The sequence below is a fragment of the Dreissena polymorpha genome, chromosome 2, assembly GCF_020536995.1.
Source record: "Dreissena polymorpha isolate Duluth1 chromosome 2, UMN_Dpol_1.0, whole genome shotgun sequence".
In the NCBI taxonomy this organism is placed as follows: domain Eukaryota; kingdom Metazoa; phylum Mollusca; class Bivalvia; order Myida; family Dreissenidae; genus Dreissena; species Dreissena polymorpha.
Window position 1 is genome coordinate 153298018 of NC_068356.1, and position 72089 is coordinate 153370106.

General features: G+C 34.1%; 1 protein-coding gene and 2 long non-coding RNA genes across 5 annotated transcripts in view; 2 read left to right on the plus strand and 1 right to left on the minus strand.

Moving 5' to 3' along the window:
* Positions 1–12003: 12003 nt before the first annotated feature.
* Positions 12004–23258, plus strand: LOC127870487 (uncharacterized). Its single transcript, XR_008044845.1, has 5 exons — positions 12004–12095; positions 16215–16312; positions 18283–18372; positions 19829–19907; positions 20898–23258. It is a non-coding gene; the product is annotated as an uncharacterized LOC127870487 (long non-coding RNA).
* A 1956-nt stretch (positions 23259–25214) lies between these two features.
* LOC127870488 (uncharacterized) lies at positions 25215–44568 on the minus strand. Its single transcript, XR_008044846.1, has 3 exons — positions 44497–44568; positions 44062–44102; positions 25215–25786 (listed from the first exon to the last, which is right to left on the minus strand). It is a non-coding gene; the product is annotated as an uncharacterized LOC127870488 (long non-coding RNA).
* Positions 44569–63687: 19119 nt separating this feature from the next.
* The window catches only part of LOC127870489 (uncharacterized), a 9155-nt gene continuing 753 nt past the window's right edge, over positions 63688–72089 (plus strand). The window contains exons 1-11 of one of the 3 annotated variants that reach the window (XR_008044847.1): positions 63688–63735; positions 67642–67711; positions 67893–67938; positions 68326–68373; positions 68665–68904; positions 69319–69464; positions 69746–69910; positions 70060–70436; positions 70758–70913; positions 71309–71412; positions 71822–71849. Coding sequence is in view for 2 of the 3 variants with exons in the window: in XM_052413072.1 (XP_052269032.1) it covers positions 69287–69464; positions 69746–69910; positions 70060–70084; positions 70378–70436; positions 70758–70913; positions 71309–71391 (666 nt within the window). In the remaining variant the exon portion in view is untranslated. Of the gene's footprint in view, positions 63736–67641; positions 67712–67892; positions 67939–68325; positions 68374–68446; positions 68571–68664; positions 68905–69187; positions 69465–69745; positions 69911–70059; positions 70437–70757; positions 70914–71308; positions 71413–71821; positions 71850–72089 lie in introns of those variants that run through there. The other 2 variants (XM_052413073.1, XM_052413072.1) reach the window with 2 other exon arrangements.

Below are 72089 nucleotides of genomic sequence, written 5' to 3' on the forward strand. Positions count from 1 at the left end.
TTGGTAGACAAAATGGCATGCTGAGCTTTACGCAGAGTTGTATGTGAGAGCAAGGAACGACAACTCTGCGTGGAGATTGAAGCAATAGTTGCTTGTTACACACGAAGTGTGTGAACGTGCATTTAAGCGCGGGTCGACCTGCTTGTATCAGCTGTCGTGTTAGTAATATTTATTGGAATATATTCGTTTGGTTTTTAAATGTGGGTTCTAAAATTGAACATTTCATAAACATGAATTTTTGTGTTAAATGTTCCTGTAGGGGCATGTCGATGATATAAACGCACTCCTTGCTGCCGGAGTTACTTAAAAAATCAAGAGTTATTAGATCGTCAAGTTTTATTTACCGAGGGAGGTAATTTCGGTTATCATAATAACAATGTCATTGTTAAGGCTCTTACCTAAATGAATAATGCTGTATTTAAACCCTCGATGTAAAGATGGGAGATTACTCTTCAATGAGTATGCGCTGAAGTGTTCAGCGGTTATGGCGCTTGCCTTCATGGAAGCAATAGTTGCTTGTTACACACCAGGTGTGGGAACGTGCGTTTAAGCGCGGGTTGACGTGTCTGTATCGGCTGACGTGTTAGTAATATATATTGAAATATATGTGTGTGTTTTTTTAATGTGTATTTTTAAATTGTACTTTCTATAAACATGAATTTGTGTGTTATAGTATATTCCTGTAGAGGCATGCAGATAATATAAACGCGTCATTGTGGGAAGGGTTTTCTTGCTGCCGGAGTTACTCAAAGAATCAAGAGCTATTTAATCGTCAAGTGTTATTTACCGAGGGAGGTAATTTTCTATTATCATAATAACAATTTAATTGTAAAGGCGCTTTCCTAAATGTATCATGCTGTCTTTAAGCCATTGATGTAAAGGAGGAAGATTACTCGTGAATGAGTATGCGCTGAAGAGTTCAGCGGTTATGGCGCTTGCCTTAATATAAGCAATAGTCGCTTGCTATACAGCAGATGTAGGAATGTGAGTGTAAGCACTGTACGACGTGCCTTTTTTTAGGCTGTCGGGTTAGGAATATGTAAATTGGAATGTATTTGTTATGTTTTCAAATGTGTGCACTTATGTTGACGATTTTTATTAGGATTAAAAGGTGGTGGAATTAGGGTTTGAGAAATAAAATATTTTGATATTTTGCCCGCCGAGGCGTTTCATGCTTTATATATGACAACTTAAATTCAAACTGGTCAGTCACCAAGTCCTATTATAAATGCATTTTATACTGTAAAGTGGTATCATGATTCGGTTTCCAATTAAATTTATGAGCAAACCTTCAAAGAGAAAATATCCAAATTCTGTATCTGTACTGAAAGAGGTTTTCACTGTTTGTATCAAGAAAACAATTTGTATAATCAAAGGACAAAGGGATCACTGTTACTTTTCTATGTTGCTATTTTTAGAAGTAATGACTTATTTTTTTAAAGAGATGTGATATTATTAATAACCCAATTAATATGAGTAATTTGATTCAGTCATCCAAGACCGACAAGTATCGGGATGGAGCATGGGTGCCTCTAGCTAGAACATAAACTGTATTATGCCCAGTAGTAAATCTTGAAAGATATGTTGTGTTGGCTCAAATACTAAGTGATTCATTATGTTTTGTTTTCTCTCAAATGTAAAACAAATGATGGTTTTAAGATAAGGCGGTGTCGTAAATATTTATCATACAACAATTTAAGGTGCTATACAACCTTTTGTGAGTGATACAAAATGGTATGGTGTACATGCATTGAGATCGGGTGGAGCCACGGCGGCAGCTCACATGAGGATTCCTTACCGTTTGTTTAGAAGTTACGGACGATGGACGATGGTCCAGGGAGTCCGCGAAGGACGGTTATTTTAAGGATTCTGTAGAGGACAGGCTAACGGTGTGTTAAGTGTTTAGGCTTTTAACTGTATATGTAATCATCAAGAAAACATGTTTTAATACGGAATTGTTTGACATGTATTTACTGTCAAATAGCCCGTTCTTTTAATTCAGCCGGTATGTGAGTCCCAGTGGCTAGTACCAGTGTTTGTGTCTTGTATAGGCAAAGAAAGGATGTCAGGGAAATAAAATTCGCGGCGTTTGAAATTAATTGAATGAGACGAAAATTACTTTCCCTACAGTATGTATTTGCCACTAGGTGTTGCTGTAGAAGCACGGGGATATTCGTGCACGAGTGAACAGTGGTCAGATTTTTTTTATTCAGCTTTGTAAACGCGCATGGTATACATGTTATTTTTTAGAGTAATTTGTGAATATTTCATATTATGAAAATGATATATGGAATTGAATAGTTGATACATGTATCGAACTAAATTGACAAAGGATGATACTGTATGATGACTGAGGAAAGTTTGTATTATCATGCGTATTATTATTTGATGTATATTTTATGATGTTTGTAAGGAAGTTTAATAAGAATAGGACAGCCAGTATGCGAGTCCCAGCGGCTCGTACCAAAAAACTAAGTTGTGATTGTTTGTTGTATAGGCAAAGAAATGGTGTAATGGATACTGTTATTTCACATCATATGGCCTCGCCAATACTGATGTAATAATGATCGAAACTATCAAACGATATTCATTACCGATGTTTGTGTTTCCATTTTAACTTTAATACATAATATTCACAAAGTCAATTTTGACTTAAATTATCATTGTTTAACTATCTGTCGGATGTAAGATACATAACAAACTCGACTGCGGTTACATTTGGAGTTGCTGTATTCTCAATAAGTGGATCTGAGCAGAATACGATAACACCGAATTGGCTGTGAATGACAGACTAATCTTGTACATCAGCGATACTTCCGCCGTGGCGTTCAAAATGTTCTTATATGAAATAAATTGTGTATGATGTTCATGTTAATACATTTGAGTATTGATCATATTGAATGCCGCTATTTTATTATGCAATTGTATCAACTGATTAAATATAACTGTTTTATTTTATTGTATGCATTTATTAGGATATATCTCCTGCTTTGAGTTCAAATAAACTTTCAAACATATCAACGTATTCAAATGTTGATTACTTTAGATATAGCAAAAGATAGGTACTCCCCCGCGAGTTTTTGACCTTCAAGTGTTGACCGTGTCTTTGAGGATTTTTGGCCTACTCCGTCTAGGCATCTTCTTAGTGAAATTCGCTTTTAAAAGTGTGTATGTCATATGAAGCAAACACGAACATGGTAGCTTAAAAAACATTCACATGTGATTCCGATTTTGAGAAGGCATGCATGACACATGCGTTTGCACATGGTCTAAACGGCAAAACATTATCCACATGTCAAGAAATCTTTCACAGATTATATAACATATGGATATAAAACGAAAAAATTATCGAGAAGTTGTAAATATTTAACGTGAAATCTAAACATGGATTGAACCAAAATGACTGAATCATGCCTTCGTACTTTCATCTCAATTATATTAGCTATTGTTCACGTATACCTTTCAAAGTTTGTGAAAGATATTAGGCAGACACAAAAATAGTCCCACATTTTGACTATACTTTTGACAATTAGCTTGAACTGGCATGACCTATTCATGCCTGCTGCACATTGTTTGAAATACTGTAATAGTGTAATAGTTAGCCGTTAGTTATGAAAAGTCTTCAAAATGTATAGGGTATGTGGACAGGACACGATCAAATAAATTTGATGACAAACATCTTCAACCAACGTGACTTACTCATTCTTTCTGAAGATGGTTTTAATGACCTTGTAATTCGAGGTAAGTTTCATGACAATCCGACGAAAGATAAATGGGATAAGAAGTGAACAAGACATTGTTACGGACAGACTGACTGATGAAGTGACGGATAATATTTCTATAAACTCTTCCTATTTGCGGCGTAAGTACCGTGCTTGAGCCACACTCTATTAACATAGGTTCTCATTATAAAGACAAGCATTCCACAATCTATTAACTCTTCTTAATTCTTTCCGCTTGAGACTCGTTATGACCTTTATGCCGCTACGTGCTCCTTAATTAATATGTATCAAGGCAGTTTTCATGCTGAATAAGTCACGTCTATCACTCGGCGTCATACCGCAGAGGTTTAGTTCTCAATTAGAAGTCCAAGGTTAATACATGAACGTACAACACTTTGTCCAGATTGTAACAATGCCGTTTATTATGCACATTTAAAAAAGCTTAGCACGTATGGCCACCATGAGAAGACGGGCTGATGAAAATATCACTCTTCCCTACCTGGATTCAAATAAGGTATAACACAGCTTTAATTTTAAATATGTCGCGTTTGATACAAAAGTTGAGGTGGCTGGCGTAAGGAAATATGTCTTCTTTAATATAAACGTTTTTTTAATACATTTTTTGGCTTATTTGTACTTTCACTTTTGATGCTATAATGGTATCTTTTATAATAATAATAATAATAATAATAATAATAATAATAATAATAATAATAATAATAATAATAATAATAATAATAATAATAATAATAATTATTATTATTATTATAATAATAATAATCTTGATGGCAACTTGTCATTTATTCACATACCTTCGCAATCTTTTATAATGTTATGTTCATTTCAGACATCTCAGGTTAGAGATTCGACTTATTTAACGTGAAAATGTTACACAACATGATTTGCTTGACGACTATAAATTTCTATGGTATTTCAAAGAAGAGGTTCACAACCAAGAACGTGTATATATATGTACTATAATGTATGTGTGTATAATGAGCCGGTCTTTTTCAAACAGTTAAAAAAAATAACCAATTAAAATGATAATTAAGACTGTTCCGGAGAATACACCTTCCCTAAAATAACCGATGTCTAGTAGACAATCAGTTTTAGCCTGCAATTTAAAATTACTAGTTCACTCGGTATTATATATTGACTGGATAAGTACGAAAAATACCTGCTGTTAAATCGAAATGCTGAATACATTTCGGCCACAAATGAATTGACTGAGGCAAGTATACTTTACGATAAGCATTCGCGAACAAGCATTTGTATTGGAAACACTTAACACGTAACACGCCCATGGCCATATTACTAAAACTGAAAGCACATGCCCTTAGGCAGTTAAATATAAAAATATTAAAAGCAACGTGTAATTTACATAGTAAGTACTATTATTATTCAATGTTGACATTAAAGAAAGGATTTTTGCTGATACGCACAAAATACGGTTTCAGCGAACAAGAGGTAATTGAGCAGAAAAGACGAGAACTCTACCCGTCCGGGCGTCACTTAAAAAGTCGAAAAAAACGGGTCTTTTAAGTCCGTGAAAACTCTTTGTTTTAAACAATATTTACTAACTTATTCGTAAACACATGCACGCAGTACAATACAAACATAATTGCTTATATTGCTTAACATGAATAATAAAACGTGGAATTTAACGGAAGTAAGACACTAGCTCGAGGCTTTTGTTTTCTCGCTCATCTGTAATTTGGAGTTGCTGCTCATATTCTGTTAACTACTGAACGTGTTAATACAATGTAAAGCAATTTTAAACTTGAAACGTTAATATAAGATAAATACGATATAGGATTAGAAACATGATATACGTTATTATACGTCAATAGTTACAGAATAAGGTAGATCAAACTTAACATCCATCAGATTCAATTTATGAAACGCTCAACGAGGTTAGAAGACGATAAAAGTAGCAGAAATTCAGAACTAAAAAAGTTCACAAATGACAAGAAGCAGTTGCGGACCAGAACATTGTTAGCGAAATAGCGTATGTTCTTGATATGTTATAACCTTAAACATATTACTATATCGGACGAAAGACTGAGCGTGCTCGGAACATAAGGAATTTGCATATTATTATCCGTCTTTTGCTCCGATAAGTAGAAGTTGCAATGTAAACGAGACAGAATTTGAAACAGAAAATTTTTCTGCAAAAACTTTGGCAAGTGAAAAACAAATGAATTAAGGTCAATAAGCCGCTAATTCACCCACGCTCGAACGGATCATTGTTCACTGATATGGTGTTGAGCATGACTTAAGTAGAATTTGGTCAGCTTTCGTTTTGTTCTCCGATTTTTAAGGTTTCTAAAGCCGTTGCGCTATGTACATTTTGCAGTGATTTTAATGTGTGTCGTTACGACTAATCAAACCTGCTTCTTGTTTTGGGTATTGTCAAGTTTACCAAGATCTTGTTTAGTTATATTAACACAGACTATATAGGTGTATTGGAGCATTGGTCTGATAAATTTGGTGCATATAGATAGACGGGGGTTTCGAGGGAAACTTAAAATGACGAATAAGATTATTATGCATCATGTTTTCGTCGCACTAATTCTAAATGCACGAAAGTCCAAAAAAGTGATTTTGAGAAAATCGCTTCTAAAGTTTTGAAATAACAAACCATGTATTATAAAACAAGATATCTTTATAAAATTTCGACAGGTGGTTGAGATGTGTGCAATCAATCAATTTGCAAAATTTAAAGGCAATTGCTTTTAAAATAAAAAAAAGTTATATTAATTTATAATTTTTGTTAATCTGTCGATTTGTGCAATGTTTGACATTCGCGACTTTCAAATTTAGGCGACGTATAATTGGCTGAATCCTACACAAAGACCTTCGCGACTTTAGAATACAAATGAATAGCAAATTGTCACGTTTCGCCAATGTTGAGGGGTCAATAGTGCCTTAGTAGAAAAAGGTACACATATGCCGTTTGTTGCATCGTGTAGAGCTCGTCAAGCCCGGCAAAATGATACCAAATATGCCATTTTTGCAATTTTTGACATTCGCGACTTTAGAATTAAGGCGATATCAATGTGTTTTTAATTGATTCAATAAGGTCATGTGAGGAACATGAGTAAGAAAAGTTCAGACCTATTTTTTATAACGAAACCTCATTGATGTGGCAGTCGTTGAGAGGGAAAGTGGGAATGGGTCAGGCGTTTTTTTTTCTAGATATTACCATTGACTCGGTTTCGGATTGTTTTCACAACTTATCAGCTCAGGAATTAAGATGAATGTCCGCATCATTTGGATTATCGACGATTATATAGTGCAGACTAATATGGAAACATAAAACCTGGACCATGGCTATTACGCGCTATATAAGATATATATAAAATAGGGACACTAATAGTGACACTTGAGAAAAACTAACATGACTATAAATAATATTTTGTTTAAATGGACTTGCAAACAGGAAGAAAGTGATCAGCCTGCCAGGCAGTGACCGAGGCAGAAAGCAGACTGAGGCAGAAGGACATTGCTCGAACAACCACTAGTGCAGTCGCCATGGGTTCCCAGGGAGCATGGAAAAAAATGGGCACCACACCAAGGAAGATGACATGGGACCAGATCTGGAAGTATGAGCCTTTGCGAATCAGTTTCTTTCTGCGATCGGTATACGATTTGCTACCCGCACCAGCTAACCTACACAGATGGGGAATACAAGACAGTCGCTCATGTCAACTGTGAAACAAAACTGGAAGCATGGAGCACATACTATCGTCATGCAGCACAGCACTCACGCAAGGCATATATAGATGGCGCCATGACCAAGTACTTCGAGATATGGCAGACATTCTTGAAAAACAGCGAATGAAGAATATAAAACAGACACAGCCAAAAACCATCCACTTCGTCAAAACAGGCCAGCCAGCAACTAAAGGCAAAAGAACAACATCGTCAGTACTGGGCGAAGCTGACAATTGGAATATGGCTGTTGACCTACAGAAGAAGCTTGTCTTTCCAGATGTAATGCAAACCAATCTCAGACCCGACATTGTCATCTGGTCCAACACTACAAAGCACCTGGTGATGATTGAATTGAAAATCATATGGGAAACAAGGTGCGAAGAAGCCTATGAAAGGAAGAAAACCAAGTACTCTGATCTCATGGACCAATGCAGACAACAAGGATGGAGAACCTGGCTGTTTCCTCTTGAAATATGAGCAAGGGGTTTCCCAGCCAATTCACTATGGAAGATGCTGGGCCCTATGGGACTCAACGGCCATGAAAGAAGGACTGATGTGGGCAGACTAGAGCGAACAGCTGAAAGGGCATCCAGTTGGCTATGGTCTCGAAAACAGTAGAGGAGCTGGAAGCCAGTCACTAATACGTAGTTGACTGATCACCACTGCGGACCCACCACCCGGAGAGTGTACCAGGATTAAAGGGTCGAAACACTTGTTGATGTGTGGATCCTGGCTGATGATGTTGGTGACTGATGCAGTGATACCACTGTATTACACACGCAATATAAGCTGCGTTCACTGTTATGTCTCTGGTATAAAGCTCTTCCGTTCATTTCACATTTCCAGTTTGGGTGTGCAGAGTTCATTAGCAGAATCTAATACATATTGGCGGATATTAGTAAGATATTCTAAGTTGGGCAGTCTGACTCTTTGTACGTCGGATTTATTTGTTTTTGTTATTATGTATCAGATAAAGATCAGCTGTTCTTATTGCCTAACTTAGGATTGGACAGTATGGTCACAGAATGAGTAACCTTAAAATGTAACACGTGAGGTATTTCAATCAATACAATCAATATTATTATCATCACAACAATCATAAAAATCAAAGTTTTGCACAAGTTGTCTCTCAAGCAACTTTTTTATTTTTAACAAGCTTAATAAAAATATGCCCAACGTTTCAAGCAAATAAAATATTCATTAATAATATGTCATGGAAAAAAATCCAATATGATCTTACACTTTGGTTTTCTGATGTATATATTAAAATCACAAGTGATCAAATGCGCCTGCCCATGATACGTAATTAAAACCAAAGGCGTTCTTTATTGTCAATGTGTAGGTCATGGTCGTTGGATCGTTTGGTCAGTCTCTTCGAGACGGAGTATGTTTTAAGTTTTTAAGTTCTGATTATAGAATGTATTTCTAAGTGGGGAACTTCCGCACTTTGTAGTGGACGATTTTAAAATAAAACCGTACATGCATCAGTTGAGAAACATCTTAAACAAGACGAGGTACATGTACCAAGAAAACTCTTGGGTCAATGATTTTATGGACCTCATCTTCTCTTAGAAAAAGGTTCTTCATTAAACAAACTAACTAAAAAATATATTTTTAAGGTCTTTCGATTTTATAGTGAGGGAACAATCACAAACCTACCATCATCCTGTAAAACCCTATGTCAGTATATATTATATAATTCTCTAATAGAAAAATATAATTTGATAAGGAAACGATTTGAACGCTCAACCCTCAATAAGAGGACTAGTGAAAGGATGAAAATTCAGAAGAAACTTAAATTAAGAAGAGTTTTGATTACAAATAAAACGTCAAAACTTCGATAGCAGTGGCCGTTGTGAAGGAGTACCAGCAGATCTGTGATTGCCCATACACTCCAACGTATAGAGCTCTATGCGCGGAATCTAGTCTTAAGTTGAATTGCAGATAATTTTATGTCCGATTCCACGAACTTAAAAAGGCGCCGTAATGTCCTCTTATCGGCGTGCCTTATTGTATGTGAATAACTTCCGACCTGAATGTCTCTGAATTTATTAGGCAGATAAAATATATAGATTTAATTTCTTTTTTATACAGATTAAATGCTAGTCAAGTTGAAAATAACTTTTGATCGTTAAACACGCTTCATAATCAAATTAAAAATGGAAGCGCTGCATGTGTTAACAAAATATACAGTCCAACCTGCCAATAAAGACCACTCAAGGGATTTGGTCGTTGTGGTCTTTATTCACATGTGGTCTTTATTAGTAGGGTCAATTGAAACTTTGCAAAATATGCTAGTAGGCTTTTACCAGGTACTTTATCTACGTATGTGCTCTATTGTTTAAATAGGGGGATACTAATGCATGTATAATGTAATAAAGGATTGAAAACACAGTTTTGTTTTTATATTTACATGTATTTTTTCAATTTCCAAACATAAAAGAATAAGATATCAGACAGATAATCAACACACCAGTAGTAACAACAAAACACAATAACCACCTTAACGCGTTCATCCAACGTCAAGAACTTATGCTTGGATGCCATAATGGTTAAATTTAACTGACCATTTGCTTTTCTATAATTTAGGCACGTCTTATCACGGAGAAATTTAAGAAAGGAATGAATATCAAAATGTATGTGTGCAATTGGCACAGTAATTGAAACGAAACCGTAAATTTCCTTAATGAGTTGATGTAAGCCCCAAACTTTTCTAGGACATTTTTCGGCAATTAGTACCTTAATCGATAGCCACTAAAATAAAAGGGAAACTTCTTACAATTTCGACAAACTGTTAAATGCATAACGAAAGCAGTCGGCTACCAATTAGCATGTGTGTTAACTAAACAAAAAAACTGCTATCGTGTTAAGTAAATTGTCAATTGCCAATATCTCCATAGCGACCGACGAGTGCACTGGTGTTTATCACGTGACTATCACAGCATCATGGTGGCCATTGTTTTATTGACAGTTGTTAAATCGGGGTGTTATTTATATACAACTGGAAAGCACTTTATATTGAAATGAAAGCAAGGTTGACGATTTGCACTGCAATAATGGGTATGTAATACTACACAGCCATTTTAACACCAGAACTATCGAATAATTGTATATTGCCGATATATCAAAGCTAATTTGAAGATACATATATCAATACATCTGTCATATTTGACATGAACATTGCGATTGATCACTTAATATCGCAACTGTTTACAAATTGTACAGTGGAACCCCTCTAAACCGGACAACCTCGGGACAGAGAGGAAATTCCGGTTAAGAAAGGGTTCCGGTTTAGAGAGGACGTTGACTATCTAACTTTCAGAAAGTCAATGACAAAGCTTAATGTGGAAGGAAGTTCGGACATTTTTATTCTTTGTTATCTTAATTACCAATTTGAAAATCTTAATGAATATCTTAATGCAACTGCTTCAATAACTCTGCAAATCACCATTTTATATGACACTAAATTAGCAATTGTAATAAACAACACAATATTAAATAGCATTAACGATTATTAACATTTAGCACGGTTTCCTACATCAAAAACAAAACACACTAAAGAAAGAACTCTATGTTTGTTAACAGTAATTATAATCAGTATTATCACCTCTATTGATCCATATGTACATCACATGACAAGAACCTTTAAATTGTTTTGCGATTTTTACAGTTTGTAATTTTTTCGACCACCTTCATTAATTTCACGCGTCTTTAATCCGCTATTCACAATTTTTTGACACTGGGTCTAAGGTGCAATAAACCGGCCCTGAGCGGTTAAGAGAACAGAACAGAACAGAACAACTCTTTATTTTCACCCAAGTATACAAGGTATACAATAAGGGCAACATGACAAAAACAGGTTTTAACAATATTATCCGGTTCAAGTTGATCAGCTATAGCATGCATAATGTAAACATATAATACAATACTATAATACACAATACAAAGGGAAACTATTAAATGGAGTGTTCAAACACAATCATTTTTAACTAGTTCGTTAGGAGGGGGGGAGTGGATATGTCTTTACATGTATATACACAATAGTTATATATCGAGATGACATATCCGGCAGACAATGATGAAAACAGAAAATGGGAAGTCTTTTTTAGGTAATGGGCTTTATAAGTAGATTTAATTCAATGTCAATCACTAGTAGTCGTAGTCAGGTGTAACCTGAGTTTATTTTTCGAGAGAGAGAGAAAAGTCCACAGTTGCGATATTTGAATAATATGTACACTATACATAATAAACAATTAACATACAAAGAGCAATGCAATACAACACAGATTTTATACTGTATATTGTCGGGAGGCATATTAGCAAAATAACATTTGCTGTGAGTAGCAATTAACACCGACATTTATGGATAGCTTTCATTTTATTTACATTAGCTATTTGTATTATGTACATCTTTATCCGATGTTGGCAAACATACAGTTTGATTATAAGAAAAACAGGATAACTTAGATACAGCCGCAAAAACATAAACATAGAAATGCAGTATAGTAGCGTTTAGCCCGTTCCGGGAATAATTGATTTGTTCGTTCGCGCTTTAGAGTAACGAGTGCAAAAAAAGAACACCTAAAGACGAACTCGTGACAGCAATTATCGGATAAAAATTAAGCTAAAGGATGGAACGTACCGTTAAAGCGCCAGGTAAGCAGGTAATTTATTTATTAAATAAGCTTAGTAAGTAAATTGGTGTACGGTATCATTTAATACTCGACTATTTAACTGTCTTTGTTAAGCAGAAAAAGAAATTATCTCCCTTGAAGTTGACATAAAACAATGAAATAAATAAACGATAAAGAATCCGTTACTGGAGAAGCAATACGGAACAACAATAAACATATAATACATTGATTATGGTTGTCATTTGTCAACTTGGGAAGATCAGGAGGCATTGGGTTGGACATATAATGCGACAAGAATACATGTATGATAGGGTTTACAGTCAAAACGGCCCCAGTCAAAACGGCCCCTAGTCAAAAATAGTCAAAACGGCCCCACTTTTGTCAAAACGGCCCCAAAGACAGTTTTTAAGTTGGTCAAAACGGCCCCATTGTGTAACAAAGAACTTTGTTCAATATAGTATTTATTTGAAGATATGCATGTTGAATAATCAAACATAACAATTGTTGTTAAAAATAAGCAATATCAAATAGTTTATAATAATTGTCAAGATAGAATGAAAAATGAGATATATAAGTAAGATTTCTTTGAAAAAATGAGTTAATTCTATTTGTATCAAGTACATTCTAACATAACAATTGACAAAAAAGATATTTATGAGTAAGAATATTAGTATTTTTTATAGTAAAACATAATAATTATCAAATAGTTTCTAATAGTTGTCAAACATTATAATTGACAAGAAAGAAAAAAAGAGATATATAAGTATGATTTCTGTGAAAACAATGTTCTATTCGTATCACTTATATTCTAACCGTTGTCGAACATAATTATTGACAAGAAATAACGAAAATGTTTCACACTAGCAATATTCTAACAGTTGTCGAACATAATTATTGACAAGAAATAACGAAAATGTTTCACACTAGCAACACTGTAAAACAATCGCACAAACGCCCAGCTTAATCAATATCTTGATTGATTTCAGACATGAATAAGTCCATCACTCATTCAGTTCAACTTCCTCTAGTCTCTTGTGTACCACTGGTCTGTAGAATGTACTGCATCTCTTCAAGAGGCCACTCGTGGACAGCGTCCCGGCCCTGTATCTGAAATAACAAAATTAAAACCATGATACATTTTGTTAAACCATACTTGAAAGAATTAGTTACAAAGATATAAGAATTTTTTTTAAAGAACGAAATTACGCTAATTGAAATACTTTTAAGTGTACCAAACTTAAAAAAAAATACATCAAGAACATTTTATTTTGATATCTTCTACTTACTCTTCCAAGCAGCAAACAACTTGGCCTGAATCGACCGACTGGCTTTCCGCTGGATCCTCTGCAGCTGCTGCTCATTGACAAGCGCAATCATGCTCTCTACTTCCATCTCCTCTTCGTGGATGGTTCGGATGAGGGTATAGAGTGATGGAGCGCAGCCAGTCCGACGATTCAGGCGTCTGTGCCAACCTAAAAATATATAACAGTTAATGAGATTATGAGCATAATGTGTCCATACGTAATCATACTTATAATTATAATAATAATAATGATGATAATAATAATAATAATAATAATAATAATATTAATAATGATAATAATAATAATAATATTATTATTATTATTATTATTATTATTATTTTTAATAATAATATGTAAAATAAAGAAAAAAATTACCTTCCACGTCATTGTTGGTTCGCACCGTCTGTCCATATACGGACCAGGACTCGACTGGCCACACCGTTGAGTTTATCCATGTGTTGGACATGTACTCTAACAATGGGGTGATGTGCGGCGCCGTGTTCAGTCCGCTCATCATGTCGAATGTCGGACGAATGTTTTCCGCTGGTAGTAGCGGCAGGCAGAGCATCTGTATAATAAGCGTATCATTCATTTTATCGGACGCGAACTATATTACTACAGCGTTTGAAATTTCACATAATCTCCACATAATAATAATTGGAAGAACATGATTTCAACCACTTTAATTAAAATGATAACCTATCTGTAATGCTGTCGACTGGTGTACAGGTGTGAAACAGTCTCTGCATATGAAGTGCAACGGCTCTCCCTTACATGCTCGTTTGTATTCGGCCTGGGAAACACCTGTTCATAAAATAAATGACATGTCACTATTCTGCTGAAATCTTAAAATCTTGGGAAAAGATTCAGGAAAAAAATGTGTACACATTATATGGCGAATTAGGACGGTAACTCTTATCTGTCATACGAAAATTGCACATATTTAAATATTTGTTAAAAATAATATCATGCACAAATGAGTCTTTCTCTTAAGTAAATGTTTTTCATTAAGCACCCTTCATGGAAAACGTCAAAATACTCGCTACGGAGACCTTAAATGCCGTCGAAAAAGAACAATAAGACTTTAAATCTATATCATTTGGTCTCGCTGAATTCGAATCCGGTGCTACTTTCCGTTACCCCTTACCAGTTAAAGGTACAATATATTTAAATATATTTTATTATTACAAACAATACTGATACAATGAAATAATTAATTCGTCAAGACTAGATACATATTGCCGCATCAAGAATACGTTTAATACAGAACACTATCTGGACATTTTAAACTCTGTAAGCTGAATGTCGTAGAAAGTGAATATCATTTCTTATTAATATGCACAATTTACAAAGATATACGAAAACATATTAACATTTTTTTTAATAATACATAAACCGTCCATTATTTAAAGTCTCGTTTAAAAGTATTTGTAAATTTTGGCAAAAAAAGTTATAATCAATATGTAAATGTTTTTCATTAAGCACCCTTTATGGAAAACGTAGATACATATTACCGCATCAAGAATACATTTACTACAGAATACTTTAATTAAATATTGTCAAATGAACGTCGTAATAAATGAATATTATTTGTTATTAATTACGCTCAATATACATAGATCTAAAAATCAACTGATATAATTGATATTCGCTTACCTGAATTGCATGTTCGGTGTTTCCATCTCTCACAAAGGTCGCATGAAATTCCCTGTTGACGCGGTCGAACTGATAAATCACACTCAATACACTTATCCTCCATTGCACAATTATACAATCAAATATATCCGTATAGAAACAAATAGATTATAATAATGAACTACATGCTCTTTCGCCGATATTTATATGATAGGGAAATAATTGATTGAAAGAATATTATTAACACTTATGCAGATTATGCTCAACAGTTTGCTTTAAACAATACATCTAAAGCACCTTTAATTCCTTTTTAGTTAACTTTAATTACGACTTCAAATAGGATCACAAGTGATCAATAACCTTTTGATTGTGATAAAACTGTGATATAATTATAGTATATTTACAAATAGACTAATTTCCCAAAGATCCATTTATGTCATAATTAACTTACGCTCATTCTCGCCGGCAAACAAATTATTTTCAATTAAGAACCGACGCAATCAGTTATTTGTGAGATATTTAAGCAATTTAGAATTATTATATAATAAGGCACAATCAATATTTGTATGATAAGTTTGTATGTACGTAAAATAAACTACATCCTTTATAAAGTTGTTATTGCAGACTTAACTAAGAAAATAACAGAAGTAGATTTCATATATATTTTTTCTTCTGATTTTCGATTTCGTTTGACTATCTGTGGGGCCGTTTTGACTAAATGTGAGGCCGTTTTGACTAAATGTGGGGCCGTTTTGACTAAATGCGGGGCCGTTTTGACCAAATGTGGGGCCGTTTTGACCAACTTAAAAACTGTCATTGGGGCCGTTTTGACCAAAGTGGGGCCGTTTTGACCAAATTTGGGGCTGTTTTGACCAATTTTTCTGTCATTTTGCCTAGGGGCCGTTTTGACTGGGGCCGTTTGACTAGCTCCCGTATGATAGTAATGGGATGAAATGGTAGTGGAGTGGTGTGACATTACTGTTGTTTAAAACTTTGAAGGAGTATGTTTAAGAATTTGCACACTTCTTTAAGTTGTGTTGTTGAAGTTGTTGATAGAACTGTTTTAAGAGTAAGGTTTGAAATTGGTGTGTTGAATACACTTAAATACTGTTCTCTTTGTGTTTGAAGGTAGGGACAAAATAAAATGTAGTGTTCTTCACTTCCAACCTGGTCATTTGTACATTTTGTGCATTTTCTTTCAGCGTATGGGGTGCCATCGTATCTACCTGTTTCGACTGGGAGGTTATGGTTAGCTGTTCTGATTTTGAACAGGCTACTTCGCTCCCGCTGAGGCAAAAGTGTAAGGTATTTTTCCAGTTCAATGTTCTCTTTGGATATTCTATATGTTCTGGTTTTGTTTGAGGTAGTGAGACTGTTTTGCCATGTAGCTTTATATTGCTCTATTAATTTGTTTTTAATGATTTTATTTGTTTTTATAGTAGTATTCAATTGGTGTTGGTTGTGCCATAAGTCTATAAAACCTGTTGAATTGAGAATTTCTTTTATTTTATTTATCCATTTGAAGTTATTGTCAGGGAGAATCATCATATAGGAGGTTTGGGGGATTCCGATAATGACGTCACGTTTGCGCATGCTCAAATTTTGGCCGTCAAGACTGCGGCCATTCTGCTATTGTTTGCATGTGATGAACCGCATCGTGATAAGATTACAATCATATTCGCGACCCTTTTGAAGAACAAAAAATACTCAGAACTTGAAATTCTTTCAGATTAAATTGAATCCAATGAACGAACACAAATAAGGACGAAAACAAACAACAAATTAATTGAATTTATGTAATCAACATATAGAAACTGATTTGAACCTATTTGTCTGTAAAAACTTACGTTGTTACAGATTAACTAAATCCTCTTGATAAATGTAAATGCTTTATTTAATTGTTCACACCAGTTTTGACACTCTTTGTTTCAGCATTTTTAACCCAGTGTTTAATTGCCCCCTTGTTTATCACAAACCGATTATCTCGATATGATCGGATACTGTCCAGACATTTACTAAGAAAACTGTGTGTAATAAACCCAGGGACCTATACTTGTATGACTCTGTATGGAGGCTGTTCATAAACAACATGTGTCTGGTCATTAAACACAATTTATGATACCACCATGTCATCTCTTAGCATATTAAGTCAAAAACTTAACAGTTGCTTTAATAAAATATATAACATATTTAAAAAATAGACATTTGTCCGAAATGGATTAACAGCTAGGAACTATTAAGTATATATATATATATATATATATTAGCCAGTTTAAACATAACAATAAAGTGTTTAATCACTATACATTTAAAATATTTTTCAAATTTACTGCTACACAATTAACGTATTTAACTGGTACCTGCAAATGTAAACTCTGCTATAATGTGTAAAGATCGTGTGTTACTGCAGTATTCGAAACATCATCATGAAAACCAGCAATCGCGTTTGGTCATTATATACGGTCACGGATATAAAATACTTGCGTAAAATAAATTAAATGTGTAGATTTATGGTATCATAAAATGCTAGATTTGTATCGCTCATGATCGCTAGAGAAGAGTTTTCAATATACACGTTCATGCAAAGACAGTTAAATTTTCAAAATATGCAGGTGTAATTTTGGAATGCTTAAATTATTAATATTTTCATTCGACGAAAATTCATTCAATGTAAAGGAAATTAAAACTACATTTCAAGATTGAAAAATAAAATGTATTGAGCTATTTAAGGGCTTTGTTTTATAACTGATTCAATACACCCCTTACACTAAATTTCAATCTCTGATGAAAAATAACACTTTCGCATCCACACCACTTATAATAATATTCAAATTATTATATGTTTTATAATTTTTGAAATATCATTTATTAAAGTCTTACTTAAAAAAGAATACTGGTATTTATTGTTTTGTTTTGTGAAATTGTAAGTAATAAGTCTTCCGACGACCTTTACTCTGGTACAATGTAATATGCCGCGATCGAGAAGTTGACGGCCAATCTATTTTTAGTAACGGAAAACCCCTCTTGTGACGTCACACAAAAACCTCCTATAGTTATATATCTGCGCTGCAAACTTATTTTGTTTCCCGTTTAGTATTCTAGTCCAGAAAGATATCATTTTTGCTTGAATTGTAATTGATATTGGGTACCTTCCAAGCTCTCCGTGTAAGAAAGATATGGGTGTTGAAGTTTTAGCATGTGTGATTTTTCTTAAAAATTTATTGTGGATTCTTTCTAGTATATCAATGTTATCGTATCCAAATATTTCAGATCCATAGGTCAGAATACGGAGCACAGTGTGGTCAAAGAGCTTTATAATGAGGTCGATTGGGAGGCTGGTATTGTTTGCCCTTGTGAAAAGTAAGTGTATGGCTTTGGTTGCTTGTTCTGCTATATGTTTGCGTGCTTTAAGAAATGATCCATTGCTTGAGAAAGTGAGACCAAGATAATGATAGTTGTCTGTTATCTCAATATGTGTATTACCAATGTAAAAATTGAAGTTTTGTAATTGTCTTGCTCCGAATATTATTATTTTAGTTTTGTTATAATTAATATTAAGGTGCCAGTTGTTGCAATATTCATGGAAGGTGTTGAGGCTATTCTGGAAGTCATTTTGGCAATCGGAAAGTAATATAGTGTCATCAGCATAGAGTAAAATAAGGAGTTTAAGCCACAATGTTAGGTCTAAGGGGTCGTTTAACTCTACACCGACAGAACCATTCAGATTTAAAGATGATTGCATATCATTCAGGAACAAAGAAAACAGAAGTGGGGAAAGGTTTTCTCCTTGTCTGACTCCAATTTTTGAAATAAATGTAGGAGAGACAGTGCCATTGTGTGAGATACAGGATTTAATATTACTATACATGCTAAAAATGATGTTAAAAAATTTACCGTTTATTGAGGTTTTTAGAAGCTTGTGCCAGAGGCCTACTCTCCATACCTTATCGAACGCCTGCGAGAAATCAATAAATGCACAATAGAGTTTTTGTTTCCGTTTTTTTAGTATTTCTTAAAGAGTGTAGTGTAAAAATATGGTCGCTGCAAGAATAACCTTTTCTGAATCCTGCTTGGTTTTCATCTAGAAGAATGTTGTTTTCCAAGAATTGAGTTAATCTTTGATTTAGTACAGAGGTGAACAGTTTTCCAAGACAGCTTAATATTGTTATTGGTCGATTGGGATCTTTAGAGTCACCTTTGTTTTTGAAAATTGGGAGCCATGTTTGGGGAATAATTCCAGTATCAATAATACAGTTAAACAGTTTGCAATAAAGGGGTATTAGGATTTCTTTGGTTGATTTAATATATTCATTAAGAATGTTATCTGAAGGGCTTGAGGCTTTAGAGTTTTTTAGGTTATTTATGCATTTAATTATTTCATGTTCAGTGAGTGGCGCGTTTAGGTACATATTTGAGTCATTTGTGGTGTGAATATCATTTTCGAAACGGTCATCATCAATTGTATTTGTATTTATGATCTTGAAGTGCTCGTAGAATTCATCAATGGAGGGTGCCTTATTTAATTTGGTTTTAGGTTTCAATGAGTTCAAAAATTTCCAGTATTTTTTTGGGTTTGTTTCATTTAATGATCTAAGTTTGGAAGAAGTGTTTTCATTATGTTTATTAATGAATATATTCATTGTTCTTTTGTATTGCTTACTTGCATTTTTTAATCTTAATTTGTTCTCATTATTTTTATTTTTTGTATATTCGTCTTTAGCATTATGGTAGTTTTGTCTTGCTTAAAAACATTTTGGTCCGAACCAGGGTTTGTTGTTTGGCCTATTTACTATATGCTTGTTTCTTAATTTTTCAGGGAACGTTTGAAGTGCTGTGTTGTGAAAAATGGACTGTAGTTCGCTGGTTATAAATTCAACTGTTTCCTTGGATTGAGGGTAGGTGTTAAGTTGTGATATTAGATTGTTTATGTCTGCCATATTTATGTTTTGCTTAAAATTGTTTTCCATACCTTGTTTCCAGGCAGGATGATGAAAGGTTGATTAAGTGTCTTGTTTTGGCATTTGGTTGTTCAATATTCTAAAGGTCCATGTAAGAGCGCTGTGTCCATCAGAGAATAAGGGATCTGTTTCAATAATCTCAAATGAGGTAATGTTTGTGAAGCAATCGGCTGTTGCAATGACATAATCAATGACAGACTTATCTCGAAAAGTGAGGGCACCTGAATTTTTATCTGTGTATAGTCTACCATTGAGGAAAAAAATGTTACAGTTTTTACAGATATCGAGCATTCGGAACCCATGCATATTTGTTTTATTGTCTAGGGAAACCATTGTGAGTGGAATTGAAAGATTTTCAAGGATAACACATTTATCAAGTTGTTGTTGAATTCCTTCGTCAATATCAAACAGGTTGTTAAGGTGTGGGTCAGAGCATATAAAATCCTTCATTGAACCTGTTCGAGCATTTGTATCGCCAGCTATGCACACATATTTAAAGTTACTGCATTTGTCATTGATTTCATTTTCCAAAACGTTAAACAAGTCTTCATTAAAAAACCTTGAATTTTCTGGTGGCAAATACAATGCACCTAGTAAGATATCTTCATCTAGATTGAATAAGCTTTTGAATATAGACACCAAGAGTATGTATTGCGAGTTATTTGGGACAGCGTGAACATATTGGCTAATATTGTCTTTTATATATATACCAATGTCTCCTGATTTTCTTCTATAATTTTGCATCCTGTGTTTGGATATTTAATGGAAGCCATTAAGATCAACAATGTCATATTCATCAAGATGTGTTTCTGAAATGCAAAACAAGTCATACATATTTACAAAGTCAATAAATTCAGGGTAATTTAAACGTTTTTTTAGGCCACTTACATTCAGACAACATAATTTTAAGTTTGTTTCTGATTTCAGGTTACGCAGAGCGCCTCTCCCCCCTTGGGCCTATTTGTGAGAGTTCGAGGGATTTGCAAAGCTCGTGTTCAGGGGATCCAAATGAACATCGTTTTCATTAGTGTTTGTGTGAGCAGTTTGGAGAGTTCTGGAATTAACACCTGCTGCAGATCGATCAGTGTTTGTTTGGGTGTTTGTTGACTTTGATGTCCATGGGCGCTGGAAAGCGGATTCCCCCGAGGCAGACGATCTTTGGTTTATCGGGGCTTGTGTGCGTCTTCTTGCTGGAGCAGGAGATTCAGATTGAGGACGCCTGGAAATGTGTGTATGTCCATTTGACGAGGAGGTTATTTTGTTGGTGTGGGTTTCCTGGACTGTTGGATTTTAGAGCTGCAACGATTCACCAACAGCTCGATTCGATTTCGATTTCAGACACTCCGATACCGATTTTTTCGATTCGATTCATCTTCAAACCTAGTTTTATCATATACTAGTATTCACTCTTATGCCTCAACATTAAAATTTCTGTTCAAATGTGATTTCAATAAAACACATACAAAAGAAAAGCAAATTAGGAATTTTAATATAAAAACTTCTGACTAGAAGATTGTGTTGATTACACAATAATATAACAAATAAATAAATAATCATAAGAACTAATCTGGAATCAGTTGAATGGTAGTACTATCACTATTATACTTTTACCCAAAACCGCTATAAGCATGTCTACCATTGTGACATGACAGCATAACCTGTTACTTGTAGGACAAATCTCATTCTCTAATAAACTTAACAAAATTCCAACAGAAATAGAACTACTGTTCTGGCTCGCGACTTCAGTAGTTGCACTTGTGCGACCTCTTAGTCTTGCTAAATCAACGTTATGTTTGCGTTTGACATGTTGCATTAGATTAGTTGTTGAGTCGGACTTTGCGTACGCAACATCCGTGAAGCACAGTTTACACTTTGCTTTATCGGTAGGGCTACCATCCCGAAACCCAAAATACTGCCACACTTTTGATATTAGCTTCTTAGGCGCATCTGATAATTTCAATTTGTCGGCAACAACTTGTTCAGCCATTTTGACGCTTTTTCCGAAAGTAGACCGTAACGCGCTTATTGATTGGATGACTAAAGTAATAATCAACCAATCGCGCGGATCGTAATTACAGGTAAAGATAAAACCTTCACCTTCCCGTATCAATAGTCAGAATACATCGTGCTTTACGTATCTATGTATATATATGTATATATGTTAAAGAATCGATTCGAATTTGGAAGGTTTGGTATCGTAATCGAATCGAAGCATTTCGAATCGATTTTCGATGAATCGGATCGAATCGTTGCAGCTCTATTGGATTTGGGGCTCCTTCATAGTGCTCTATGGACTGTGTATTGTGGATTTGACTGTGCTGCGTGACTTGTGGAGTGGGCACCTCATCGCCAGAAGCGGACTTATGGTTCCCTTCAAATTGTCGGGATTTTGAACTAAGTGATTTTGGACTATAGTTGCTGTTTGGAGAATAGTTGTGCTGCGTGGCATGTGGAATGGACGTCTCAACGCCATAAACGGATTTGTAAACTTCGTATCGGTGGGGTTTCAAACTAAGTGATTGGTGACTATAGCTGCCGTTTGGAGAATGGTGGGCATTGGTCGTGATTCTGTCGCCATTTAGGACTTGGCTCCAATCAGGGAACATGTCTGCCACGACACGACCATCTGCCACTATCTTTGCTGGGAAGACAATGCTTATTTTGCTCTTTGGATGCATACCACGGAGTCTTTTGAGCTCTGGCCACAGAGTTTTGCGAGCATTTACAATCTCTTTTGGGAAGTCTCTATTTATGTGAAAATTTGTATTTCTTAATTTATTTGCATTTGCCAATATAAGCTCTGTGTCTCTAAAGTCAAGGAAATAAACAATGATAGCTCTTGTAGAATTTGAGCGGAATCTACCTAGCCTGTGTGCTCTAGGGATTGCAGGGCATGGGTCAATTTGGAGTTTGTCTTTCAGGAACCTGGCAATTAAAGAATGGCAGTCTTCACCTTTCATTTCATCTATGCCACCTATAATTAGGTTATTTCTCCGGCTTCTTGCTTCTAAATCAATTGACTTATATTCGGTCTCACATCATGTTGGTATACTGAATTTTCTATAGATTTTACTTGGTTGTGTAAGCTCAGACAGTCATCAACTTTCTGTTCAATACTGCTCATCCGTGCAAACATTACACACAGTTTATCATCAGTATTTAGGCTTCCATATTCATGTTGTGATATTGAATGCTTCTCACCTTGAGTACTTTGACTGCCCGTGTTTACTCGTGCCCGTTTTCTTGAGTCGGCCATTCCTTTGTTTGCTAGAACGTTAAACTGGTGTTCTGTCACAAACACGTCATACTCACTGTTATTGTACAAGTTTTTATTGCTTGAATGATCCTTTGTTGCACATCTTATTTATTGCTATTAAAATATTATAAAACGTTTGTCTTGGTTGTATATGTTTTTAATTTAATTTTTTTCACAGCAGAGAAAAAAATGTCGACCATCTTGACCGGAAGTACTGGAAGCCATGTAAGAGAGGTACAATTACGTATGGAATGACCCAATATTGATCAAAAGAATGACCGGTATTCGGAAGTGAGGGGATTCCGGTCTTGAGGAGATATTTTACGCATGGTTTTATAGCGAAAAAAAATGGGACCGGATAATTTGTCCGGTTTAGAGAGGATTCCGGTATAGAGAGCAGAGGTGTCAATTTTCAGGATTATTCCTGAATTCAGGATTTAAGCCCTCAAGGAAAATTTTTGATATTGATATAAAACAGAGGATTCTTTTGGTTATTTTAAGCATTCTTGTCACAAAATGTCATCTTCAACACAAATTATTGACCTTTGGCATTTTGTTTACAAAGTAAAGATAATTTAATTAATAATTAAAACTCTTTTGACTCTGTCCCCCAAATTCTAGGGTGATTTTCAGGATTTAAGATTTAGGCCAATTGACACCCCTGGTCAGAGGATTCCGGTATAGAGAGGATCCGGTTTAGAGGGTTTCCACTGTATATATGTAGTAAACTTTGCTCTCTTGTGTTATTCTTAATTTTCTGAATTGTGAACTTAAATATGTGGCAAACCCCGAAAGTAACAAGATTTCCGCGAATGGAGACAGAAGCCCCACTAAACAGGGCCTTGACACCCATCACTCAATCCTTTGATGACATACCGAATGGAAACAAATTTAAAACTAAATGTCAAAGTGACCTTGACTTCTGAACTGGTGACCCCAATTTCATTAGGTCATCTAGTGTCGAAGGCTAATGCACATGTGGAGTATCAAGCCAATCGGTAAATTTGTTGACGAGTTATTGATCGAAAACGATTTTGACACTTATTGTGACAGTGACCTCGACCTTTGACCTAGTGACCCTTATTTCAATAGGGTTCATCTACTGTCTAAGGCCAATGCACATTTAAAATATCAATCAAATCGGTTAATTCGTTGACGATTTATTGATCGGAAACGATTTTCACATTTATTGTGACAGTGACCTCGACCTTTGACCTAGTGACCCAGATTTCAACAGGGGTCATCTACTGTACAAGGCAAATGAACATGCAAAGAATCAAGCCAAACTGTCAATTCGTTGACAAGTTTCTTATTTGAAAACGATTTTCACACTTATTATAGCAATGACCTTGAACTTTGATCTACTGACCCCAATTTCTGAAAGGGTCATCTACTTTCCAACGCCAATGCACATGTGAAGTATCGTGCCAAGCGGTCATTTTGTTGACGAGTTATTGATCGGAAGCGAACTGGTCTACCGACCAACAGACCGACAGACCGACCGACAACCACAAAACAGTATACCCCCTCTTCTTCGAAGGCGCAATAATAATGGGTGCATCAGTAAGAAACAAGAGCTGTAACCATAGAATGACATATGTCTCCTATAAACGCTTTGATAGAATTTATGAGCATTTTTCGAAACCTAAACGCAGATTTTGAAACCTAAACGCGGACCCTAAGGTCAAGGTCACAGGGGTCACAATTTTTGTGCGTATGTAAAGGCCTTGTCCATATACACATGCATACCGAATATGAAGGTTATATCTCAAGGGACATAAAAATTCTGAGCATTTTTCGAAACCTAAACGCAGATTCCGAAACCTAAACGCGGACCCTAAGTTCAGGGTCAATGTCACAGGGGTGAAAATTTTTGTGCGAATGGAAAGGTCTTGTCCATATGCACATGCATACCAAATATGAAGGCTATATCGCAAGGGACAAGTTATGAGCATTTCTCGAAACCTAAATGCAAAGTGTGACGGACAAACGGACGGACAGTGCGATCACTATATGCCCTCCTTCGGGGGCATAAATATGAAAACGAGATGAAAGTAAAACGCATGATTTAAAAATAATGTCAATATTTTTTAACAATAGCTGTCTCCAAATTGTATCTGATATTAACAATGACGTTGGAGCTAAGCAACAACTAATATAACGTCCAATAAATTGATGCACAGAAAAATAATCAGTTGCAACCAAGCAGTGTTGTAGTATGAAAACGCTGTCCCGGTACTGCCTTTGGTGTTTCTTGTTACGAGAACGCTTTTATATTGTGATAAATCAAATGTTTCAAAGCATGAATACGTTCCGTAACTGGTTTCCGTGATATTCCATATTGTCAATTCCGTGCCTTGTTCGCTTTTCACAATACTGAATCTACTTTTAAGAGATTCTTTATACAAATAACACTCATCCGAACATCTCCCTATCATAACAGTCTCCTTACTTGTGGTTAACTTTAATTCATGATGGAGGATTGCTATACATGTGATATGAACATCAATGCCATCGCTGATGTGTTGCGTCTTCAGATACATCTCCAGTGATGATGCTCCTGAAACATATTTGGTACAAAATGAATGTGGTACTGATTGATTTTCTGCAAAATTGAGAATGGGAAACATACTAAACATATAGATCGTCAAAATCGAAAGTGTTGATAACAGTTCGTAGCTTAACAAATTGACTCGATATCATATGCCAGTACAGATTAAGTACGTGCATAATGAAACGCGCATAACTGTGATAATATCAAATGGACTTTACGTTTTATGTTGTTTTGGCAAAATTTGACGTAAATAGTGTTCATGAAAGTTTATTTTGACTTTCATATGTGGAAATTAAGGTGTAGTCATTTGAAGTTATCATACGCACACAGACAATACAAAACTATTACACGATATTAAATAAACGGAACACAATGACCATGCCGATTGAGTCAAGTTCCAACATAGTCAAAATGCCATAGATGTAAACTGTATCAATAAATAAAATGAACATAAGTTTAATGTTGTTTTAGCAAAAATATGACTTAAAAAGTGTGCACAAACTTTTTTTAAATTCAAGATCGTGGAGTTAAAATGAAGCTGAAATAACATATTTACACAAAATGAGGTTAAAAAAGCACGTTAAACAGTGTTAGCAATAGACCCAATTTTGAAATGTTATCATATAAGAATACATGAAATATGGAATTTCTGTGGCTTCTAAAATGTTCACAAGATTTGTGTTAAAAAGATACTTAAGGTCATAATAGGAAACCTGCTTTGTAATATCCGGAGTGTTATAAAGTCATGAAAAGCAGCACTCTCCCTAAATTCATAGTCATTTAATTTCGCATGGCGAAACCATTTCGTAAATAAGATCGAGTTACAAATAACATATGATAAAAAGATTGAGTAATATAAAAGGTATTTTGAAAGTTCAGTCACTACATGTTGTTTGCAAGGTAACACGTATGTCTCTGATGTGACACAACTGTAGCCTTAATGATTTGATAGATCCGATCTGAAGAAAACTTGTTAACTATTTACATACAGATTTATAATACATTTGTGAACACATATATTGAGCTTTTGTGGGGATGTATGGTTGTTTGTCTCCCATATTCATTCAACTACATTGTTTAGCAAAAGACTATCAAGGCTAGGTACACACAAATATATGTACGTCCATACCAATAACTTGAATGATCGATAAATGATTTCATACACAAATCAATACGCATTGTTTTTCTTTACAATGGCACTTTCATGATGTGACAATATATAACTTTTGGAATCACACAAATGTGATACTCTTTGTAAGTATTGACATACAACACTCGGTCACAATTTAATTTGTGCATGCAATCAAGCCAAAACATTAGCTAACGTGTCAATTTCTTCCAACATACAAATAATAGCTCAGGAAGTAATTCATTGAAACGTATTTTAACCATACTTACGCATACGTATAATCGCACATAATTGGAAGAAAATCATGTGTTCACTATATATTAAGTTTAGCAAAATTGCATCATCGCCATATGAATATGTGAAATTAGAACAAGCATGAAAATGCGTTATAAACTATGGGACTGATAGTTAATGTATACAATACTTTATCACATATTCAACAAGTTACTATCCTGTGTTAAATGTAACGATTCGCAACAAGCAACGTCCGCTTGAGCCACCATGCTCACATTCGACTGGTTGACACAAAATTGCCAACGTTGAATTAAAATCAAGACGAGAAATAACAATACACTTCAATTAGCTGGGATACACCCATAATTAGAAGGTACAATATGCTCTGGCTATCTGATCGTTTGGTCTTTGGTGTTCAATTATCTCTTTATTATGATTATCTGTATTGATTCAACTTTGACACCGCTCCAAAGCATATACCTGTTCAGCATTATGCAGGAATACAGACTTCGACGGGTTTTACCGTTAAAGTCCATCATGAACTCCATATCAGTAGGGTAAAACTAGGTGTTTCAGCGCCATCTTGTTTGACGGTTCGGCGGTTTATGCCTGTTCCGGTCTTCTGATTGGTTGTAATGGAGTGAGATCGGCCTTCTGATTGGTTGATAGGTTAGGCGGCCATCTTGGCGGTTTACAACCGTCGGTTTTTGGCATATGATGAGTAAGAATGTTGGCGGTTTTACGCCATCTTGATGGCTTCACTTCCGTCGGTTTGATATATGAAAAGTAAGCATTTTAGCGGGCGGTTCGATTAATTGCCACTTTATTGACGGTTGCCGTCGATTTGATATATGATTACCATTTAAGCGGTTCGATTTATTGCCGCTATATTGACGATTTCCGTCGGTTTAACTTTTAATGAGCGAGCATTTTTGCGGTTTGAATGATTGCCGCTATATTATCGACTTCCGTCGGTTTAATATGGGATGGATCCGCCATATTGATGCGTAATAATAAGATCGTTTAGGTACAAGTATTCATGAACATGTTTAATAGTGTCGTTGGATTAGGTGGTTTATCTTTTCATACGTCATTTTCATTTTTGTGTACATCGATTTAACGAAGCATTTTCGAGCCAGTCCGCTAGTATAAATAAGCACGCGTCCTTTACTCAATAAATTTCATGAGTTGCTTTGTTGATTGAACAAGTAATGATATAATAGTGATTGTGAAAAGGAGTTTAAACATGAAAGCATTTTCCTTTTTTACTTCAAAATAAATATTAACCCCTGCGCTGAAATAGCATTCAAATGTACCTGACGTGGTTTACATACTTAAGCGTTACAATAATTGGGTGTAATTTGTAGTTAATTTAGTTAAGAGACTTTTAAATCTGTTAGTCAGCGTTTGAGGTATAATTACACTAATCCCTTTTAACCGAGCGCATTTTTGTAAATTCGAGTACAAAAGAGAAGTAAAGCGGGGATTAATTTGAGTATATTATCTAAAAGCGATCCCTTGAAACGAACGAGACCAGTTTGTCTAACACACATTTGTAGCCACGCGTAGAGGTTATCAAGATAGCAATTGTCAACTATTGTCTGGGTTCCCACAGACATATCCAAAGTTTTATTTTGCGGATATACTGAAAGAAGTTGATGAAAATGCTATAATACGTTCTTGGGAAGAAAAGATGGCCATTTCGAATATTACCCCCAGAGATGGTTTTCCTTCACAAACGAGTTATAGAGAGCAAAGACTTTCTAGCCATTATGAAAACGGATCAATTGAGAGCCAAGATAAAAAATGGTGCTTACAATAACACGGATAGAAGACAGATTGTTTCGCTGTAACTGATATAAAAACACAATAATTCAACGTTATTATTCAGTCATGGATTGATCGTCTAGTAGAAATGGAGTGTTCTGATAATATTGATGGGAATGTAACTTTTGTGTATGATGTAAACAATGTAAATATCCAGAACGAATTTTTACAAAAAACAAAAAACGTGAAGTGTAGAACTGCCATGATGAAAAGGATAGCTTTACTTACACTCGTTGCTACTGGTATTATTCCCGGGTATGTTTCTTCTAGGCCATGATGTCGTTCAATGCACTCCACCGCAATGGAAACCTTCTGAAATGAAAACAACACCATTGGTTTTATTGTATCAAACGGAGCAATTTTCGTTAGAAAATAATGTGTTTTTGTCATTTTGTAAAATAAATAACTTAAGTTATATAGACATACGACATTTTGCTAACGGAAATGCTGCAATGTTTGGTGTAACCCTTCATATTTCTCAATGTAATACTTTGAAAGCTTGTTACCTTAAATTGATGATATGTTTTGTAAATGTTTGATATTTTGTAACGTTATTATGTTTATAATATTAACTTTGTACAGTTTAATTTGATATTCATAGTATAAAGGAAATATTTTTTTATCTGATTGCTAATGTAAGGGGAAAATCTCTTTTATCTGATTGCTAATGTAAGGGGAAATACTCCTCCAGTCTTGTTGAATGTAGGGGGGGGGGACAATTTAGAGAGTTATAGAGCACACGATTGGTGACAAATAAATATCAGAAAACTCATCAGTGTTTTATCACATTTAACATATAAAATTATGTACTGTACATGTTTTGTAATGAGATCACTATGTGTATACAATACATATTTTAAATGCATTGAAGTATTCAACTGTTCATTTTTAAAGTTGTTTTCGTATAGTGCACACTGTCAATGTTTATAAATAAACGAGAAATATTGATTTACCATGGATAAATACCAAAAGGAGCATATTCTTTCAGAATACTATTTTAATGCTAAGCAACCCGGCAGTTATGTAGGTGCTGTGAAATTACAACAAATATTTAAAAAGAAATACCCAGGAGCGTTTTCTTTGAATTTCATCAACAAATGGTTGAATAATCAAGATTCCTATGCGTTGCAAAAACAACCTGTTACTTTCATTTTAAACCAAGAACATCTGCTCGGGAAAGCCCTAAAGGCTATATTTGGTTTACGTTACGAATGTCAGCAGTATGATTTGAAGCCGAAATTAGTTCAGTTGTTTTATTCTTTTGTTAATCTTTTTTATGTTTTGCCTCTAAAATATTAAAAATTTAATAAATTTAAAAATATCAAACGCATTTATTTAATTATTGACTTTCGGTGAGAATATGGATGAAAGAGACGCGATCAAAACATATCATGAAGCAATAAAGATAAACATATGATAGTGTCATTTCAATAAACATAATTGGTAATTAGCGGGTTAGTCCTTAAAACTTGTGACCAAAAATAAGCCATGTTGTTGATGGTTAGTAAATTTCAATTCAGAATTAATCTACATCGTTGACTTATATCTAGCCATCGAGAAGCTATAAAGTGAATCAATTTATGTGATATTCTATTTCAATGGATTACATTTTATAATTGCAATCGGGTAAACTATTATATAAATGTGTGTGTTTTGAGATTAATTCTGGGTTAAATGATCAGCATGTATTTTTCCATTTAAATTCCAAATGCTTGGTAAACTACATTTGGACTCAAATCGTACATCAAATCATTTCTGTCTTCAGTTGTCAAAACACCTATATACTGTTTGATTCCAATAATGTCGCTTCAATGGAATTACCATTTTTATTCATTTGCTTCTTAATATTAAATCACCTAAACTTATTTTATTAGTAGCACAGCCCAATTAATATTTTTATTAAGTACTGCCCCTGGAATTTGTTCACGTCATTATGTCATTATGGATTTTTGTGACCTCATACGACCGACCGACTTTCCCAGTTGTAATCTACATGCATAGGTCATTGGGTTTATAACGTTCCATTTTATTTATATTTTCTCTCTGATAGGCGTTTCTTGTTTGATTTAATTATTTTTATTTTTTTAGCAGTCACATAAACAACCAAGCTATGTAATATGGAATTTTTACACCCATTATTGCTGCTTCTTCCTGTATTCGCGCGATGATTTTCTGAGATATTAACTCCATGATTCTATATTCTCAAATCTTTTCTATAAAGAAGGAATGTAGTTGACAATTGTTAATAGTTTTATTTGATCGTTCGTCAAAAAGTTGTAATTCTGTTACTCTTGTATCTTCAATGCAATTAAGTAATTAAATAGTAATAAAATTGAATGCGTTTTAATTCCCTTTTATTATTGTTTAATTTGAGTTACAATGCTATGACGTTAAATTTTATTTACACTTAAATGTATTATGAATTTTGCTGGGCCAAGTGTGAGATTGAGCACTCTATAACCAGGTTTAAACCCCCAATGCTTTGCATTGACCGTTCCAAGGCGGTGACCCCAGCTTTATTCATATTTTGTGTTAATGTTGGTTTGTATTGTGCTGTTTTGTACTGTTTGGGCAATCGGTCACTTGCCTTAAATAAAGGACCAACTAATTGTTTTTAATGAAAATTCAATACTGCTCCAGCAGCTGGAGTTTCACTTCTTTATATTGTAATGTACAAAATATGTACAAGACAAAAGTGTATTTGAAAATACCTTAATGAAAAGTGTTAAAGCAAAAAGTTTTAGTTAAAATTTTCAACATTGTTTCATATAACTAATTAAAGCAAAATAATTGCATGAAAAAAAATTACTTATGAAAATAATTTAAAGAATTTGAAAGAAATAATTTTTAAGGTTAATGTTTTAGGAGAAAGTTTTGGAAACTAAGTTTAAGAAATTTATTTACGAATATTTTTTTTTTAGAAAAGCAGTGTTTTAGGGAAAAAAATGAAAATAAGTTAAAGAACTTTTTTAAGAATTAAGTTTTATGAAAATGTTATTGAAAAATCTTCGTATTAGCAAAACATTTAGGAATTGATAAACACACCGACTCGATTAAATAGCAAATGGAACAAACACGTGTGAGATAAATATTTGATCAACAATAATCTCATGAAGATGAAACTATTTTAGAACATTGGAAAATGTTAAAAGAAAACAGTTTTAATTAAAATCTTCAAAAGTTAAACATAACTCATTAATACAAAATGGTTTTATGAAAATAATTTTACATATGATCATAATTTTATGAATTTGAAAAGTTATACACATGTTTTTTTAAATATAAGAAACTGTTTTTGAAAATAAACAAATATGTAGACCTTTAACAAAATGTATCTGAAGTTATTACAATGTGGGTGGTTTTATTTTTTAATTAGTATGTTACATTCAATACACACATTATGATGGATACACTCATTAAATTTGAATGCCCTGCAACTTGCATTATTGCCGGATCAAGTGGTAGCGGAAAGCCAACATTTCTTTTGAATGTGTTTAAAAATGCGCAATTCATGTTTACGGAGTTTCAAAAAAAAGATCATTTATTGCTATTCAACTGATTAACACTTATTAGATAATATGAAAAAAGCAAATAGAAACAATTGAATTTCATTAGGGTTTACCAAGCAAAGAAGACATGGATGTTTAGTCAATGGAATCTGACTTCAAACTATTTTAAGTCATTGGTGATTTAGCTCAAAAAGCATCTGAAAGTGTAGATATAGTCAACTTATTCACCTACAGTCACCATAGAAATGTTTCTGAACACATGAACGCATTTTTATATTGTAATGTATATCATGGTGGGAATGTATATATCAAAACAATAAACTCATATCCACTATTCTTATTTTGGCTTTTTAAAATAATTTTTCAAAGAATTGTCTGTGAACATCGCTTGCTGAAACTGTCGAATAATTACATTACATCTTTTAAAGGTTAAACCTCTTTATAACTGTTTGAATGTTTATCTCCCTTACAGCCTTAAAATTTAATCGGATATCACAGCTTTAAATTATTAACAATAACTATGAATATGAACGTAAATATCTGAATAAAAATAGGTTTTAACCATTCAACAAAAATCATTTCCCTCATGCGTTATTATATACTGCACCAATTTTGTTTTAATCTAGTATGTACATGCATTTTTCTTATTGCCTATAAGCAGACCATTCATCGCATATTTAATAAATTCAAAACATTATTCATAAGTTAATACAAACATATAAATCGACTTTAAAATTGTAATGGGACCTGTAAACAATTAAAACTTGGGCCATCGCTTTGGAAAGATAAATACCAAGCATTTGGAATTTAAATGGAAAAATACATGCTGATCATTTAACCCAGAATATCTCAAAAACACAAACATTTATATAATAGTTAACCCGATTGCCATTAAAAAATGTAATCCGTTGAAATAGAATATCACATAAATTGATTCACTTTATAGCTTCTCGATGGCTAGATATAAGCCAAAGATGTAGATTAATTCTGAATTGAAATTTACTAAACATCAACAACATGGCTTTTTTTGTCGCAAAAATTTTAAGAACTTACCCGCTAATTACCAATTATGTTTATTGAAATGACACTATCATCTGTTTATCTTTATTGCTTCATGATATGTTTGATCGCGTCTCTTTCATCCATATTTTCACCGAAAGTCAAAGATTGAATAAATGCGTTTGATATTTTTCAGTTTATTAAATCTCTTATATTTTATTCTTAGAGGCATAACATAAAAAAGACTTAACAAAAGAATAAAACAACTGAACGAACTAATTTCGGCTTCAAATCATACTGCTGACATTCGTAAAGTAAACCAAATATAGCCTTTAGGGCTTTCCAGAGAAGATGTTCTTGGTTTAAAATGAAAGTAACAGGCTGTTTTTGCAACGCATAGGAATCTTGATTATTCAACCATTTGTTGATGAAATTCAAAGAAAACGCTCCTGAGTATTTTTTTTCAATATTTGTTGTAATTTCACAGCACCTACATAACTACCGGGTTGCTTAGCATTAAAATAGTATTCTGAAAGAATACGCTCCTTTTGTAATGTATCCATGGTAAATCAATATTTCTCGTTTATTTATAAACATTGACAGTGTGCACTATACGAAAACAACTTTAAAAATGAACAATTGAATACTTCAATGCATTTAAAATATTTATTGTATACACATAGTGATCTCATTACATAACATGTACAGAACATAATTTTCTATGTTAAATGTGATAAAACACTGATGAGTTTTCTGATATTTATTTGTCAACAAACGTGTGCTCTTCAACACTCTAAATTGCCCCCCCCCCTACATTCAACAAGACTGGAGGAGTATTTCCCCTTACATTAGCAATCAGATAAAAGAGTATTTCCCCTTACATTAGCAATCAGATAAAAGAGTTATTTCCTTTATACTATGAATATCAAATTAAACTGTACAAAGTTAATATTATAAACATAATAACATTATCAAATATCAAACATTTACAACACATGTCATCAAATTAAGGTAACAAGCTTTTCAAAGTATTACATTGAGAAATATGAAGGGTTTCACCAAAACTTGTAGCATTTCCTTTAGCAAAATGTCGTATGTCTAAATATGTTTGGTTGCTTATTTTACAAAATGACAACAACACACTATTTTCTAACGAAAATTGCTCCGTTTGATACAATAAAACAAATGGTGTTGTTTTCATTTCAGAAGGTCTATTGCTGTGGAGTGCATTGAACGACATCATGGCCTAGAAGAAACATACCCGGGAAAAATACCAGTAGCAACGAGTGTAAGTAAAGCTATCCTTTTCATCATGGCAGTTCTACACTTCACGTTTTTTGCTTTTTGTAAAAGTTCGTTCTGGATATTAACATTGTTAACATCATACACAAAAGGTAAATTCCCATCAATATTATCAGAACACTCCATTTCTACTAGAAGATCAATCCATGACTGAATAATAACGTTGAATTATTGTGTTTTTATATCAGTTACAGCGAAACAATCTGTCTTCTATCTGTGTAATTGTAAGCACCATTTTTTTATCTTGGCTTTCAATTGATCCGTTTTCATAATGGCTAGAAAGTCTTTGCTCTCTATAACTCGTTTGTGAAGGAAACCCATCTCTGGGCTTATATTCGGCATCTTTTCTTCCCAAGAACGTATTATAGCATTTTCATCAACTTCTTTCAGTATATCCTCGAAATAAAAGTGTGGATATGTCTGTGGGAACCCAGACAACAATTGCTATCTTGATAACCTCTACGCGTGGCTACAAATGTGTGTTAGACAACTGGTCTCGTCCGTTTCAATGGATCGTTTTTTCGGCGTACGCTGTATTAAGCCAGCTTTTCACCCTGACTTGACCTTTGTAAGTGTCCAATAATACTCAAATAAAATTTCCCGCGGCTAGGTACGAATGAATACACTTCATTTATTCCATTGGCTGATTTGAGTATCACACCAGAACATTGGAAACATATCCGCGTTTTTGTAACACTGTTTTACTGCATGAAACAATTTTATCTCTATTGAAAAGGCTCAATAGATAGAACAGTTTTACAATCAATTTTCGACATAAATACAGTTTGCGCGTTCACCTTTTATTTTCAGAGAATTACCAGCGCAAAAGCGTTTATACTAAAGGCTATATTGTCATATTTGGTACTTACTTGCATTGCATTTCAACCCGCGAGGTTTCGGGTCAATTCGCGGCCATTTGTGAAAGTCAGAGTTTATATACAGTTCATCACCGGAGTTCGCAGAAGGGGTTGCGATCATTGTGTTATACCGGTCTTACTGACAATAACGTAGTGACTGTAATGCATTGCATTCCAATCCGCAAGGTATCAAGGTCAGTTTGCGGTCAGTTGCAGAAATCTTTATATAAACGCCGTCTCGTAAACTTTGTGCACTTGAAGTCTGTTTTGATCAGAAAGATACTAAATAAAGATATTCGGCGATATTATTGTGGTATGTCAATCATCGATTTTTAATATGGTTTCAACATTTGCATGATAAGGACCAATTTTGATAAAATTAATTAGAAATATTTATCCATTTAGACCAGTTTATTAAGCATGAGCACAATAATTCACTATACTATAATTATGCAATTAAATAAGATTCGAGTATTGCCGGCTGACCTATATGCACTCGTTTATTTTCATGTTTCTTGTGTTTTTCTATTCTGTAATTATAGATATCTGAGTAATAATATCACATAAAGCAAAATAAGCCACGAAACATGGCGCAACACCCCGTAATTGATTTGCTTATGATGTAGCTAAGAACTGCGCAGAAAAAAGGCATCCGCTACTTTTTATCTCATAGAGATAACTTTTGATCGTTCATAAACATCGACCACAATCAACGCCGTATATCATTTTTTTAAAGATATTTCTTGTTGATAATATACTCTAATGAATCCCCGCTTCACTTCTCTTTTGTAAATTACAAAAATGCGCTCGGTTAAAAGGGGTTAGTGTAATTATACGTCAAACGCTGTCTAACAGATTTAAAAGTCTCTTGACTAAATTAACTACAAATTACACTCAATTATTGTAACGCTTAAGTATGTAAACCACGTCAGGTACATTTGAATGCTATTTCAGCGCGGGGATTAATATTTATTATATCATTACTAGTTCAATCAACAAAGCAACTCATGAAATTTATTGAGTAAAGGACGCGTGCTTATTTATACTAGCGGACTGGCTCGAAAATGCTTCGTTAAATCGATGTACACAAAAATTAAAATGACGTATGAAGAGATAAACCACCTAATCCAACGACACTATTAAACATGTTCATGAATACTTGTACCTAAACGATCTTATTATTACGCATCAATATGGCGGATCTATCCTATATTAAACCGACGGAAGTCGATAATATAGCGGCAATCATTCAAACCGCTTAAATATTTATCATATATCAAACCGCTCATTAAAAGTTAAACCGACGGAAATCGTCAATATAGCGGCAATAAATCGAACCGCTTATATATTTATCATATATCAAACCGACGGAAACCGTCAATAAAGTGGCAATTAATCGAACCGCCCGCTAAAATGCTCACTTATCATATATCAAACCGACGGAAGTGAAGCAATCAAGATGGCGTCAAACCGCCAACATTCTTACTCATCATATATGAAACCGCCAAAAACCGACGGTTGTAAACCGCCAAGATGGCCGCCAAACCTATCAACCAATCCGAAGGCCGATCTCACTCCATTACAACCAATCAGAAGGCCGGAACAGGCATAAACCGCCGAACCGTCAAACAAGATGGCGCTGAAACACCTAGTTTTACCCTACTCATATCTGGCTGCCAATCAAACTAACTACCCGTCGTTGGTATACTCTCCATGCACCACGTACCCAGATTTTATCATTGTATGTAAAATATTGCTTATAGTGGGAATTTGCCCGCTACTAGTACTGAATTTATGTTGTTAATAATTTTTCAATGCGTATAATATTTAGTGTTATACTTATATTTAATATAATATTTAATTTAATAATATGTAAATTCTTTTTGTTGTTAATATACTTTCTGGCGCTTCAGAGGTATAGTTGTAAATTTACTAGCCTACTAAGCTCTATTTTTTAACTATTCATCTTGCAAGACCTATTTTTGTCTCAGAGATTTCCCATAAGCGCAGGGAAGGTTCTAATCACTGTCATGGACTGCATGGATGCCTTTCCAAGTTCTAACAGCACCTATAATTAAAATGTTATTTCACAATCAATGATATTTGTGTTGAAAATAATATTGAATAATCTTCCCAAAAAGCGACTTTACCTATTATTAGAAGCCTTTTGCTGAACTTAAATTATACATTAATTAATAAACAATTACACAAACATGCTCGAGCGTTAGATATTAAAATAGAATATACAAACAGCACCATTTGTTAGCATATTAACATTTATTTGACAAACTGTACCGAGTTCAATAATAAAGAAAAATAATGTATATTGAGTAGGTTGAAGCATATAATTTACGCAAATCAGTGTATGTGGTCGTGGTTGTTAAAGAAATTATAATACGAATTGATAACCCGGACATGTTGTTCTTCGTCTCAAGAGAATGCATAAAATATCTTTACAGTCCGGAAACATGTTCGTCTGACTGTGTAGCGCAAATGTATTGAGTAGTGTTTTCCTGGCATATTACTGAAACACATAATTTTATAGAAAATATAAAATTTATCAACCCTCCTAAACATGTTCTTAGCTTAACAAATACTTTAACTAAACACCCAGTAAGCAAGGCCGGAAAGTTAACTGGAAGACAATATAACTGCACATGTTTAAGGGCAATTAGGTCAACACTATGATAACTGTTATCAATTATTCCAAGTTTCAATTAAATGGGTTTTGCTCCACAAACACATGTACACAAAAAATACAAAACATTTACACCAAAAAACTTATGTTTAACCTTTTCCCGATCGGGAAACCACATTATTTAAGCAAGATTTAATACGAGTCTCAAATGAAACAATTATATCAGTGCTGATATTGATTAATTGTCCAATAACTTATCGATGAATGGCGTCCCAATTCACTATACACATGGATGCCTGCTTATCAGTTCCTGCCAATATATTGATAATGATGGCTATCGTAACTTTACGTAAAACGTAGAATTGTGCTGATTCCCCGTTGAACTTATTGCAAACAAGTTCTTTTTACCCCACTTGCAATTTTGCAATTCCATGTTTAAACAATTATCAATATGCTCTAATTAATATCGAATTTACAAATCACAATAGATTATTTAATATGGCTCTTTATGGCTTATAATAGGGATAAAAAGTGACCAGTATCAAGATACTAGAGCGTCCCATTTTAAACGATATAAATTATTCTAAAAACGTTATGCGTATAATTATGATTTTGATTTTTTAATTTCTTTTTTGTATTAGTAGTATTTTCATTTAAACTTTAACTTACTATCAGCGAAATATACCTGTTCAACATATCTCCAATAATGAGCAACTAGACTAAGTTCAATCTCTCTTACCAGCTTAAGTTTAATAATTTGACTTGAGAATTTTCGAGGAAGCGGCTCCTGGTATGATCATTACGCAAATATATAGAGGATATTTGTTGGATCCAGTGGATTATCGATTTTAATTCACGAGTGATCATAGAAAATAATATTTTACATATATTTTCTATGATCACGAGTGAATTAAAATCGATAATCCACCGAATCCAACAAATTTTCTTTTTATTTAATGCATTTTTCACAGTTTATATACTGTACATTGTTAAAGAGTTAAACTTAAGAATTTTCTGGAATAATGACGTCATTTCGTCAAAAAATGACGTCATTTCACAGTAAACAATGACAATTATCGATAATTCTCACTGATAATTTTCACTGTTTGAAACAGTGAAATTATCAGTTTTAATTCACTGATATTTCTCTATAAACCACCGGAAAGCATTAAATAAAAATGATAAGTTTAACCGAGCAAGCCGAAAACTTATAAATAATATAACTTTTTACCATGAAAATTTGACATACTTACGATGAAAAAAATGAATAAATTGAATAAAAGTTGTGCGATCGTAATAGACAACTACGCGTTGTGTAGGTTCGTACCTTTATCGGGGCCGATTTCGCAGTGGTGTGAAGCACTGTAGCACCGGTATCATTGATACAAGCACTTCCGATACTTTCATTCGGATGACTTCTGGTAATGGCTGTTCCGTTTCCTGTGGACGGAGTCTTTGCGTGTGTATTCTGGCACAAACTCGTGTCGTGTTTACGTGCACAATGTATGCATCTCCATAGCGATGGACAATCCCTCAGTGAATGGCTGTTACTTAAACAATTAAAACATAGTTTCTTGTTCTTCACAATAGATACTCTCTCGGGAATGCTACTTATAGAATAACAGTCACCGTTATATTGTTGTCCGCAAAATACACATTCTGTTCGTCTCTTCTTACTCTCACGCTCACTGACCGTCATTCGCGTATTGGCATCGGTTCCCTTCTGTTGATTGCCGTTCATCCGGGCACTTAAATTGAAGGCTGCTGTCGGAAATGGTGTGTCGCGGATTTCATGACTGTCCCCAGCTTCCATTGTTTCGATCTCGCGAAAAATAGCTTGCCAACAAATCTGAAAGAGTCCAAGTTCCTGTTTTATTTTCTCGGGCGAGATTTCTGCGGGTTTCCGACGGAAGTCTTTCTAAAATAATAGGAATCAACAGATTACCGTAGGAATCATGTGCCTCACCAAGTGCCTCTAATCATCGGATGTTGGTTTCCAGACGATCGTAGAAGTAACGAAGCTCTCGGATGTTTGTGGCGGGTGACGGCAGCTGTAGTAAGTTGCACATGTAGGCAGCGGTGATCTTCTGAATCTGTCCATACCGCTGTTGTAGTCAATTTATAGCTTGCTGGTAGTTGGCGTTACTTAGCGAAAATCCCTCATTTGTTCTGGCAGCTTCGTCTTGCATAAGAGATTTCAGGTTTGAAAACTTCTGTATGTCATGTAAGTGGGGGTTGTTGTGTACGGCGGATGAAAACGAATCCCAAAACGTAGGCCAGCTCATTAATTCACCTTTGGAAGTCGGTAGTGTTAATTTTGGTAAATGATGTGGCATCTGCAGCTGTTCGTGTACTTGCTGTACCATCTCGCGCGGTTCCTGTACAGCTTGTATGTGCGGCATCGATGACTGGTTAGTGTTTCCAGCTTCATGTTCGAGGCTAGCGGGTGGGGCGTTCGAACAGTGTTTAGCGTTTGTTGAATGCTTCTTATATATGTGCAACTTTAATTTCAGAGGAAAACTGTATGCAGCTATTTCTCTGAGCTTCGTAGCAATGTTTCCGTGTTGAAGGTGTTAGTAATCTTCTCGTCAACAGACTTCAAAAATGCAAGAACGTCATTGATCATTTCAAAGCACAGCTCAAATTCATCGTATGAGTTATTTTCCTTTGCCGTTTCTAGTTGCACGAATAAATCTTCAAGCGTAGCCGCATGTCCGTCTCTTACTGCTAATAACTTCTGTAGGTTTATTTTTGTGGTCGCGGCACCAAAATGTGCGATCGTAACAGATAACTAGGTTCGTACCTTTATCTTTACTTTTGCGGATCCTACATTTAGTATTTCATAGCGTATAGAATATTCGTAGTTTTCCGCACATAACGTTCGGAGTGACGGATATGTACGAAAGAAGGCGATATTGCACGAAGTTCATTAGAGTTCTAATACCTTAAAAAATGTTTCAGAAAAAATTCTTCTTACTGTCTCCGTAGACACTCGTATATTTTCGGCCTAGACCGTCAAGTGAGGAACTTATTCTCGCATGAATATGCAAACAATAATAAAAACTATGTCGTACCAAATGCTTAGCAATTTTGCTTCAATAATATTTTTTTACACGTTTTATGACACTGTCATGTTATATAGTGGTGTTCTGTATTTACAATGTGGGTTACTGAGATCTGCGAAGAACTTCTTTGCAGGGACCTATTTGTTTGTATAGGTCCCTCTTCTTTGATTGCGCATGAATGACCGCCAAGTGGTAAATCGGACTTTTGGGAATTTATTCTTTCGTGGATGTTTTGGCAGCAAGCCAATTATGACTGCCTCAGAAATTTGTATCATTACTATGGCCTTAGGGCTTTGCCCCAGGCCAAAAAAAATATTCTGGTAACGGTCGAAGTTTATAGATTGTTCTGGTATTGAAAAACCTGGTTCAGGATGCATTCAGATATATGTAGCCGGGTTGTGTATTCATAACTCAAGTGGGTTTGTTGTACTTATTAGTTATTATAAATATGTAGATAATGATGAAAATGATGGCCTGAAATTAACAAAACCAATTATGAATAACAAATGCAAATTACAATATTACATTACATATTGCATTGAAATACACAATAATCAGGCAAATACATTAGTATTCAAATAAACAATACAATACAATGTTTTTATATGAACAATAAAAGTACACTAACCAGCGACCTGAAGACTAAGTTTTAGAATAATTAGATACTGGCAAATGGATAATGCCAATTTGAAATTACATCTATCTCTTACGAGACTTTATGAAAGAATGACACTATACTAGTGTATAAAACCAGTGAAACTCTATAGCTAAAAACATCTAACTTAAAAACATGCAGTGTTTGTAACTTCATTCACTCACAAATTAGCACCCACACTGAAACTCTCTCAGTCTTGATTGGGTTAGTATTATTAAAGGGTTAGTGTCAGAGTGAATACCCTGTTACATATAGATTTTCAAATATTATCTATTTAAACAAACAAGTAAACGTATTTAATTGATATTAACAAGGAAAACTGATAAACAAAGTCTGCAATCGTCTTCTTAACATTTTCATGCATACATCTTTGTTAAGACTGGATACCTATTGAACGCGTTGCACGCCCTCCCGGGGGTTGCCCTGTGGGCGGTTCCTAACGCAATATTTTCACTAGTGCATGTTATTTTTCAAATTTTAGTGAATTCAAATACCGTTCATTTGTTTAATTTGTTTAGTTTTTGTATATTATTATCTTTAAGCGCCACCTTGTGCGCACGAAAAGCTTGCTCCGCATTGTGAACATTTCGTCATGTAGTAGTAACAAGCCTTATACATGACGAGGCTAGTATTTCGAAGATCTGCGCCATGCCTTTAGCATACATTTTGCGTATAATTGTGTGCTTCGACTTTCAGGGCCATGGGTCTCACACGAGACATAACGCCTCCTCAAAGAGAGAAATTTCGTGACGAATACTAAACATATACTCTTGGCAACTTCGCAAGCTCGGACAACTAACTACCGCACGTACGCATCCATAAACACTTTACGAATGTGATCTATGCTATGAAAACTCTCGTAAAACTCGAAGTATGCCATACATTGAATTATGATGTCAGCCAAATGATCTTTATACATGCACCATTTTACATAAAAAAATTAAAAAGGGAAGTAAGTCTACATATATGATGTTTTAGATTTTGTCATGGCTATGTCCCTTTACATACTGGCAACGCAGACGTGTGTTTAAACATGTGTTATTGTAAGGGAAATGTACGTGTTACACGTATTGACCTAAACTAGTACATTACTCAAACATTTAATACCTCGGAGCATCAAATCGATCAATTGGATAGCCTAAATTTAATATTTACGATGTTTATGATGTCAAAAGTCGTTAATGTAACAGGATTATCAACTTAGACATGTGCCGCACTCAGAACCTTTGTCTTTAAAAATATTAATGTCAAAAGAAGTGCGACACAATAGCCAACCCATGAACATGGCTTTTAGTATGAATATATAGATTACTCACAGTACCAGATAAAATAGTCGAGTGAAAAGCCATACAGTACCAAAATGCTTTATATTTACACAGTGCCGTTACCCTGCTTCTGTGCAAACACTAGTTTCCAGGTTGGCAAGGTCACGTGCTGGTTAATATATTTCTAAGGTTTTATTACTCTATGAAGAACTTTCTTCGAATACGATTTGACACAACTTCAAAACTTATTATTTTTGCTCAACAAATAGCCACACCGACAGTTAGTCAAACAAATATAAACCAAGGTTTGAAAAAGCGCATGGCCGTTAATATTGTGTATCTCACTCTACAGCAAAAGTGTTTGATTGGTACACTCACGAAATTCAACAATGTAACAATTTGCGTAAACCGTGTCATAACTCCGTCCGGTTTTGCTGAAAATGCATAAGAACAAAATACCCAGGTGCGCAAGTTGACATGTTGATAAAATGTTTTGTTAAAGTTTCATTACACTATCAGCAAAACCTGTCTTGTTCAAAACTATATGTTTTGATTAAAAAGCCCATAGATCCTTATAGGCTCAACTCTTTTGAACAAAACTATGAAAGAGAGCAATGTCACATGCTGAATGTTTGCTAAGTTTCATCAGTCTCGTAGGACTTCTTTTCGAATGATGCACGACACAAAAATCCCCCGTAAGGACAGATGGACACAGAAATTGGAAATATGTATGATTTCCTCTGATTGAATTATATACACGCATGTTCCGTAATTTTCTATGACTAGTTTTAATGTACTCACCAGCTACAAACGCTAACAGAAGCAGTGTACATGCCATAGCCCTGCGTGAAAAGAAAACAAAACGTATATTTTACTATGGAACTATATTGTGGTGGCGACCATGCGAGTATGCGCGCAAATATCTAATTGGCAATGCAATATATGGATATTTATAAATTGGATTTAACATAAACCACATATGAATAATTAATAGACCTCAATAATCATCACTAGATCAGGCCACGGTTTATATCGGCGAGAAGATGCACAAAACACAATTTGATTCTGACTATGTCAACATGTGAAGTCACATAGGGCGTGAATGTCTGGTTAAAATTTATTAAGTCACATTCGAAATTAGTATGTAGGCGGCCTTTAATTTACCAAGACAAACTTTCGATGCAAAGCAATTGTGTTACAATTCATAAAACGTATGTATTAATTGGAAGTACGTACATTAACAATCCATTAACTTTATATTCCAGCATATTATACTGCCACGTATTACTGCCACGTATGATGATCTATATATAGAGTATCGAAGGTAGATAACATAAACCGCTTTAACGGGAGATAATTAATTTGTTTAAATACACCTGAACATGTGTGTAATAATGAGTGCTTCGTATTTATATGCGCGCGCATATTAACCAAACGATATTAATAACTGCAAATATATAACATACTGAATTACCGAAAACAATTGAGGGAATTTATGCTGACGTTAATTTATGCAGTTATTTGCAAATATTAATATCGGTTATAACCAGGATGTTACAGTTAAAAACTTGTATTTAGCATACTTAATGTGTATTCAGTTTTTATCAACATTTTCTAGTAAATCCTAAAAAAGTAAAATACGGCTCTGAATCATGCACATACTTCTAACAAGCGTTTGGCAGTAGTGTGGAAAAAAAGTACTTATTATAGAAATAAATATATTAGCATATATATCTCCAGTTTTCGGAAGCAGGAGCAAAATTAGAACTAGGTCTTTGGAATATATAAACTACCCAATGAAACAACAACTTCATGAAGAAAACATCGACCTACATTACTTATAAAATTGGGTCGACAACACTCAAAACTCATACGTGTACCTCGTTTAAATTAATGAATTAATTGTTGCCCATGATTTCTGTAATAAAACACAGTGTGCGTTCGTTCGTTAGAACTGTCTGTTACCACTCTTTTATCACCAATGAGGCTTAAACATTTATGTTCGACATGCTGTTCAGAATGGTCATTCGTCAATATTACAAGACTTCGTGGAAATTGATATTGGGTCACGTATAAGAACCCTTTCGTTCTTAATGTAATAGCTGAATCGGGAACATAACCTGAATAAAGCAGAGCATAATTGATGTACATTTAAGGATTAAAACGCATGTTTTCCATGCCCGCATAGCTTGAATGCACAATTATAATGATGCGTTTACAATTAATGTCTTATCATCCAATTATTCAGGAACGGACTAATCCTTGCGTCAAATGGTAATTTGTAAAACCATTCAATATATAAATGGGAAGATACAATTCCAAAAACATAACCAATAGAGAAGTTCGAAATCGATGAAGCTGTAATTTAAGTATTGAAACTTTAAATCGTATAAATTTGCAGTTTGTGCATTTTTCGGCGTAAGCTGTATTAAGCCAGCTTTTCACCCTGACTTGACCTTTGTAAGTGTCCAATAATATTCAAATAAAATTTCCCGCGGCTAGGTACGAATGAATACACTTCATTTATTCCATTGGCTGATTTGAGTATACCACCAGAGCATTGGAAACATATCCGCGTCATTGTAACACTGTTTTACTGCATGAAACAATTTTATCTCTAATGAAAAGGCTCAATAGATAGAACAGTTTTACAATCAATTTTCGACATAAATACAGTTTGTGCGTTCACCTTTTATTTTCAGAGAATTACCAGCGCAAAAGCGTTTATACTAAAGGCTATATTCTCATATTTAGTACTTACTTGCATTGCATTTCAACCCGCGAGGTTTCGGGTCAATTCGCGGCCAGTGTGTGAAAGTCAGAGTTTATATACAGTTCATCACCGGAGTTCGCAATCTATTCTATTTTTGTCTGATGGAGTAAATAGTTCGTTTAGTCGCTTTGTCGATATATCAATATTTTAGGCACAGCTGTTGCCTTGGTCGTGTACAGTTGGCGTAAACAAGCCGTCGTTTCAGCAGCAGAATTGTTACCTAACTTTAATGCATTGCATTCCAATCCGCAAGGTATCAAGGTCAGTTTGCGGTCAGTTGCAGAAATCTTTATATAAACGCCGTCTCGTAAACTTTGTGCACTTGAAGTCTGTTTTGATTAGAAAGATACTAAATAAAGATATTCGGCGATATTATTGTGGTATGTCAATCATCGATTTTTAATATGTTTTTAACATTTGCATGATAAGGACCAATTTTGATAAAATTAATTAGAAATATTTATCCATTTAGACCAGTTTATTAAGCATGAGCACAAAAATTCACTATACTATAATTATGCAATTAAATAACATTCGAGTATTGCCGGCTGACCTATATGCACTCGTTTATTTTCATGTTTCTTGTGTTTTTCTATTCTGTAAATATAGATATCTGAGTAATAATATCACATAAAGCAAAATAAGCCACGAAATCTGGCGCAACATCCCGTAATTGATTTGCTTGTGATGTAGCTAAAAAACTGCGCAGAAAAAAGGCATCCGCTACTTTTTATCTCATAGAGATAACTTTTGATCGTTCATAAACATCGACCACAATCAACGCCGTATATCTTTTTTAAAGATATTTCTTGTTTAATATGAACACAAATAATGTTGTAAAACGTTTTAAAGAACTACCAATGCTCCGAAGGCTATATATTATGTGTTTACGCGAAATTCACAAAATAAAATAAAGCGTTAAATAAATAATCGTCGTGTAACGTCCCTGAGAGTGTAATACTTGTTTAACTTTAAAGACATTTTTAATATTCACTCTGAAAGTCTTTCGTATAAGGATGCGTTTAAAAGTATAGCAATACATATAAGGATGTGGTATTGAAGTAGTAATCAACCAAACAATTATAAACGTTCTCTTTTATGATTAAACAAAACGATACTGTTTTGCAAACAACTTTAAAATAAAGTGTTTAATAAGCCTATTCAATACAATATCCATCTTTTACGAAAACGTAAAGTAATAGAAGGTCGCTGATCGCTAGGCGTACACCATATCCACTACGCCACGGCGACCCGTAGAATCGTACAATGAGACACTACTCACTGAGTATAAGTTTAACGTTACATACCATTACGCAAAATGTATACATAATTGCATCTTCTTGTTCGTGCTTATGTGATTGTGGTAAAAGATTCTCCAAAGAGGCATATCTATGCAGTTGCGAGCTATTATTGCTTTTACAATAGGGACATAATATTGTCATTAAATCGAATTCAAATTATATTGTATTTATTTGCAATTAACATTTTAATGCTACGAAGTTTATTTTAATTTCAACTTATGTATCATTAAAGATCATATTGTATTCATTTATTCACGTTCGTTCATTTTGATTATCCGCCTACTGAAGGTACTGAACTTCAACTATTACTGCAGTCTTGATTATGTGACTGCAATTTAGGACATGATGCCCGTCTTCAATGTATCGATTACTACATACAAGTACCGCTTGTTTGTAAAACCATTTGAGCAAGCTACAAACGAAAAATGAACTTGATCTAGTTGATAGTTCTATTAATAGAAATTAGGAACAAAACAAATATATTGGTATATAACATTAGTAGTTATGTTACGCTAGTACCGAATACGGTTTCTCCTATGTAGGTGTTAAATACCATAAGCATTTGCGGCAAAAACACTCTATGTATTTCATACAAATAAGAAAAACAACCACATCAAAAATGGAACATTCCTTATTATTAAATAACGAAATAGTGCTTTTTTGCACAACCAGTTCTGTTGAGGAAATTCTCAATGTCCGATTTGACATGGTGGATGATTATAGGTAAATTTAAAGCCAAAATACTTTGTTCTCAGTCTAACTTGTTCAATATAGAAAAAGGATGCGTAACACGATCATAGATTCAAGATTCAAGCTTTTATATGCAATATTTCGACACGGCCCCGTGTGGCCACATTTAAGTACATGCAATTGATAACAACATTAATACTAATATATACATATTTCTAACGAGTACTTTAATTATGAGTAAGCAAGATTATACATACTTCATACATAAATAATATCAATCAATCAATATACGCAGTTTATAATACGTGCATTTACTCGGCGCACAACACCTTAGTGAGACGTTAACAAGAGCTAGCACAAAACTACTGAAAATACAGAATAAGATACGTAATAAAAAACATTATGCATTGTTTTTATTTGACATTAATAATTATAGAAAATTCAATATATGAGATTTAGAATGAATGTGTTACATTCTATTACCAGCACAAATTTCGTGATTATTTCGCAACAAAACATATGGTAGATGACATACATGGTATACATCATATAATAATAAGTTTATAAAACACTAATGAAATTCATGTTTGTATTAATTTAAACACTATATACTTAACATTTTTATAATGTATAAAATAACTGTACATTTCATTTACATACAAAAACAAGAACATAAGTAATTTACATATTTTAGCTAGTGAAAGAAGTCGGCAGCATAAATAGATAGACGAAATGCATAGAATACGCTAATTGGGTACATTTTTATCAAATGGACAGACACCATGTAAGTTAATTGTCTAACTGAAAATGCGATATGACAAATGTACTAAATATTCCCAACACGGATCTACTATGGGAAGAAATACGTTCTATACATATTTGCAAATTTGGTCTGTTTCTGAAATATGAAGGTATATATCTATATCTTAAATCTGATTATAAGTTGAATTAAAGCACAAAATGGTATTCGTCTTCTAGACGGTTACAGGCAATACATGTCATTTGCTCAGCAGGTGTAGGATTGGTTTTAGATCATCTGCAACTTTATATTCTTAAACTATGACAAGGTAATCGTAACATAGATACACTAAATCTTCACGTTTTAATATTACATGATACTACATATGGTTGCATTTACAAGTTTGCTATATTTTTATCAAAAAGACCTCTACTCGAGTTTACCAATCGACCGTCCCAATTTTGGATACAATTATATGTTAATATTTCTCTAATTGCGCCAAGAAATATAGAATCTTGACCGACACCTTAAAAATACCAGGCATCTTAAAAAACAAGTTTGCTCAGCAAATAACGGAGTAGGCAGCAACAACGTATTTGTTATGATATCTTTCGCAATCATTCAACAATTTACGTCATTTTTTACTGAATTGATTTCTATCAGAGTGTAAAATTTTGACCTCAAATTTAATAATAATTATTATATTATCTATTTGTTTGACAGTAAATTAAGGCGCTCAAGTTCGCCGTATGTTACATCGTTTGAGTGCTTCTTTTAACACCCAACAGAAATAAGATAACAGATCATCAGCTAGATTATATATAATTAGCATAAACAATACAATTACAAGATGACTAACGAATATGTTTAAATGGAATCATTTTACTGTGTTTGATACATCACGCTTAACATAAAAGGGTGCTGCATTCTTCTCCTATTTGCATCACTGTTGTGCACCTGTTTCATATTGAAGTTGGAAATATATTCTAAAATGCCCCTAATTGACCCAGCTTTTCACCCCGTTCATTTGAGGCCTAGCCCTGTACCTTTTGTGTGCATATTTAGCTTCCTTTTAAATGAAAGGTTCTATTATTTAACATTTATAGTCATATGCCACTTTATTATTTTCAGCATTTGTTATATTTCACTGGACTTAAATACTTTGAATTTCCAGTTCATTGTGTTTAGTTGTAATTCGTCTTTCAACTTAGCTATTTTCCCCTCTGACTTCACCTGCCAATATGCAACAAAGATAAACACAAACATTAACAAAGAGCTGTGAGTGATAGTAACAACCTATAAACCAGCATTCGATTTAGCTCAGATGGTAAAAGGCGCCAAGCTTATGTATCTTTTAATAATTTTGTCATGATGGAATAAACATCTGCCTTCTTATTACTGAATATTTTTTAATTTAAACAAAAGTAATAATTAAAGTGAACATTCCTGAGCTCTGACGAAGGGTTTAACCTGATTCCGTCTAAGTAGTTTACATTCTTTACTGTGTGTCATATACACTCTTACCGCGTAGCTAACGGGCTAGCTAAACAGTTTATTCATTGATTGTGCTATCATTATTATATTCAATAAGGTTTGTGAATACCCGTTTGGGCAAAGTATCGATCTGTGGGTCGTTTAACTGTGAAAGTTTTAAAGAAACTCATTCATTACACCAATCGCTAGTCCACCTGTTTCTTGTTACTCGTAAAGCGCGTTGAATATCTTGAAACACATCACTATGCTTCCGGTGATCGATTTGCGCAGTCCTAAACATTTACAACTTTGCAAATACAATTTTGTGTATTATTTCTGTCAATCCGATTGATTCGTTTATTAATACATCAGCTTTTAAATCGCTATTTACATTGGTCGTACACGGGATGGAATTTGCCAACGCACACAAAACGAAATCTAACATAATTTTAATATTATTCACTACTGCGAAGACACTCAGTTTCAGTGCGTCGGTCTTCGAGATATCTTCTCGTTGTATTTATCCGCTGATATTAAAATCGGTATTAATTGTCAATCGTAATCGTTCGTAAATAAACGCGTTATTAGCTAGCCTTTGCAAATCGCTTGATTATCAAGTTTCCCATTCATGTTTACCCTCACCTGAGTGAACTTAGTCAAGGATGCGATGACTAATGCCCCGCCTTTTTTAGCTCCCGCAAATCTCGCACATACCGAGGTTATACTCATGTTTTGGGCAACAACTGTTTAATAGACGAACCTTTTCTTGGAATGATCGTAGTAACATGCTTGAGGTCTATTTTTTAATTGATCAATATTGGTTACAAACTATTGTATTGTTTTAAAAAGTGGAGCAATGGCGTAAGTGAGGAACATTTTAATAAATCATCATCGTTCTCTTTTCATAAGATACGAAATTCGTGACGTCATAAGATCGTTCTCGACTTATTCACATTTTCACGATCGTGTGTGTACCATATATAAGCTGGAGTGAATAGGAGAGAATATGGCAAATATGTTATTTTGTTTATGAATAAACAAAAAATCTTGTATGTTTGGGTCATTGATCCCTATGACGTGTATTTGCTAAAACGTACACTGTAATAAACAGGTCAGACTCCGCTATGTTTAAACATGATAATAGGAAAACATGCAATTATAAAAACCCGATTTTTAAAAAATCATAAACATAAGTTACACGTGGATATTAAACATGCATCTCTGCAGTAAAGTTGGTTTTACGGCGCTTTAATTGCATAATAAGCTGTGTTGTAGTGATTTATTATGTAAATGAATAGATTATAGTATATATTTGTGTGTCTTTAAAAACATGTTTGGTATAAAAAAAAAATACATAGAGCGCCGATTGACTGATATTATGCCCATGTACCCATGAAAAACAGAAATCTAAAATAGCTTTCATATTAATAACTTCCAAATACTACCAAGAAGTGACTACATTAAATAAAGAAATTTATTATATACCTGTTGAATGCTTTTAACAAAATACAGGTTGTATCAATCGTTGAAATAAAAAATCCCGTATTACGCTACTCGCTGTTTCCAATTCCGTATTACCATACTACTATTTTTAGTCTAGCCGGACTACTTTTTTGACCCATTTAATGACGTCACAGTATGCGCACCGAAAATAGGAAACCCCCTTGTGAAATCTACGACCCATTTAATGACGTCACACTATGCGTAGCGAAAATAGAAAATCCCCTTGTGTAGTATTATTAGATACGTCGTCTGCAGTTTGACCAGAGAGTAAATATGGCGGAATTTTCGACCATGGACATAGCGGAATGGTCATCGATCGGTTTATTTGACTTAATTGACGATAGTTTTTTTGAAAATGAACTATTTGAAACGGCTGTTCATAATTCTGGAGAGAATGAAAATGTCAGTAGCACTGAATATACTGAAACAAGTGCAGTGTCCACTTTTTTAGAAGCAGGTGTCCAGCTGCCCAATGAAAGTAAGTCTGTTATGCATCAAAATATAGATTTAAGTTCACACGACCAAAGAAATCAAATGGAACAGATGAATTTAAATAGTCATGCTCAAGGTGAAACACGTAAACAACCAACATTTGTACATGTAACAGAAGATGAAAAGACAAATTTTGTTCAAAGTATGGAAAATGTGAACACTAGCTGCAAAACTGACTTATGTATGCGCCATTTCCAACGCTGGCTATCAGAACCACCACGCAATGAAACAAGATCTGTCTGTGAAATCATGACGACTGAACTTGACAACTACATAGGTTCATTCCTCCTGTCCATCCGTAAAGCCGACGGGTCTGAGTATGAGCCTGACACACTCACAAGCTACCATCGAGGTATTGACCGGTTTGTAAAAGAAATTCATATTTATACACCAAAAACATAGTAGAATAAAGTGCTCAGTGTATAAACAATCAACATTGAATCGAAATATTATTTCAGTGATGATCATGCAATGTTGTTGTAGTACTGTATTACTCACTGCTGTAGAGATAGTATAAACCTATATATTTAAGCTTGATTCCATCGAAAGCCTGAGGCTTATATAAACACTCTCGAGTCCATATTCTGGGCTTAAAACCATTACTATGTGTCTTTGTGAAAGATCTTAAGAACGCTTGCACGGTGGTGATCGAACCCATCACCTCCCAGTGGCTAGGCGGACACCCTATCCATAAAACATTTAAACATGTCGACCTTGCTGTAGAGTTAATTTACTACATCCAACATAAAGTGATTAAATTAAAATATTTAAACAGCATGAAATGTTATAGCTGTGTAATTATGCTTTATTTTTATTATGTTAACCTGATTGGTTATTGCACACATCTGTGAAAATAAAATTTATTTAAATGGCAAATAAATGTATAAAAGTTATTAAACAAAACAATATGTAAATTGAATATAACCCGCACAATTATATTAACGGTTTAAGAAAAAATAATATCTCGAACAAAATGTTAATAATGCCCATTATTTTCAAATTATATCCAGTTACAAAAAAAATAAATAATTCTGTACATGGGTCAAGTTTAAAAAATAAAAGAAAGAAAATCATTTGTTTAATTTTTTTTCCAGATATTTAAGGGAAAATAAATATTCCCACAGCATTTTGGATGACAGAGAGTTTGAAACTTCTCGAAAGGTTTTGGCTTCCAAAAGAAAGGAACTGAAGCAAAAAGGAAAACGAAACAGGCCACATGCTGCTGAAGCCATTACCTCTGAAGACAGAGGGATTTTAAAACAAAAAGCAGTAATTGGACTTCAAAGCCCAAGACAGCTGTTGAATCAAGTTTGGCTAAATAATTCAACATTGTTCGGCATTCGTGGAGGAACCGAAAGTCACAACCTTAGATGGGGCGACATCAAACTGAAAAAAACTGATCAAGGAAGAGAATACCTTGAATACAATGAACGGTTGACCAAAACACGTACATCGGAAACCAAGTCGGATCAAAGGGCCTTTCCACCTAAGCAGTTTGCTCATACCAACAAAGATTCATGCCCTGTTGAAGCGTACAAGGAGTTTGCTCATCACAGACCGAAAGAAGCTCTGCATGATGATGCCCCTTTCTACTTGTGTATAAACTATAGTCGACATGCTGGGTCAGACAAGTGGTATAAATGTCAGCCCATGGGTGAAAACTCCTTGAGGTCAATAATGAAAACGATGGCCGAGAGGGGCGATCTCACAGGTCGGAAGACAGATCACAGTGCCCGAAAAACAACCTGTACGACTCTCTTGCATAATGGGGTTGCTCCAACAACGATTCAACAGCTAACTGGACACAAAAATGTGCAAAGTGTTAACAATTACGCAAAGGCTTCTCTCGAAATGCAAGCAGCCATGTCCGAAATATTATCAGAAAATCCTGACCAACAACAAATTATGCAATTTAACCCTAGACCTACCTATGGTTCTGTCATCCCGTCATCGGTGCGAAACACATCTATGTCAAGCAGCAACAAAAACACATCCAACGCCGCCATTGATGATTCCCACGATAACACAAATCTCCAAGGTGCACAATTATTCCGGTGTAACGTAACCATCAACAACTAATATGCACACTCTCCATCGAAGAAACGCAAGAGAATATGCATAGTAGAAAGTGACAGCGATTAACTGTTGGTGAATTATAAATCCAGCTGGTAAATCCAACAATATGTGCTTTCAACACGCGAAGATTAAAACCTGTGTTTCCCCTGTTCAAATGTGTACACGTTAGACTAATTTGCATAAACTGTATTCATGCGCGTGTTATATAAACTATGGCGTTCCGTTTGTATCATTGTGTTTTGTAAAAGCAAAAAATACAATTGTTAACTGTTTTCGTTAGTTGTTGTATATACTAAATGGAATATTACGCTAGTCAATTGTTTCAAGAGTTTGTATTCAGTCTCGTGGCTTGTGCTATTTCGCATCACACTCGAGGCTCCGCCTCTCGTGTGATACGTCATCACACAAGCCACTCGACTGAATACAAACTCTTGGAACAATTGACTAGCGTAATATTCCGTATATATATAATCAGTATTTGAAATGTATGTTAACCATGATTATAATAATCATCCGATAATGCACTTGTCCACCCAATGTTAAGCAACGTCATCACTATCATCATTACCGTAATCAACGAAAAATTAACTGTACTTTAATTTATCAATCTATAAATTATCATATTAATATCATTATTAAAAAGCACATTTAAATATCAAGCAACGCGTTATACAAAAACTACAATAAGCTACCCATGAATGCAACACACTATCATTAACAATACACTACAGTAAACACAACATACAGTCCCTTACCAAAAGCGATTGGCTTCGAATTTTAAAACTATGTTACTACTATATTCAATGTTTTGTTTAAAAAAACACACATTCCTCAGGACAGTTGTTAAGGTTATTGTGTTTTGATTTCTAAAGTCAAAGTGGCAAGCACTTTATACAATGAGCAAAGTCACGCAAACTATGCATTCAGATAAACGACAGCTCAAGTTCACATATATGGTTCTCTTCAGATGCACATGTATTGCTTTTATTGACAATGCACTTTTTAATATCATAATTCAACCGCACAGCCACATTCATTTATTCACGTGCCTGAAGCTTGAATATTCTGAAGTCTTTTTTAATTCGATTGATAATGTCATTGACATAACGAATGATTCATATATCTTATCATTAAGGACTTCATCATCGTGATCGTTGCCAGCATCTTCAACAATGTCACTTACAGACCCATCTGAATAAGGTCGCCTGTCGGATGCATTTTTCCATTGCTTTAATCTGATTCGTTTCACATGATTTTATGCATCCTGTTCTTGTAGAATTGAAATGTATTCATCCGGCCGATGAAGGTCTTAACAGCCAAACGCCAGATTACTCTCAGCTGAATGTTTAAATGTAACCAATGTGTTCACCAGGTGACATATATATATTGTGGAGACAATGCTTAATAGTAGATATTACAATTATTCAATGATTGGAAAAGTTGTATGTCGATATATGTAAAACATTTATGTATAGTCGTTTCCAGCAGGTGAGCGATGAACGTGACTGTGAACACGACTTTAACTTATTCACTGACACAGCTCAATTTTACCATGCAGCCTCAGATTCATGATATCCAGATCATCTAAAAAAAGTGACTTGGGTTCCATAAATAGATCAATTTGAACGTATTATGTACATCTGCCGTAATAGATGCTTTAAATACCTTATGAACATCGTATATTGCGCACTCTACAAAAATGTAAGGAAACATCCTTTTATCTCAAACTTCACACTGTGTACCAAGCTAGGGGAACATGTGATATGTTGAAGTTGGATTCAATGTTACCAATTTAAAACGGTTCGATAAAACCCTACTGGTCATATTCATGCATTTATTACAAATATTGTCATTATCATTATGCGAAACTGTATGTTAGTTTGTTCATAAACAAACAGATTGTTTGGACCGACAGGCAGATGGACGGACGGAAAGACAAAACTGAAATAACATACATATTTTGTCACATATGGCCTATTACGTACTATCCAATTACAGAGTTTAAGCAACCTAGCTTAAAAAGGTTTTTGGTCGCAAGAGCCGGAGATAATGTTCAACAATGTTTGTATCCACAGCGAACACTTTTAGAAGTGCTGATTGGGACATAAATTAAAGCCTACACAGTGTTTTCTGTATTAAGACCTAGTGATCTAGTATTTGATCCAACGTGAGCTGATTTTAACTTGGCTAAAATACCATAAGAACAAATCGTATGACAATCGTTCATGAAAATTCGGCAATACTTGTTGTCGGTAGAGCGATGTGATGCTTTTATTTACTTTTACCAAGTGATCTAGTTTTAGACCCCGCTTTACACAAATGTTGAACTCATTATGATCTCACCAAGTTGTATGACGTTAAGGCAATAAATGCCACCTCTCGAGTATTCACAAGCTTTCTTTTTTGACAAAGTGACGCAATTTTTTATTCCGCTTTACCAGTTTGAAACTTGGCTGAAATTTCATTGGGACATATTGTGTACAAATGGGCAATACATTTAGCCTATACAGCGTTCACATTTTGTCTTTTATTTGCCTTAGTTACCTAATGTTTCGCCCAACTTGGCCCCTTTTGGAACTATTGATACAAATACTTTGACAAGATTTCATAAAAATACAAAACGATGTGTTATCACGCTTAATTAATGTTTTGTTACCATAACATAGTGACCTCCAATCCAACAGTGAAAACGTCAAAGAATTACGCATGATAGTCTCACATAAACCAGTGGTGATAACTAACTTGTGATATAGTATTGATGAAAAAAAATCAATTAAATGGGTCTGCCACAATGAGCCAGCATCAATATTTTTTCCCTGCAGTATGGCTTAAAGTAATCTAAATTTTGTTATCAATACACCATGACCACATTTATTTGCTGATTGTGACACACTCAACAGACCGACGACAAGAATAGTAAGTTACATTACATACAGAAGAAGATCCACCACTACTCTGGGCACATTAAAAAAACTGCCCTCGAATGATCATTTGGTGACTGTCTTTTAAACTTGATTAAATCGTTGGATTCTGTTACATATTTATCATGCACCTGAAAATGGGATTAAGCCATGTTACTTGTAGAATTGCAAATTGACGTTTAAGTGGAATAACGTTTGATATCGTTATTCAAATTGAATATAGTATTATACTATTCGGCGATTTTTTTTTTCATGAAACCTGCAACTTTTTGACTTTTTGAAATGCATTACAAACACCATTCAAAATCTCTTAGCTCATTTAAAATTGTTGTCGCGAAACTCTGGAAGAAGCGGCACTAGCATAAAAAATTACCGAACTCGATACATGTAGCTTGCAGTTATAAATAATATTGAAAATAATTCTCTACTTGGTTGATAATCAATATCTAATTCCTATATATTTCGGAGATTACAAAAATGTGTTTATTTAATACAACCTGATTAAAGCACTTAACTTTCAATTAAGGTGCTCGTCTCTCGTGTATCGTATTACTACGCGGCTAAACAGTAATAATAGTACAAGTCGTTTTGGTATATTTTGCTTTATGTTTCTATTTATTAACAATCGGTATATAAGTAAAATGTTATGTGCGATATTGGAATCGAGAAGCTTTATATTATGATATACTCATACGCTTACTACTTTTCATACAGGTTTATTAACCACCACCACAAAAGTGCAATTACAATTAGTAGCGTACATTAAAATGTGTGAAACAAACATGTGTTTTCATATCCGTTCACTTTGAATAGTGTGTCGTTTTTACAGTTTTTCTTTGATTAACAATTACAGATTAATGCAACCGGATTGTATCTATAAATAAGGATTATTTTCGTTAAATTATCGCAACGAGTACTGCATAAGATCAGTATGGTAAATTGCGTTGTGAACCGCTGTTGAACACTTAGGTGGACAATTAATGAATGCCTTGTTAAAATTGTTAAAGAAGTTTGCTATCTAGGAATTAAACTAAATGAAACTGTTAATATTACAAGAGCAGTCAAGTCCTTTGGTGATCAAGGCTAAAATCATATAATAATATAGTGTCTGTCTTAAGTAGAGTACACCTTCGAACAAATGTGAACCTCCCCCTTTTAAATTCACTAGTTCCAATTAATTTGTATGGCGTTACAATATGGGGGATCCCTAACATCAAGGAAACTGAATAAACATGTACAATTGTTTATGTACGTTTTATGCAAATAACAAGCACTAAATACCTGGGTTAAAATTAAGCAAAATCACGAGTCTTTCGTGCATATTGTATGACATTTGCTATTCAGTTTATGAGAACACTATTTCTGTTTCAAGCATGTTCTTAACTTTTGCATAAACACGCATAATTAATTATAATATGTTATTTAAGGACCTTTTTGTTCGAAAATTAACATTAAGTAGTATTTGTTATGTTCGCGCAATTCATGAACACTTATATACTGCAGTATCAGTTACTTGAAATGTATTATGTATATGTACTACTGTACCTTCAGTATATGTCGATTATTAAAATGGTCACAAGCTTTTGCAGATTTACAAATTAAAACTTAAAATCAATCTGGAACGATCAATGAACACTTTTTTGGAGCAAGAAAAACTTTGTATTAGTCCTACACTTTAAAAGAAAATTGGCAACACAATTATTCAACATACATTATATACCAGAAAGTTTTATTTTGGGCCAATGCCTTTGAACAGTCAAAATTAAAGACTTTCGAGTCTGAAACTAACATTTAGTGCAGAATAAATTGATGAACGCACAAATTAAAAGTCATATCAACGTTATTGCATTGATATTGAAAAGATTATTAAATATATTCAACATTTATTATTATTGAATCATAATTGTATTTTATCCCATTTTCACCGCGACATTGACGGTATAACACGTTGTGGAATATACTTGCTTGTATTCAACACTGTGGAATATACCTGTCGCGTGCACGGACTACTTTTTAAATGACGTCATGCGATGTGCGCTAAAATTAGGTCGATATTGTTTGGTTCATTGATCGAATTTTAAGGTCACCCATTAGAAGAAAATGTGCATATTTTGCAGAAAAATATATATATGACATATTCACAAAAAGAAATGTTGAAATAAAATATAAAATTACACGATTTTTGTTTTGTTATTTTTTTATTTATATTTACTTTACCAGTGAATGATTTTTCATAAGAAACAAAGTCCACAAAACTTAAGCTTCAAAATTATACGACCTTCAACCTTTAAATCCAGTCATATGACATAATTTTTCGCCATCCGTATAATGAATCAGCTGATTGATGGCGTCATAAAATGACATACTTATTGCGTCATTTTCCCCATTTTTTTGACGATTTATTATAAACGCGACTTATTTCACATGTTTTCTACATGTACTGTATGTCGACATATCTGCATTGTCAATTGATCACAATTTCCTTATTTCGTGTAATGTGCATTGTTTATAACCAAAGCATATACTTTTGACATTTAACTTAAATATTAAGAATGTACAACAAGCCATACACATATCGCACAGTTCATGAATAATCTGCTATGTTTGCTTTCCTATTTAATTCACGTTAGGCATAGAGCTGTGTAAAGTATAAGATGGTAAAAATAGCACCACACTGGAATTGGGAACGTCCCATTTTGTACACGGGTATTTTCTACTCATTTATCTGCTGTGTACTGGAATGTTTTCCATTCTTTGTGTATTTATATATTAAATTATTTTCTCGTACAATAAGGGCATTTACCATAGCTAAATAAAACATCGTGCAAGTTTAAACATAATTATGTTTGTATGCAGAAATCTGCAAATGCAACCGAGTTTACCAACGGCTATTATTAGATAAACTGCTCCGGTTCATTGGAACAGCAGTAATGTAGAGTACATGACGTAGCGTGTGACGAAGAAGAAAGTTTATCGCGTTCATAAACTCATTTGAATAAAGTGATAGAATGGCATAAGGGTCTTTATTTAACTATGCTAAAATAATTATTAAAGACCCTAGATGCAAAATCGTCAATTATTGAGTTAAATGGATTATTAGATGGATTTTAAAGGATAATTAAAGGTAAGATACTAGTTCTTACGTGTTTTGATTTTTGTTTGTACTTTTGTCGTTCCCTGTTCTCGGGGAAATGATTTTAACATGGGCGCCATTGATGCATCGGATCACACACGGCATACCCATAACATTATATAAAAAACACGTTCTGCGCGTCCTTAAATTCGTCGTCCGAAGTCGGAAAACGTATTGCCCTGTATATTTTGTTAAATAAAGTGTCAGTCGCTGCAATTGTCTGTTTACTCGTCAAAATTGTCAAGGTCTTCGATAGCTAAAGAAACTTCAGCGTACAGTTTATTTAGTATTGACAGACCTGTACAAAGTCGCGCCAGTCAAAAATCATAAAAAGCGACATTTAAAGTTATGGTAGCCAGAACTAGGTCGTCGATGGTGTACATGTATGTTGACATCGACAGCATTTTGTCAGGAGCAATCGCCGCCATAATGGATTTTGAGCATTTTCTTTCGAAAACAAAATGAATTATAGTAAAGTAAAATCTTCTTTTCGCGGTCGTAATGTGTTAAAATTCGCATACTGCGTAAAATTGAATGTAGGCATATGGTGATATTTTTACTTGTTTTACAGTTTGTGTGTGAATTTTTTAAAGACTATTTTGCGTACCAGAACAAATACATGTATATCACTACGCATGGTTACATTTGTTAGATTTTAAGCGCTTTTATGACTGAATTAAAATTATTGTTAAGGTCTTTAGATCTATTTATGTTAAATGTCACGTTAATAAATCAAATGGGATAAATAGAATACTAGGATTAGCGTTGAATACAGAGAAGTTTATGTTGCTCGGCTCGAACACCGAAAGCGCTCGCCAAGGCTCGCGCTTCCGGCGTTCTAAGCCTTGCAACATAAACTTCTCTGTATTCAACACTAACCTAGTATTCTCTATGTTATACTTTTTCAAAAATACATGTTGCAGTGTTTTTATAATTGACCTATAAATATGGTATTGTATTGAGTTGTACATAAGCCGTAGTTGCAGTGGCGCAGTTCTGACCTCTCTCCAAATGCGTAACCTTCCGTATCGCAAGGTATAAAGGTCAGTGTACGGATAGCATGTCTAGTCATATTCACTTACTTAGGCGAAACTAGTATTTAATTTTAGCCAAAATATCTAAAACGAAAATATTAGGCGTATGCAATAATAATTATGCACATCTGAAATGTAAAGAATATATTTTTCAAATGTTTTAACAATTACATGATGTATACCACTTTAATTGATTTAATAATAACAATTGTATAATTTTGACAAGTATATTTAGTATTATCAAGATGAATAACGATTTAAATAACCATGTGAAAAATCAGTTTTCGGCAAACCTTTAAAACAGATCTTTAAGGAACGCGCTTATAAATATTTGAAATAGATTCGAGTTTTTCCGGTTATCTGATACGTTTGTATTCTCTGCCCAAATAGAGTTCACGTGTTTTGTATATAGATGCATTTAAACAAAGATTCAAACAAGTATTTACAAATGAAAAATAAGTCCCCAACACTGGCGGAATACTCCGTAATTGATGTGGGTGTGATGAAGCAAAGAACTGCGCAGACAAAAGTCTGAGATCTTCAATCTCATTGTTATATCTGACTTAATATTACCAATACAAACAAACAAATCTTTTAAAAGTTATTTACTGTTATTTTTATCTTGTGCCAGTTTAGTTTTTGTATTTTTACAGTACATAAAGACCTGAACGTGTTCTCATATGCCCAATTGATTATCACATAAACCAAATTGAAACCGTATTTAATCTTAATTACTTTATGTTAGCTCTACAAATAGTTTTATAACTCCAAGTATTTAAGGTGTATTTTATATCGATGATATCGTTCCGCGCTTTGATTAATGTAGAGCATTGAAGTATGATTGCTTATCGAGTCGAAATAATACTTCGCCTCGATAAACAACCGAGAAAAACGTGGAAAACTAGGTCATGTTTCCAAAGTTTAAAGATTGTAGTATATCGACTTTCATTTACAACCTATTTTGATTAATCCTGCAGATAAAATGCATTAGCATATCGGAGTAGTTTAGTTTGGAAAAACGGTGTTACTTCCGCATTATATGTGGTTAATTGTATCTATGAGCAGTCATTTGTATGTATTAATGCTTAAAAATACTACATTGTTGCTTTTTAATTCTAATTTAATAATTTATATATTTAACATGATGTTTAAAAAATGTATGCATTTTCCAAAATTGTATTCCTTTTATAGTAAAAACATTTCTAAATTGGCAGGGCATTTGAAAGTAATTTACGGGTCAAAACTGCATGTTAAATTATGTGTTAATAAAGCAAAAAAGGACACAGAATCGTTCAACACGCAATAACATATTGCGATCAGGGTTTTAATAACACACAGATAAATAGAAACAATGGTATACATGCTAATATATAGTAATCGCTACTATTAATTAAAGGGGCTTAACTAAGAATCATAGTGCAAAATCCGTTTCATTTTCAGTGTTATGTTAATGATTATCGATTGGGTCATGTGCTAGAAAAAAATAAACATCGAATTTAAGAACTGCCGTTTACTTTGAATGTGGACCAAGTGTTACGGTTTATGGCTATTATAATGTCTGCATCACTCACATATCCTGCCACATTAGTTATAAAACAAATCACATTCACAGCCTAATGGTTTTTTTTCATAAAAGTTCTTGTTTAGATTCATCATTTTCATTATTTTTTAAATTTAGATTAGTTAGTCTTTCTACAAAATGTGCAAATGCTACTGAATAGCTTTTTTTCATTACATTATGAATATCGGTGGCATTTTTCATATTAACGTTGATAATGAGATTATTTAATTTTGCATTAAGTAATATCGGTACAGTGTGTGATGTCAAACAAATATGGATTTTTTTACGTGTTTGCATGTGAAAAAAATCGTATCGATGTATCGCATTACACGTTTGTGCATAATTCAAGTTTACGTACCTTTACCCAGTGAAATACCATCTAGTCATTGCAAATGTGTGGGAAATCCCAACTGATAACGATAGCAGTCTACTGGTACGAATTATATAAGTGAGCGTTATCGACTACATAAACATTAAATCGACTCGCAAACAAGCTACTTTCACTTTTACTTAAAAGGTGTGTTTCGTTTTAAAATGCATATTGTCCATCGTTGAATAGGTATTGTTGTATGCAGAATCATGGGCAAATATTTTCTATCAATTAAGATAAAATGTCGGAATGGCCGCAATTAAATTGTGTTGTACTGAAACACATTTAATAATTGAGAGCCTTAGTCAAACAAAAATCCTCCGAAAACTCCAATGGATTTTCCGTACCTAATTTTAGAACAGTGTATCATTAGCCTAAACGGAATAAACTAAGCAGGTTATATTATCTTGTGAGTTTTGTTTTTTCATTTGTTTTCCATCTGTTAAAATGGTGACAACAATACTCAATGGTTTACTTTTAAATTATATTATATTTATACTATAGATACATTGTATTTATGTAATAAATACTCGAAATATATTATTGAATGTTGTATAATGTCTCGTTTAAAACAAATTTGATGCATTTTACTTTATGGCTAACAATATGGTACAAATAAAAACATCTTATAAGTTAAAATAGCAAATTATAAAATGGAAACATCTTAATTTCAGTCGGTGCTGCAAAGCTCCGTATGATATAAAGAAGTGAATAAATGGCCACACACTCAAAATAGTAATTAAACTAAATACAAAGAAATCATTGTATCTATTTAAATGCGCATTTAGCAAGAAAATGTTTTATGTCATCAACGTATTGGAGCTGCTTACCTCATACGTTTAAGGTTTTTATGTTCTTCACAGTAAAAATATTCGAGCTATTTAAAGATGAAAACGATTGTGTAATACTTAAACCATATGTTTCAAATACCTGTTCTGAGCCATTTTAATCACGATAATGCTTTCTGTCTTAAAAAGACGTATTTACATACACAAACGATTGCATAAACATACTAGAAATGGCGCGGCAGAGGCCGACGCGTATCTCCACGCCGAATGTTTGACCTAGGTGTGCCCCAGGGTTGGTAATGGGGCCATGCATAGCTGAGATTGACCGTATTGTCATAAGAGAAGTTCATCATCAATTAGAAGTGAATTGGTGTAGAAATGAAGAAGTTATAGTAAAAGGCAATTTTGGGTGGGTGTGACATATGTGGGCAGGGCGCCCCAGGGTTGGTAATTGTGCCATGCATAGTTGAGATTGACCGTATTGTCATAAGAGAAGTTCAGTATCAATTTGAAGTGAATCGGTGTAGAAATGAAGAAATTATAGTAAAAGGCAATTTTGGGCGGGTGTGGTCTATGTGGGCGGGGCCCCAGGGTTGGTAATGGGGCCATGCATAGTTGAGATTGACCGTATTGTCATAAGAGAGGTTCAGTATCAATTTGAAGTGAATCGGTGTAGAAATGAAGAAATTATAGTAAAAGGCAATTTTGGGTGGGTGTGGTCTATGTGGGCGGGGCGCCCCAGGGTTGGTAATGGGGCTATGCATAGTTGAGATTGACTGTATTGTCATAAGAGAAGTTCAATATCAATTTGAAGTGAATCGGTGTAGAAATGAAGAAATTATAGTAAAGGCAATTTTGGGTGGGTGTGGTCTATGTGGGCGGGGCCCCAGGGTTGGTTATGGGGCCATGCATAGTTGAGATTGACCCTAATGTCATAAGAGAAGTTCAGTATCAATTTGAAGTGAATCCGTGTAGAAATAAAAAAAATTATAGTAAATGGAATTTTTTGGTGGGTGTGGCCTATGTGGGCGGGCGCCCCAGGGTTGGGATTGGGGCCATGCATAGTTGAGATTGACCCTAATGTCATAACAAAAGTTCAGTATCAATTTGAAGTGAATCCGTGTAGAAATGAAAAAATTATAGTAAATGGAAATTTTTGGTGGGTGTGGCCTATGTGGGCGGGGCGCCCCAGGGTTGGGAATGGGGCCATGCATGCTTGAGATTGACCGTATTGTCATAAGAGAGGTCCAGTATCAATTTGAAGTGAATCGGTGTAGAAATAAAGAAGTAAATGTAAAATAACCTAAAAAAATGAGTGATAATTTCTGACGCGGCCCCACCCCAACCGCTATAACTTTTGACCCAGGGGTCAGATCAAAATTCCAAATAGTGCAGGGTCGCACATATGCTCATAGCTACCATGTGTGTAAGTTTCAAGGTTCTAGTGCTTTTAGTGTAGGAGGAGATAGTGGCCAGGACGGACGGACAGACAGACAGACAGACAGACGGACGGACGGACGGCGGAGATAACCACAATATCCCCACCTTTTTTTTTAAAAGCGTGGGGATAAAAACAAGTGCGTGCAAGTAGGGACATTTTCATAAATAAATCATCGTTTTACATAGTTTCTATAATATGTTTCGTGTCCTGTTATGAACTGTTAGGTTTAACATGTAACATTTGATTAATTATTATTTAACTAATTATAGATTAAGTGCTTAACGTATCTACACTGAGAATTAACATATTACTGTAATATGAAACTCTTTTTAAACAAAGCGGTCATGATAAAACATAAGTAGTTTTATCACATGCAATGAACGTTTTACGAAGAATATAAAATCCCCACAGATCTACTTGTTTTTCAATTAAACAACATTCGATGTAACTAAAAATAGCTCATAACAGGAACACACTGTACGACATATTTCGATGCACGTTTTCTACATAATATATACTTGTCATAATTGCATAAATGTTTAACAGACTGATTAGGTATGAGGCGTACCAATGCGTTGACATATATTGACAGTTTATTATAGTTAAAATAGTTCATGACTTATAAAAACTAACACTTTATTTAACTAACAACACTTTATATTTTTAATGCGCCCGATGATACTGATGTCTATCCTCTGTGTTCATTGATAATATCCAGCGATAACGTACACAATAAAACATACCATACATCAATTTTCATTCCGTGCTAATAGTGCGAACCTGACAAATTTATCATTCTGGAAAATCTCCGTGGCTAGTCAAAATGTATATTGAATATTGTATCTTCAATCATGTATTCTTCACATGGCATGCACTACTCGAATTTTATGTCTAAACATACAAAAAGGAAAAACAATTGCTTCTACAAAATAGTAGCCCATTATGTGCGCGGGAAAGCGGGAAACGCTTCATATTTGCTACGTTTGTTTATAACATATTGGAATCAAAGTTTTGTACAAACATTATAAATTCATCTTGTCTTAATGCCACATCCAAATATAACTGTACACACACACTGGTCGTGCCTGTATACGTTTTTTACGGGAGGCTGATTTGTTCGTCTTCGATATAGATCAATTTGCGTCGAGTGTTATATCGCATGTCGCGCGTCGGATCGTGCGTCGCTCAAATGTCGAGTGTCGCGCTCGAAGGTCGATACACGACAATTGAAGTCGACATGCGAAGCGAAACGCGACATTCATCGCGACGCACGATATGATAGTCTACAATACAGTCGATATTTTCTGCAATATTATTTTTCTAAAACCCAGCGCGATATGCGACACTCAAATCGTAATTGTCGCATGTCGACTTCAAATGTCGAGTGCCATATCATGCGTCGCTTGAATGTCGTGCGTCGACCTCGAAGGTCGACACGCGACAATCAACTTGGCACTTGGATTCCATAATGGAGTGTGATATCAATATATACTGTACGCTTAGTCTACCGCTTAAGCTCTTATAATAAACTTTTAAAACGAACGAATATCATTGTGCGCTGTTTGTGAAGCGCAATGCTTAATATCTATGCGGCGCAACCTCATTTCACATCGATATTGGTCTGAAGAGTAATGTTCCTCTCCCAATATACATTGGTTTAACATATGCTTACAGTAAAAGGGAGGCAACTGAAAAATGACTAATTTAAAAAGAATGTACGAAAATAAGAAATATGTCATTTACATTGTATTGCACAGAATTTCATTGTTGTTCTCCCTTTAAAGCGCAACATCTTAAACAAACCATGCGCTGTACATGCTTTGAAAATAAACTATACATGATCGTTTTGTCAGTTTATTGTGATAGTGGATGATATTTGATCATCCAGACGTATTTACTGACAGTTAATTTGCAGAAGTGAAATTCATATAACCAAATTTACAGTATTCTATTAAATAAGTTAAATAAATATGGACTCGTTTTGCTACTTTCGGCGGTTGATTTAGTAAGCGTTTCACGTTTTATCACGAAGATTAAAACGCTGAATTTTTATGATGCTCTATAGGTTGCTACATTTTGTTTTCAGATATACAATTCTAGACAGAACCACCATGGGCAAGACAAATGGAAAATCCAACGTTGCACTAGACAGAACTGTAGGTTTACATTTATAACTCACACACGATGCTCGCGTCGTTATTTTATTTGATACCATATCAATTAGGTTAAGCTTTTCAACGTATTCGTTCGTAAGTAAAATACAATCTACAAGTGTATTGCACACAATCACTATAAATGATTTTTATTTGTTTAATTGTTTTATTGTTATATTTCCAGGATTGGTTTATTGGGATTGTGTGTCTGATCATATTTTATGAAGCAGGTACTGACTTGTAAATATTATTATTATTATTATTATTATTATTATTATTATTTATTATTATTAATAATAATTATATTATTATTATTATTATTATTATTATATTATTATTATTATTATTGTTATTATTATTATTATTATTATTATTATTATTATTATTATTTATTATTATAACTATGATAATACAACTACTGATACTACTTCTTTTAATAATTATACTAATACGATGATACACATAATTGCGATACCTATAATAACTCAGTTCGATTTCCCTAAAGCAAATATTAGACACTGATATTAATACATAAAAACATATTCGTATTCTGTTCGTTATAATCATGTTAACAGATTATCTTGACTTTTGTTTCATTTATCGCGTTAACAATGCAGGTGTTTCAGCCATACAAATAGACGGTCCATTGGAGCCCCCAGACGGAGGTAACGTGACTCTTACATGCATTACTAAGGACAGTTTTCGATTCACGTTTCTAAATTCCGATATTCTATATTGAAGACATATAATACAGCCAATTTGTGTTCATTCATGCACAAATACCAGACGCATACTCGTGCATCGATAACTGCATGTAGATAGGAAACACTAGCATATGAAGGAAAGACTCTTGATATTATGGGTATGTACATGTAATTATGTACGTATTTACACCGTTATTATTGCTACAAACAAAAACCGCCATTCGCTCACGAGTTTTAATTGATTGCTTTCAGATCCATCAGAATTATGCGAGCTTGATAGCTTATTGCCCGTTAATAAACCATGTAACATCACAGATTTGAACCCGACAGTATCTATAATCAGAGAACCAACTATCGCTTCAAAATGTCCATCAACCCCGAGGACAAAAATACCTGAAGTGTTGACGCTGTGTGATGCTGTTAACAGGGTAGATGTAGGAGCAGAAAATTTCGTGGGCAACAAAGTCGGTCATTTCAAATTGGAGATTCTTTGTGAGTGAAGTTTTCTATTTGAAAGTGAGAATGTATCCATTACATCTTTCTGTATTTAATAATTAGTGCATGCCCATTTTGTCTTTATTTGATTGTCTTTTTATTTTTTTCATAAAACATTTTATTTAAAGCACATATTATGTGTTAAGCGTTGCGTGTTTGTTATAATAGAAAACATTGGAATGTTCAAAACAATACAATTAATGCATCAAATGTGTATTTTACGTAGTTTCTGTTATTATACAATGCTTTCACATTTGCAATCAGAGCGTCAGTTGGGGAATTCTTTATCGAAGGTGTCAGCAATCAGACACACATAAAGTTTTATGATACTAACCAATTAACGATATGGTGCCGCGGTAATGGTCACCCTGCTCCGGAAATGCAATTATTAAAAAACGGTTTTCAATACAGTCTTGGAAAATCGCCTATTCGAAATACAATGACACCACGTGGCTCCCAGGATACCGGAATTTATACATGCATAGCTGCTTATGCACTTGGAAAAGTCAGCAAGGAACTTGAAATCAACTTTGATATTGACACAGAGCTTCATCAAGGTCAGACGATTATTTGATTTCAATGTGCTAGTAGGTTTAACCTCTTAAACAGCTGATTTAGGGTAACGTTTAATTTATGTGGAATAATACAAAATTAATAAATATTGATGTAACATTCATATTGAAAACAAAACGTTTTCTCGTGAATATGTTAACATCAAATGTGAAGTTCGAGTATATTGCATATTAACATTAAACTGGTATTAATAACATTTTAATAACATAAAATATACATGTATGCATTAAATATTTAGTAAAGTTTACACGCGTATTTTAAACAGGTGAAGCTGACAAAACAAATAAACAAGAATATAAACAGTCAACCGTATTTATAGTTGGGGTCTGTAGCACTGTTGCTGGCAGTTTAGTTTTGTTGACACTTAGTTTGTTTCTTCTCAAGAGAGGTTACACTTGCGTGTCGCTAGTGAGGATTCTTCGCTCTTCTGGTAAGTATTAATAAACATGCAAAAACTTACAGTCGTTTTGTATACTAAATATCGTCAAAAGTGAAAATGCAAAATGAATTGTGTGGATGTTTACTATACGCATAATAACATGTCAAACCAGTAATAATGGCTGCCTAATCTCTTTTCAGCGATAGTGGAGAGCAATAATGACATGTAAGATGGGATTGATTAAAAACCGTACAGGGATGAATAGTAGGAATTTATAAATGACACTTCAACGAAATCTTGTAGTGTTAATGTTGTCGTATTTAATTAAAATAAAGTCGATATCTGTGCGATCTGCTTACATTTAACGAAACACGTCATGCATTTGCATATATAATGTGTATCTTCTTCAATAATGCACATTGCACGCAAAAGCAGTTAAGCTTCATTTCAAGCATTTACTATATTGAATAAGCATATGCCGTCAATTTGTTATGCAAATATTTCATCTTTTTCCCCAGAAATGCAAATTCTGCCCATGCAGATATGAATACAGGAACCAACTACGCATTTTTTGAAGGTAATACATGAGTTCTAACTGATCACTGTTATACATAACTTCTTCTTGCAATAAAAATTTACCTGATGTCAGCGCATCGGAACGATCTATTTTATTATCTATGGTTTCTTCATTACGTACAAAAGAGACATATTGCTTGCAATTTACCTTTAGCATTACGCCAATCACAGTTACTTTTGCATTCAAATTCAGCTATTGTTTATCATCTGTGCCGAAGGTAAAGACGCACATAATTAAAACAAAAATGGATCGGATAAATAAACAAGGTTCGTGCCTGCGATTTTCGTAGGTTCGATTAATATAATTGTTTGTAACATACAGGCCGGTTTCCAGATGACGAAACACATAGTTCCGGGGTTATGAATGTGCATACATCGTCAATAGAGATTGCGGAAATGTCACATGCTTTCGACAATGAAACTTACGCCGAAAGTATCAACAAATTGGAGGAAGGACCGGTAAACAACCACTGGTTAGGTAACATATATGCGGATATTATTCCAATAATCTTTCTATTTGAACTAAAATAAGATGCAATTCATAAATATACAATGCCAATAAATCTTAAAAGTTTTAAACGTTGTGTGTTTTTCAGGTCAATTTCAGACGTCTGAATTTTGTCGACTGAAATGGTTCTTTGATTATTCTGTTTAATTAAATAATGATTTGTTGTTTTTTATGTAGTTTGTAGTACTATCCTCTCGATATTAATTTTTGGAGGCTTGGTGGTTTTACTTAACTAAACGTGCATATGTGTGTTTCTTTGGGAAACATTAATAATTCATAAACACTTCTTTGTATCAATACTGCAGATTGTATGAACTGCTTATATACGTACCTATTGATTTCATTTAATTGGCTGCTTTACATAGCTCAACAGATGATCCCAAAGATTCCTGCGAGCTGGGAGCAACTGACGCAAATGATGACGACCCTCTTTACAATGGCGTTATAGCTGCTGATTTTGCTTTATCAGGTACACATATGGCCAAACTATTTGCAGTCAACATGCGTTTAAATTATTGTCTGCCTTCGTCATCTTTATACATTGCGTTGTGATGATTAACGATTTCGATATTGATATTAATGCTTATAAAATTGTTAAAAATGTGTTGCATCCTATATAATATTATCATTAAATTCATGTTTCCTGTACACAATGAAGAATTTACAAACCAATACCAAGCAAAGATATTGGGAATTATTTAAATGCATCTATATCAAAAGGGAATATTATATTATGAAATTAAATAAGATTTAGCAAATTTCTAACAAATCAAATCGAGTTAATAAGCCATCGCACTATATAGTAAATGAAACAACATTATTTGCATCAACCTGCTTGTTCATTCCTTGCAAACTCATGTTCAATTCAATATCTTCAGCAACAACATGCACTTCAAAACCTGAACCGTGAGTATTAAATCTTAGACTTATTGTTATTGCAAAAGCAGGTCCATAACAATGCGTTGATCAATCTAATGTTGATATAGGAAACATTCAAAATCTAACGTTTTTCTTTACATAGTGTTTGTTTCTAAAACACTTCTACATTAGTGTAAATAAAACGCAAATGCTATTTATCTTGATTTAGTCAAACGCTCAATATATTGTTTATTAGAATTAATTTAAAATGAAATGTCTTAAGGGCGT